Source organism: Lupinus angustifolius, chromosome LG03, assembly GCF_001865875.1.
Source record: "Lupinus angustifolius cultivar Tanjil chromosome LG03, LupAngTanjil_v1.0, whole genome shotgun sequence".
NCBI lineage: Eukaryota > Viridiplantae > Streptophyta > Magnoliopsida > Fabales > Fabaceae > Lupinus > Lupinus angustifolius.
Window position 1 is genome coordinate 26,134,227 of NC_032011.1, and position 72,089 is coordinate 26,206,315.

Below are 72,089 nucleotides of genomic sequence, written 5' to 3' on the forward strand. Positions count from 1 at the left end.
TAAAAGCCAATATGACCGTGCCAACATGCATCAAACTGTGCCAACATGCATCAAACTGTGCCAACCTAATTGTACCATTTTACATATTTTACACATGTGATTAAATTCTTAGTTAGTATAAAGTTTGTTAAATTGTTGCTTATATCACAAGTTACTTTTGAATTATGTATACTAGTGTGTACAGGCACTTCGTGCCTGCCGGTCAATATTACATGGTACTACGTATTCAATTTTTATATATTTTATTTTTAGAATTAGAATGTATTTGTTATAATTTTTATGTATTTATGATAATGTTCAATTTAATGTGAAAGATATAGTTAATTAATGTGTTGGTGATGTTTATTTATGATTATATGGTCTTTTTGTAAAAATTAAATAATGTGAAGGGCAAAATAGGAAATAGAAATTACACCATGGTGGAAGTTACACCATGTTTTGCCTTTATATATAATATAGATATAGATATAGATATAAATAAGCACATGACGTGTGATTCTTCAAATCAATTAATGAAAATACAATACATTAACATCTATACTTCTCTACAATCCACAAAATCTTTTAACAGGAGAGAATCTTAACTCAATTAAAACACAAGTTTGTGAAGGTGGTTTCAATTTTAACAAAAGTTTTTCCTTTAAACCAATGTTATAAGGATACTCGTTGATCGTCGGCATCGTAAACAATTATGGTTAGTAACCGATGGAAGAGTTAGATTTTGAAAAAATCTAATCTTACTAGATTAATAACTTAAAAGTAATAAAAAACCAAAAATACATTACTCAAATGTTCTACATTGTTTCAATAAAAAAAAAGAGTGATATTATTATACTATAATTAGATAATTTAATCGCATAACTGGTTAAACCCAATAAAAAATTTATTTCCATTTAATACTTAATTTGAATTTCATAATATTGATTTTAAGATAATTTAGGTGGATACTCTCCATAATTTGACGGCAGCTGGAATATTCAAGCCCAAAGCAAACTTTTATACCCTTTGGAAACTATTAAAAAAGTTTAGTGAAATTCTTGTAATTTTATTAATTTTTTTATTTCTTCCCTTTTAGATAAAAATCACTTATTAAATTATAAAAGAAACAATTGTTAATAGTAATCTAGAAGGGATATATGTTTTGGAAAAAGAATAAGTCTTATATAATTGTATATTTATTTTACTTATCATTTTCCACTTATACAATTTTTAAACTTTTATTTCTACTCATATCATTTTCCATATCACTTCTTCAATATTTGAGCAGCATTTTACTTTAGGGCTTGTTTGACAATTTTAATTTCAATTTTTGGTTTGGAAGTCCCTATTAGAGATGGCGATAGGATAGGGTGGACAGTGCTTTTTCATTCTCGTGCCCATACCCACATATATATGCAGTTACCTATACAACTTGCGAATCTTTGAGAATACCCAACAGATTTTCGAGTTTAATTATATATTTTGTAATAATTCATATATATATATATAAATAATTATTATACGAATAATATATATGTATATATATGATAAATTTATCTTTATAGTTCAATCACTAAAATTCATTGTTAAATAATAAAAAGATAGATAATATATAATCATAGAGTAGTACAAAGTTATAGTATATAAAATATTTAATTAAAAAATAAATTTATAAATATGTTGGAATCCACGAGACAAACATCATGATACCTATATCCACATTTTCGTGAGTATCAATTATATGCATTTTTGTCGATACTCATAGGTTAAATATTTTTGCCATCCTTAATCCCCATCTAGCTAGAATCACAATTCCAAAAACCAATCCTAACCAATTCTATAATTAAAATTACCCAATAAACCCAATTAATAACCCTATCTTTTAATTAAAATTCCACAATTTAAAATTTTCATGATTGGTACTATCCTAAAAAAATGCTAAATACTAATTTCAAAAAACCAACAACTATATATAAAACTTTAATTTGTATTTACTTTGATTTTTAATGAATAAGAATCTCATAATTCATTTTCTATATTACTTTCTTCTTTAACACGGTATCATTTTGAAGCACATGCCACTTCCGATCATAATAACCCTATCTTTTAATTAAAATTCCAAAATTTAAAATTTTCTTGATTGGTACTATCCTAAAAAAAATGCTAAATACTAATTTCAACAAAACAACAACTATATATAAAACTTTAATTTGTATTTACTTTGATTTTTAATGAATAAGAATCTCATAATTCATTTTCTATATTACTTTCTTCTTTAACACGGTATCATTTTGAAGCACATGCCACTTCCGATCATAATAACCCTATATTTTAATTAAAATTCCACAATTTAAAATTTTCATGATTGCTACTATCCTAAAAAAATGCTAAATACTAATTTCAACAAAACAACACCTATATATAAAACTTTAATTTGTATTTACTTTGATTTTTAATGAATAAGAATCTCATAATTCATTTTCTATATTATTTTCTTTCTTCTTTAACATGGTATCATCGTGAAGTACATGCTACTTCCGATCATAATAACCCTATCTTTTAATTTAAATTCCACAATTTAAAATTTTCATGATTGCTACTATCCTAAAAAATGCTAAATACTAATTTCAACAAAACAAATAATATTATAGTAAATGTGTAACGAGGAAGAGAAAATTAAAATTAATTTCTAGATTGGGTTTTCAACTTTGGTTTGGGTTGAGATTTTATGTGAAATGAATTCATGTTTAATTTGAGTTGAATTTAGGTATCCATTTGTCAAATTAGGTGTTAAACACATTAGGGTATATATATACACACCTTATGCTTATTACATCTTCATTTTCATATCTCTAAGATTTCTCTTTGCAAGAAAGATGGCAGAAAAAGCTTCACCATCCTCCAACTCAATCTCTCTCAAGACCGTCGACGGCAAGATCTTCAAGGTTTCGCCGGCGATCGCAAACCAGATGCTAACTATTCAACCGTTAATCAAAGATTCCGATTCCTCCACCATCATCTCTCTCCCTGACGTCGCCGCCTTCCACCTCACTAAGATCATCGAATACCTCGAAGGCAAGCCCGCCGCCGCTCCCTCCGCCGTGGATGCATTTGAAGCGCAATTCGTGAAGGATCTGAGTCCCGAGGAGCTGAAAGGATTGTTGATCGCTGTTGGTTACCTTAAGGTGAATGGTTTGGTCGATTTGATGGCGAATACTGTGGCGAAGCTGATAGAGAATAAGAGCGTTGAGTACGTGAGGAAATTCTTCGGGGTTGTGAATGATTTCACGCCTGCTGAAGAAGCTAAGTGTCGTCAGGAGCATGCATGGGCTTTTGATGGAGTTGATGAAGATTGAATAATTGGTACAATTATGGCTTGATATGATATTTCTATCAACTTTTTCTTTGTTTTGTTGTCGATCTAGACTATTGTTGTTGTTTTGGAAACTCCTAAAACTTTCCCATAATAATGGGCCGATAAGTCACAATTGCAGTCATGATATGATGTTGAATTATATTGGCTTTTATGATTGTGATGTTAATTCTGATTATGCTGTTGCATTGTTTTTCAAGGGCAAATTTATATAGATGGTGTAATTTGATTTCATATCTATTATAATAGTGCAACCTTATGAATCCTTATGATGAAATGGTACTATACACAAGAAGAATAAAAATCATGGCCATGACCTTGTAAGGACTTAATATAAGACTCCTAATGTTGTTGTTGTATCCTTTAAGAGCTGATATTCATGACAGTTTTCATTTATTGATACTAACCTAGTGATAGCCTTTTCTTTTTTTGCGGCTTCACCCACCTATCAATATTCAATAATGCACATTAATCCAACCTATAGGTAGCTCTTTCCCTGATGCAACTCTCAATGAAAGACACAAATTGTTAGGACTTAAACACATGAGGAGAATCCAACTTAAAAGACTAGTCTATTAGATGAGAAAGCCTCATGACTTAAGTATCACATCGAATTTGCTATTCCAATCAATGTGAGACTCCTAACATATTGTCGCCCCTTTAAGGGCCAACGTCCACGACAATTTTCACTCTATCAATATCGACCCGATGGTAGCCCTTTCTCTTTTGGCGGCTTCACTCACCTATCAATATTCGGCAATGTACCTTAATCCAGCCTATAGGTAGCCCTTTACCTCACACAACTCTCAATGAAAGACATAAATTGTTAGGACTTAAGCACATGAGGAGAACCCAACCAAAAAGACTAGTCTATTAGGTGGGAGAACCTCATGACTTAAGTACCATATTGAGTTTGCTATTCTACTCAATGTGGAACTCCTGACATTGCCGCCGCTTATAAGGATTGAAGTCCACGACGACGTTTACTCTATGGACATTGACCCGATGATAGCCTTGTATCTTTTGGGGGCTTCACTTATCTATCAATATTCAATAATGTACCTTAAACTAGCCTATATATAGTCCTTTCGGTGACACAACTTTTAATGAAAGACACTAATTGTTAGAACTTAAGCACATGAGGATAGCCTAACCCAAAAGTCTGATCTATTAAGTGAGAGCCTCATGACTTAAGTATCCATTTGAGTTTGATATTCTACTAAATGTGCGACTCCTAAAAAGACTAACACCATTATTTCTTTTCATTTGCATATTCTCCTTTCAATGAATTTCATGTCTTCATGATAGTTTCATTAGGTAAAAATGAGAGTGATTATAATATTTTCAAGTGGCAATGAGATTATAATTGTTGGGTAAGGGACTTGGAAATGAGTGCATAGGAATGAAATGGCGTTTGCCACATGCATGAGTAACCACAATTTAATAAATGTCATGTGTCATGACTACTATTTTTATGCTTCTAGTTTCACTAAAATTATTAAATATTAAAGTCGTGTATGGTAAACAAAACTTCTATAAAAATTATATTATTCTCGTAAATATTGAAAAAACCAATAAGGAAATTCCTTGTGTCTAAGCATGATGCCTAGTCTACAAAAGCCATTAATGTTATTGTTGAATTTGAAGAAAACAATAACCCATATGCAAGTGAACTTTTGAGGTAATGAAGCATCTTTAAGGCTACTTTAAAATGACAATCCATATGTTTTTCCATATACAGACTAAGTTGATGGACAACATAAGATATATCAAGCCTAGAGATAGTAAGGTAAATAAGTCTTTCTACTAGGCGTCTATAGGAAGAAGGAACATGGAAAGGGGATCCCTAATGCAATTGGAGTTTCAGGGTAGGTCAAAAGGAGTTTTTGTGGGTTTTGCAGCCTAAGAACCCGAGTCTTCGAGAAGGGATAATCTAAATTTTCGTTGGTTAAGGCAAATTCCATGTTTAGATCTTCCAATTTAAGACCCAAGAAATATCTTAGAGAATCTAAATCTTCAATTTGATAGGCTTGGTCAAGAATCATGTTGACATAGTTGATTCGAGTAATATCATTCCTTGTGAGGACCAAATAATCCACATACACTAAGATTGTAGTGAATGATGTTTGGAGGATTTTGTAAAAAGGGCATAAGTCCATAGAGTGAAACCTAGAGAGATTAGTTTGGAAGAAGGAGTTGTATGCCACCCACGACTAGAATGCATAAGTCCATAGAGTGATTTGTTTAGCTTGCAAATAAGGGGAGAATTAGATATTAACATGCCATTAAGAGGTTTCGTGTAAACAACCTCATGTAAATCTCCATGAAGGAAAGCATTGTTTATATCTAAAAAACAAGAGCTTTTCTTCCTGGTAGGACAACTTAGGCATTAAGATCGACGACCTATAATCAGGTATTTGTGTAATGATAATATTTTTAAATTTGAAGTATAAAATTATTGAATAATATGAGTTAATATTATTAATTTTTTAGAATTTTTAACTAAATGAATCAATTAATCTAACTAATGACTCATTGGCTTATATCACGTCTGAGTCGAGCTTAATATATATAAAAAGATAGCATTATATTATTGAAACATAAAAAAGTGGAAGAAATTTCTTTTTCTATCATGAAAAATAGGTATAATGTGCTTTTTTTTTCATTTTCCTATGGCAAATAAGGAAGTATTTTATTTCTTTTAAAAAAGATTGATTCTGCAATTCTCAAACTACAAACTTTACACATTCATGAAAAGGCATGAGTGCAGATGATATTAGGCCATTACTTTCTGATTTTAGACAATTTGGACTTATAATGGTTTTGGCAAAACTTATAGCAGCAATAGAAACTGAGATACTAAGGTTTCATTAAGTAATGTGATCCGTAATTTAAAAGCCTCATTAAATAATGTGATCCATAATTTAAATTTGTTCGTGATAATAAAAAATGTCCTCTCATATTAGAATGAACTTAAATGTTAAATTCACTCCAATTAATTTTTCAGCTAAAGTATAGTATTGTTTAAAAGAACATTGTTCAGAAACAACATAGAGTGGTTATAAAATAGGTATGAAAATGATGTTGGGAAAAAAGAGAGTCAGGTGGTCATTCTCTAATTTATTTCACTAACAAATTTCGATATAATTGCAGCTATCAACTTATAATGCTTTTACAGTACCACTATTGACTAACTTATTAACTATCTATGATACTGTTGAGGTTTATGACTTTGTTCTATCAATAAGTTTGAACCATTGGCTTGCAGGGTCACAAGTATTATCTATGCTAATGCATTTGCATGCATTGGTTACAATGATGTTATTGGAATCTATATCTAGACAAACACTAGAATTGTATCTAATCTTTGATGAGAGTTGCAACTTTGAATCAGAAATCAATTCCCATTTTGAATTGAAATTAGTGCATTTTTTGTGAAGTTTTGCTAGATTTCCTTCTTTATGTGCTCTTAAACAGAAACGTGTACCCTTTATTGATAGTGTATTCTGGGGTGTGTACTCCCACCCTTCAGAATTAGGACAGGGTCCTAAACTCAATAGGCCAAAATGTGATTTTCTCAAGACACAGAGACCTGTCAAAGGGTGAAAAATCACTTTATCGTGTTTAGCTTCTGGTGAGTTTAGTCCTGCATGATAAGATTAATACTATTAGTTTGACAATCGTATATTTATCTGTAATATAACAATTCTGTAATATATATCCATCATCAATAAAAAAATATATACATAATTACATTTATCATCATTTATTTGTGCTATTTTTATCTAAGATTCAATTATGCTGATTAAATATTAATGATAAATAATAACCTAATAACATAGAAAAATCTTACTAGCATTTGTGTTTTCTCATATAATAATTACATACAAATATAGAAATATTTCAATTTGATCTGATTAACAATATTTTTATATCGATAGATATGCTAACTTCTTCTTACATTGACTATTTTCTTCACCATGGAAAAACGTTATAACAGTTGAAGATTAAACCAAGATAATATCTATCACTTATTTAGGAATAAGATACTATCCACTACTTATAAATAGAATATCTCATATTATTTAAATTAAGCTATAGTATCTTAAAAATATTTCAATCTTAATTTCTTTATCTTTTCATCTTTTATGATTTGCTTCATTAATATTATGTAATACATTGATATCACAATTCAAGTGAGTGAACATTGTATGAAAAAATTCTCCTCCTCTTTTATTCTTCATGCATGAGTTATTTGAGTGTGAAAGATAATAGTTCATGATGCTTATATAATATATAAGTGTGATATCAATAACTAAATAATAATAAAAATATCTAAAAAGTGATATAGATTAGCATGTGTGTGTAAAATATGTTATAAGAAAAACATTAATAATATTTTGTTGTTGTTATTTTACCTTGAAAAGGAAGTTGAATAGCAGAGATCTTTTGTAAGAAATCTTGATTTCTAATATGACTCCAATCTGTATCAAGAATTCCATAATACTCATTCATTTCCACCACTCCTTCTCTAAGATAATAACTTCCAACCAATGTCCACAAAGTCCAATCAAAATCAAGCCCAGAAGCTAATGCCATGAAGCAATTAAAGTACCTATGCTCACCCACACTTGAACCTCTCAAATCAATACCAAACTCACTCACAAATAATGGCCACCCTTGGTCCAATAAGAACCCTGCTTTTCTCATCACATTTCTTGTTATTTGTCCACATGCTTGGTTTGGATTCATTGATGTCCATATGTTCCCATCACTAAAACTATACCAATGCAACTCAAAAACTAGCTTCCCTTTGAAGGAAAGTGTCACTGGGTGGCTGTGAATGAATGCTAAATCATTATCAAAACTTAGGCCAGATAGAATAACAAGTACATTAGGGTTTGCAGCATGCACAGCTTCTGCTCCTTTTGGCATGTACCTTCAATACATACCAATGATTTAAGTAGAAAGTTGCATGTGAGCTTGAAGCAAATAATATGCTATTACATGTTAGAGATTAAACATTTTTTTTATGAGTTGTTATTTCATAAGTGTGTATCACTATTTAGCAATGTACTAGTTCAAATAATTTAGATTATAATGCACTTGGGTTGTCCGCCATGTTCGATAGAATAGCCCTTAAGATGAGAACATTTTGGACGGATATTTTGGGTGGATAATAAATTTTTCATGCATTGCCCATCCAAAAACTACAAGTGGGTCTCAAGGGAATTGCCCCCACCACCTATGTGCAATCTAATTCAGCTGAGTAAAATGATTATTTTCAAGATTTGAATAAAAATGATACTTTATATGTGACTCTCCATATACATTGAACTAGATAGAATAAATGAATTTTGTAGGACTACATTTAATACCTGAACCAATCAGGGACATTTTGTCTAGGACCACGTAGCTCATTTCGGAGGCTCATACCCACAACATTAGATACTCCTTTGAACATGTCAGCCATTTTGGAAAGACCCTTAATCCATAGGTCTGGATCAAAATACTTGTCCCCAAAGAATCCATTGCCATCATTGTTAGCACAACACCATAGTGGTTGGCTCACATGATTGTCCAAAATCACCATCACTTCCTTTTCTCCAAGGCTTTTCACCACTTCCTGAAATAGTATTCTCACAAAATTAATTAATACCCTTATAGTATAAATGTAGGAAAATGATATATTCTCCTTTTAAGTTCTCTTCTTTCAATAACAAGTATATAATTTAATAGTGTAATGTCTATGCACTTTTTAAAGATTTATACTAAATCAGTATATTATATCATTTATTTTGATTATATTTAGAAAAGTCAATGACGAATGATGAAGTGATAATATATTAAACTCATATATTATCAGTCCATATTTTTTTCCCCCTGATAGTTTAGTGACACTTTAATCGATATTTATTAATATGTTATAAAATATTTTTTTTAATTATTCAGTTAATGTCATTACAATAAAATACAAGGTTGTTATAAAAAATAAAAAGGGTTAATATATATTTGAAGGTTCTAAAAAATTTGAAGCCCCAATATTGCATTTCATGTTTTTGATATTAATCAACTAGTTCTAGGGGACTCGATTTTAGGGAAGGGAATGCTTGTGCGGATAAATTGGTAAATTTTGGTGTGAATTATAGATTGGACTATTGGTGGGAGTCCCCTCCTTCCTTCTTGTTGCATGATTTTCATAGAAATTTGTTGCTCCTTCCTAACTATAGGTTTAGGGGTTTGTAATGGTTACTTTTCTTCTTAATATACTTTCGGGTGTGTTGACACCCTTGTTTTAAAAAAAAAAGGGGACTCGATAATAAATTTTTAGGTGAGGAATCATCAAAAATTAGAACAATGGTAAAAAGATTGATTATTTACCATACATTTATTAATATTATAGATGCACAAGGGTTACTAACTCGATTACAGGTTATAAAAAAGTTTAATACAAGAAGAAGGTGCAATGCACCAATATACAAAAGAAATAGAATTTACGCACGCAAACAAAATTAGAAAACCATAAAGAAGAAGTAACCTAAATGAAATTAGAAAAAACATCACTCTATATCAAGTTATTTATTTATTACATATTTAAATTTAATCAAACATTTTAACTAACAAACAATAACATTTAACTACACACACAAAACAACAATAATGCTCCTTACATGTATCACCACATCCAAAATGATTTAGGTAAACAATAATAAATGTACCTGAAAAGCTTTGATGAGTGAAAGATCAACAATGGAGGGGTTATTCTTTTGGATATCAATGATCGTTTGAACTAAACCAAGACTACTAAAGTGGTCTCTAATGGTGATAGAAGCAAGAGAATCATTAGTGGCCAAAAGTATAGGCCAAGTGAGTCTAACACAATTGAAACCCATGTCCTTAATACTCTTTGAAATATCATTTAATGGTCTCTTGTTTAGACCCTGAGCTAATAATGTTTCCGAATGAGAAACCCAATTCACACATGCTAACTTAACCCTTTTTCCATCTTCATTAACAATCCACCTTCCATTAGTGGAAAGTGGAAGAGACTCCACCTTGGTTTGGAGTGTAGAACCACATAGAAATATTGTTGTTATGAAGAGAGGGAAGGTAGAGAAAATGGTAGTGAAGACCAACGAGTAAGAGAAGGAGTACCTACCCATAATAACTTGTTTCTTTTGCACAAACTTTCACACTACTCACAAGCTTTTGTGCCCGTGAACTATGTCTATATATACATAAGTTGAAAATAAAAACGGTGAATTTAATTGAATTTGGAGATATGATGGACTTTAATACATACATCAATTGTATTAATATTTTGATTGTTATAACTTACTAAAGATTAAAGATAATTCTATCCTAAAACATAACATCAATTAAATCCTAAAATTAAAGGATTTAAATTTTATGAGAATGTAAATAATACTCAATCAAGTTTTTTTATGAGAAAAAACTAATTTCTATAATGAAGTTTTTTTTTCGTGTTATAATATAAAAATGTTTCATTCCCACTTTTTTCTTTTGGATGTCTAGATTGATAGGGAGAAATATTATAAGCTTCACATTTAATATAGAATGGAAGATTATGAACAATTTCAATGTAATTAAATGTGGGGAACAATGTTAAATTTTAGAAAGGAATATAAATTTTTTAGAGTAATACTATAAGTTCCATATATCTAATAGGGATAACCTTGGATAAAGATGTGTTTGAAATAGTTTATCTATATACAGTTTTTGTTACCTAAATACAAATTGTTTGTCTTTCATGGATTAGGATTATAGGGTGGGAATGAAATAGAAATAGCCTTATTAATAGCCTTATTTAGTTTGTCTCATTTGAATCAAATAGAAATATGCTTGTTTTTTAAAGTAAAAAAGTACGGTACATTTAATTATGTTGATTAAATATCTACTATCTATCTTCTACTATCTACCAAAAAGAAAAAATTATTGAAATTACTAAATTAGATACTACATTTGTGATAAATGCATAAAGTAAATGACATTTTTGTCAATAGGAATGGTTGCTGGAATTACTAAATGACACTCTTCATTTGATAAATATAATTTCTACTCTTTATTTGTGATATTTCTACTCTTCATTTGTTCAATACATCTATTATTTTCAACTCTAAAACTCACTCAAATGTCTGATTTTGTATTCTTTTAATTTATGTAATTGTTGTTAGATATAATTTTTCAAATTGTCTTCACCAAGTTTATCATCTCCAACTCTCAAACCAATTCACAAATATGATTTTATTTTTATACACTTTCAAAATATGAATCCATCTCAAAATATATTCTTATAATGAATTTTCATATAAAATTTACTAGATCAATCGTTAGAAAATGTGTTGACTTTATATAAAAGTATAGAGACTATCATTATTATTATTAGAAAACACTGATTGCAATATTGAAGTTTTTCAGTAGTCTATTACCTATATAATAAAAAAAACTCCCTCATGACATGTGTCAATCTCTCAAGCCCTCATGACATGTGTCAATCTCTCAAGCCCTCATGACATGTGTCAATCTCTCAAGCCCTCATGACATGTGTCAATCTCTCAAGCCCTCATGACATGTGTCAATCTCTCAAGCCCTCATGACATGTGTCAATCTCTCAAGCCCTCATGACATGTGTCAATCTCTCAAGCCCTCATGACATGTGTCAATCTCTCAAGCCCTCATGACATGTGTCAATCTCTCAAGCCCTCATGACATGTGATTTATTTAAAAATAAAAGGAATATGATTACCTATACAATATTAAAATATAATGTTACTATAACAATATTAAAATAATAATAATAATAATATAAATCATAACATATTGTTTGTAGCTATTTTAGAGTTAAATAATATTTATTTTTATACTAATCTTATTTTAGAATCAAATAATAATGAAATTATAAATTATTAAGTTTATCCGATTTAAACAGTTAAACCGTATGGTCTGACCGTATGATTTTATATATAATTAATAATTTTTAACAATATGAATGCATTGATAACATATATGGTTTTAACCATGCGAATGCACGAGCAACATACATATTCTTAATCATAAATGCACATGTAATATGTGTTCTTAATCATGCGGCAAAAAATATCGTCCCGTGCAAATGCACTGGTAACTTGCTAGTGTAGTAGTATAAAAATGTTTCATTCCAATTTTTCCTCTTTTGAAATCCAGATTGATATAAGAAATATTGTAGGTTTCACATTTAACATATATAATGGGGGATCATGAACACTTTGAATGCAATTAAATGCGGGGAGCATTTATTTACTTTTTATAAAATGTAATAATAGATTTTCAAGGACAATAAAGGCTAATAATAATGGAGAGGGAAGTACTTTTTTCTTTGGATACTAAGGGTAAAATTATAATCTTAACGTAACTAATAATGATAACCTTAGCTAATGACATGTTTAAAATAGTTTGTATATTTTAATTTTTTTCTTGAATGCAAATTGATTGTCCTTCATGGATTAAGATTAGCGGGTAGAAAACTATATTAATTTAGTATGCATTGTAGTATCTTCAAACTTTTTACAACATTAACTTTTGATATTCCACCATACGACACCCACTATATGCATCTTTTACTTTGAATTTCATAATTATATTAATAGCATTATTTAGTTTGTGTCCTATGAATCAAATGGAAACATGCTTGCATTTTAAAGTTAAAAAAATAAGCGTATTTAAGTTGAAAATGAAAAAAAATGTCTTTAATTGAAAATGAAATATGATCAACTTTAATATATTTATATATAAATATATCAATTATTTTAATATGTTGATTATTACAACATAGTAAATATTAAAGAGAAATTTAATCCCAAAACACAATCACCAACCATACTCTAAAATTAAAGGATTTAAATTTTATGAGAAATATAAAAATTAATCAAACATCAGTTAGAAAATATATTGAATTTATATAGAAGTATACATGCCCTATCATTATTATTGTGGAAAAAACTAATTGCTATAATGAAGTTTTTTACAGTGTAATATTATAAAAATATTTCATTCCCATTTTTTTCCTTTTGAGTATCTAGATTGATGAGAGAAATATTGTAGGCTTCACATTTAATATAGAATGAAGTAGCATGAACAATTTCAATGAAATTAAATATAGAGAACAAGTGTGTAACTTTTAGAAAACAAAATGTCTTCACCAAATTTATCATTTTCAACTTTTAAATTAACTCACAAATATGATTTTATTTTTATACACTTTCAAAATATGAGTCCATCTCAAAATATATTCTTATAATGAATTTTAGTATAAAATATACTTTTTCAAATTATATTTGTCAAATTTAACATCTCCAACTCTCAAACCAACTCACAAGTATGATCTTATTTTTATACACTTTCAAAATATGAATTCATCTCAAAATATATTCTTACAATGAATTTTAATATAAAAATTACCCGATCAACCGTTAGTTAGAAAATGTATTGACTTTATATAAAAGTATAGAGACTCAATCATTTTTATTATGGGAAAATATTGATTGCTATATTGAAGTTTTTTTTAGTAGTGTAGTAGTATAAAAATGTTTCATTCCCATTTTTTCTTCTTTGAAATCTAGATTGATATGAGAAATATTCTAGGTTTAGTATTTAACATAGAATGGATGATCATGAACACTTTGAATGCAATTAAATGCAATTAATATTGTAGGTTTCATATGAGAATTATTCGAGTAATCCCCTATATATATAATATACCTATATATGTGTGTGGATAGCATTATTGATACCTAAAAATGGACGAAACTTCTCTTTCTATATGAAAAATAGATATATTGTGCTTTTTCCTTTATCCGAAGGCAAATAATATAAGGAAGTATTCTCTCTTCTTTTAAAAAAGGTTGATTCTACAATTCTCAAACTACAAACTGTACACATTCATGAAAAGGCATGAGCGTAGTGTTAGGCCATTATTTAACCATTGTGGTGTTAGACAATTTGGGCATATAATCCGTACTTTAAATCTGTTTGTGAAAATATAAAATGCCCCCTCTCATATTATAACGATCTTAAATATTATATTAGCTGCAATTAATTTTTCTGCTAAACTACAGTATTATTTTAAAGAACTTTGTTTAGAAACAAGAGAGGGTACATGGTTATAAAATAGGTGTGAAAATGATGTTGGTAAAAAAGGAATTGAGATGGTTATTTTCCAATATATTTCTTTACAATTTTCATTCATAATAAAACCAGACCTTATAATCACTAATAATTTCAAAATAATTGCAGCTATCAACTTATAATGCTTTTACATTACCATTGTTGACTAACTCATTAACTATCTATGATAATGTTGAGGTTTATGACATTGTTCTGTCAACAAGTTTGAACCATTGGCTTTCAGGGTCACAATTATTATCTATGCTAATGCATTTGCATGCATTGGTCACAATGATGTTATTGGAATCTATATCTAGACAAACACTGGAATTGTCACTAATCTTAGATGAGAGTTGCAACTTTGAATCAGAAATCAATTCCCATTTTGTATTGAGATTAGAGCATGTTGTGCCAAGTTTTGCTTCATTTCCTTCTCCATCTGCTTGTAAACAGAAATATGTACCCTTTATTGATAGTATATTTTGGGGTGTGTACTCCCAGCCATCAGAATTAGGGCAGGGTCCTAAACTCAATGGCTCAGAAAGTGATTTTCTTAAGACACATAGACCTGTTAAAGGGTGAAAAATCACTTTATTGTGTTTAGATTCTTGTGAGTCTGGTCCTGCATTGTAAGATTAATACAATTAGTTTCACAATCACAATCACATGTGCTTGTAATATCATAATAGTATAATATATATGAACCAAGATAATATCTACCACTTATTTAGGAATAAGATAATATCTACTAGTTATATTTAGAATATCTCATATTATTATGGTTGTATTTTAAATTAGTCTATAATATCTTAAGAAATACTTTAACCTTAATATTATGTATTTTATAATACATGATATCACAATTCAAGTGAGTGAAAGTTCTATGAAAAACTTCTCCTCGTCTTTTGTTCTTCATGTATGAGTTATTTGAGTGTGAAAGATAATAGCTCATGATGCTAAATATATGAGTGTAATATCTATATATAAATAATAATAAAAATGTATAAAGTGATATGTATATTAGCATGTGTGTAAAATATGGTATAAGAAAAAACATTATTAAAGCATTCGTCATGTTTTGTTGTTGTTTTTTTACCTTGAAAAGGAAGTTGAATAGCAGAAATCTTTTGTAAGAAAGTTTGATTCCTTATCTGACTCCAATCTGAATCAAGAATCCCATAATACTCATTCATTTCTACAACCCCTTCTCTAAGGTAATAACTCCCAACCAATGTCCACAAAGCCCAATCAAAATCAAGCTCAGAAGCTAATGCCATGAAGCAATTAAAGTACCTATGCTCACCCACACTTGTTCCTCTCAAATCAATACCAAACTCACTCACAAATAATGGCCACCCTTGGTCCAATAAGAACCCTGCTTTTCTCATCACATTTCTTGTTATTTGACCACATGCTTGGTTTGGATTCATTGATGCCCATGTGTTCCCATCACTAAAACTATACCAATGCAACTCAAAAACTAGCTTCCTTTTGAAGGAAAGTGTCACTGGTTGGTTTTGAATGAATGCTAAATCTGTGTCAAAACTTAGGCCAGATAGAATAACAAGTACATTAGGATTTGCAGCATGCACAGCTTCTGCTCCTTTTGGCATGTACCTTCAATACATACCAATGATTTTAAGTAGAAAGTTGTATGTAATATTGAAGCAATTAATATGCTATTCATATATAGAGTTATTGTGAAACACATTTTAGAAATTAAACAAGGTTTTATATGAGAATAATTTTTATCTTTTTTGCAGTTTAGGTTGCCCTACATGCCTTGTTTGTATCTACCTAATGCCACCAAAATTAGGGTGGATATGAACATGCCTATTTGTGAAAAGAGCATGAAATATCATGTCACACCCACATTAAATATGGGCAATATAGGTTTGTGGACTGTCTTTTATACAATAAAAATAAAGAAACTAAAAAGTACATCAAATTAAACAAAATAGAAATAATAATCTTATGTCACTAATACAATTTTTAAAATACATATAATAATGTACTAGTTCAAACAAATTAATCTTATATATATTTTTGTCTCCCATAGAAAATTAAAACATATAGATTTAGCTATGCCCATTAGAAAAGTCCATGGAAATTTCAAGTTGACCATATGAGTGCCCAAATTAATAAGGGAATGGAGTATCTCCTGATACAAGAAGATAAGTTATCTCCTCCTGCCAGTGAAATGAAATCATGACATTCATGTTTCATCATTTTCTATAAAAATATTTTTAAAAATAAACACAATAGCACACATGTCACATTTTTACTGGCTATAGGAGATAAGTTATCTCCTGATATGAGGAGATACATTATTCTCGATTAATAATCATTGTTTCTAGTCTTATTGTAGGAGTAGAATGATTATTTTCAACATATGAATCTATGAATTTTGTAGAACTACATTTAATACCTGTACCAATCAGGGACATTTTGTTTAGGACCACGTAGCTCATTTCTCAAACTCATACCCACAACATTAGATACTTCTTTGAACATATCAGCCATTTTAGAAAGACCCTTAATCCATAGGTCTGGATCAAAATATTTGTCCCCAAAGAACCCATTGCCATCATTGTTACCACAACACCACTGTGGTTGAGTCACATGATTGTCCAAAATCACCATCACTTCCTTCTCTCCAAGGCTTTTCACCACTTCCTGAAATAGTATTTTTATATCAATGATAATTAAATATGAATAATATATAATATAATAATAATGTATAAAACATATACGCTATCAGTGCACATATATTTATCTCTTATTTAATACCCTTATAGTATAAATGTAAGAACATATTATTTCACATCTATTTATATAATAACACAATTGAAACTTAAATTTATACTCCTATTTATATATAATAACACTTCTATTTCACTTTCCTCATATAATTATTTCTAAAACTTGTGGTAGACCAGTTATTTTTGTTGGACTTAGATTCCTATTTGCAGTTTTGTCCTATGTTGACCTGTACCTACGGTTAGTAGTTGGGATGGTTTGGTCCTAACTATTCATTAAACATAGTATTCAATTTGATACTTTGTTGGTTGGGAAACACTTTTGATACGTTTTTTCTGCATGAACAGGTTCCAAGGCATGAGAACTTGTGACAAAGGAATTTTAATGATCTATATATAAATTATAAATGATGTTGTGACAATATACAAAATTCTTATAATATTAATATGTATATTATTTTCTCTTTTAATATATGAAAATATCATTTCTAAGATGAAATTCGACTTTTCTCTTCTTTAAATAACATATATGTAGTTTAATATTGTAATATCTGTGCAATATTAATATAGAGATTTATACATAATTATTATATTATTCATTATTTATTTGGATTATTTTTTCGAAGAGTCAATAATAAATAAATATGAATAGTGAATGATGTAATAAGTATAAAAATCATATATTATCAATATATATATTGTTTCTCATAGTTTAATGACACTTCCCATAATTTATTGATAATAATTTGTCAAATAGTGAAAATTAATTTTGGAATATATATGAATAATTCTTTTAATTATTCAATTATCCATTGTAATTACAATAAAATAAAAAGGGTTATGTATATAAAAAAAAGTTAGTATATATTTTAAGGTTCTCGCAAATTTGAAGCCCCAATATTACATTTCATGTTTTTGATATTAACCAACTACTGGTTCCAGGGGACTCAACAAAGTTTTAGGTGAGGAATCATCAAAAAGTAAAAAGCTTAATTATTTACCATACATTTATTAATATTAAGACATTACTTATATAACAACTTTATTTATTTATCACATCACTAAAGTCAACCAAACATTTTAACTAACAAACAATAACATTTCACTACACACACAAAACAACATTAATGCTTCTTACATGTATAAACACATCCAAGATGATTTAGGTAAACAATAATAAATGTACCTGAAAAGCTTTGATGAGTGAAAGATCAACAATGGAGGGGTTATTCTTTTGGATATCAATGATCGTTTGAACTAAACCAAGACTACTAAAGTGGTCTCTAATGGTGATAGAAGCAAGAGAATCATTAGTGGCCAAAAGTATAGGCCAAGTGAGTCTAACACAATTGAAACCCATGTCCTTGACACTCTTTGAAATATCATCTAATGGTTTCTTGTTTAGACCCTGAGCCAATATTGTTTCCAAATGAGAAACCCAACTCACACATGCTAGCTTAACCCTCTTCCCATCTTCATTAACAATCCACCTTCCATTAGTGGAGAGTGGAAGAGACTCCACCTTGTTTTGAAGTGTAGAACCACATAGAAATATTGTTGTTATGAAGAGAGGGAAGGTAGAGAAAATGGTGGTGATGACCAACGTGTAAGAGAAGGAGTACCTACCCATAAACTTGTTTCTTTTGCACAAACTCACACTATCACAAGATGTTGTGCCCGTGAACTATATGATGGCAATGGGCATCCGGACCCACAAGTAATCAAAATGGGATTCCGTGTTTTTGAACATATTGGTAATAGAAAATTTAAGACCCACTTTTGAATGAGTCTGAGTTCGAGCAATGAGGTACCATGAGTACTTCGACATGCTATTCCTACATAAATTTTTATATATATAGCAACATAATTGTAATATCACCTCAATTATAATTATAATATTATATTGTTAAACCGTAATTTTAATATCTTATTAATTCTAAATGTGATCATTATATAGTTAAACAATGATTTTATATTGTTAAACAGTATCGTGATGTTATATTGTTGATTAATATATGTAATATAATATTATGCTGATTAAATATTTCTTACTAAATCAATTTTATATCATAATTTTCAAATAGTGACTTTGATTATTTATGTTTGTTAGTAAAATGATTTTGCTTAATAGTCAACTTAAAATGTGCTTAAAACTTTAAATCATTTTGTATAAAAAAAATTCTTGTTGATTACCTAAATAATATATAAGAGATGGTAGGAAATAAATATGTAATTACATAATTACTCGCAATTATTTTTAATGTTTTTAACTTCTGGGTACCTAGAGATCCGCTAGATACCCAAGGACCTGCAAGTAGCAGACCCAGCAATATCAACATGAGTCTGGGTCTAAATTTGAAGCAACGGTGGTTCAGGTAATGCATTATCCAGACACAGCCAGACTCATTGTCATCCCTAATATATATATATCAACAAAATAAAATAATTTTTCATAAAAATAATTAAATATTATTTTATTACTTATTAAATAAAGAGGTGTCATCAAGTTGTTGGTGAAAAATATTTACTTCTAAAAATTAATGAATATTTGGTAAATCTAAGATAAAGATGGAAGAAATGATCATTTTCTGATTATTTTCTTTTAATAAAATATACTATTCACTATTAATAATAATAATAATAATAATAATAATAATAATAATAATAATAATAATAATAATAATAATAGTTGTTTCAGTTGTTAAACCATTTAAAAAATATAAAAAATACCTATAATAGTAAATAAAAATAATAGATAGTATTCATAGAAATAATAATAATACCAGTGATGTGAGGATTGGATTGGATAGTTCGAACTGAATATTGAGCAGACTAGAAAAAGACTTTGGTATCTACTTTTAACCAAATAAGGAGATCAACTGCTTTGAACCGAGGAAATTCTGATCCGATTGTATTAAAGAAGAATAATACGAAAAGTGAATCGGATGATTCACTTACAATTTGAAAAAATTGGCTACTCTAATATTTTGGTTTACTCCAGCTCAAAATAAGATGGACAAATGTTATTTCAATATAATTACACATAATTATTAATTATATAAAATTTGTAGTTAAATATAATTATATAATTATAGATAATTATTAATTATATATAAAATTACTCTGCCCGATCGTACGATTTAATAGTATAAAAAAATTAAATTTAATAGGGACCTTTTCCAATTTGATGTCTGACTCAGGTTTCACAACTTCAAATAATACTAATAAACAATAAATTGATAAATCTTCTTGTTTGCTAATAGAAAATACATTTTTTTCTTGTAAGAACTAGCACTCATGCATTCGCATGGGTCACTACGTTTTTATGAGAATTCAAAAAATAATTTATAGAGTTTTATATTAAATGAGAGAGAATAATTTAAATTGATGTAAATAAATGAAATTAGTAAAGTAAAATATAATGAAGTATAACCTTAACTCTTCCTCTTGCACATATTCATCATTTTAACACTCTCATGGGCATGGTGAAAGATAAAAAATATTAGACACTTTAGAGTGTCATATGATTAACTACAACTTGGATAATTTGATTATTTAGGAATGATCTAATTTTTAAATCGGTTAAAGCCTCTCTTCAGCACATTTATGAATCTGCAACGGTTAAATTTTGTCTTTGGGTGATTCAATAGACTATTCCGATTGGGTTTATAGTCTTGTAAATGTTCTTATTACATTGTCATTTTGAGTTTTTTCCTTGTGTTACATTTGTAACTCTTCTTATAATTTAATAAAATTATTTTGCTAATAAAAAAAACTATAACCCTGTTTGAAATAATTTGTCTATGTATATTTTTTATTACCAAAATGCAAATGATTGTCCTTCATGGATTAAAATTAAAGGGTGGGGCACTTTTTCTTGCTTTGAACTCTTGATATTATCACATGTGTCACTAACTATTTTTCTTTGAATTTCATAATTTTATTAATAGCCTTATTTAGTTTGTCTCCTTTGAATCAAATGGAAACGTGATTGTTTTTTAAAGTAAAAAAAAAATTTATGCATTTAAGTTGAAAATGAAAAATATGCCTTATATATATATATATATATATATATCAATTCTTTTAATATTTTGATCGTTAGATCCTTGTAAAGATTAAAGAGAAATTTAATATCAACACATAATTGTCACACCCAGAGTTTCTGGCCAGGCAACCTCTTTCAAAGTCACTGCTACACTTTTAGGTTAGAACATAGAAAACAATATTTTAAACTCATTTTGAGGTTTATTGGTCTTTTAAGTTAAAGATTTAGGTTTAAGAGTCGGTTACAGATCAGGAAGGTTTTAGCACCCTATCTGATTATACTATGGGAGAGCAAGACCCAGCCCAACCCATAAAATATGGCCCATCCCATTAGCTTTGGGCCGAGTCAAACCAGGTCACATGTACCATAAGGGACAGATCCGCACAAAATGGGACTGGGACATTACCAGGTCAATACGGGTTCGGGTCTGCCTTAGGGTCACCCGTCCCTAATATATATTTTTATAATATAACATTTCTTATTTTTAACATGCAAGTGCATCAATGTGTATGTAAGTATGTACTATGTAACACTTTCTAAACTTTCTATTCTCTGTTACTTTTATTTTTTCACATTTCACACTTTTTCCTTCTAGACTTGCACAACTACTCACCTTCATATTTTTCTCTTTTCCATTGTAACTTTATCATCTTCAAAGAAATTAGTTGTTTGGGATCACTTCACTAAACTAAACTTCCTAAAAAAGAAATCAGTTGTTTGTGATCACTTCACTAAACTTTCTTTTACAGAGACTAAGAGTCAACACAAAGTCAAATGTATTGTGTATCTGCATATACACTTCTGAGTATTGTCACTTGTGTGAGTACTTCACTTTGTTTTCTTTTAGTTTGTTTCATTTTGGTAAGCTTTCTGTTGAGGAAATTGATTTTGTGGTTAACAGTGTGAGCTTCTTTTGAAGTTGGGTGTCACATTGAAAATGATTTGGGACGAGAGAAAATAAAGAGTTTAATTGAATTTGGGTATCAATTTGGTCATTGCTAGTTTGCTATTTGTTTACTTGACATGTCTCCTTTGTTTGTGACAATGTGAACTTATTTTTTTTTTATTGTTGATCATACTCTAGAGTAAAGACATAATATCTTTGCCATCCATTATAGACTATTGGATGCATATAGATTTTTTTCTAGTTTACTTAAATTATTAATTGTTAGTTTATGTCATTATTCATGGATTAATTTATATCATTAATGATTTTATTATGAGCAATATGTTATCTAGCTAATATATTGTATGCATTCTGGTTATGTTTATGTAATGTTCTATAAATGCTACTAGTTGTTGAAACAGAAGTTGAGGTTGGAGTTGTGCTATTGGCCAATCATGCTTCTACTAATATATTGTATGTTGCAAATACATATATACTACTTGTCTATTTATTATTATGCACTCTATTGTTATTAAGTTGGTGTACTATATTCGCATATTGAAAAAATTATTTTTTTTGAGAAGTATGTTCAATCTTCTTTTACTTATGTTTCGGGCCAATTCAATCCCGTCTAGTTTTGGCACGGTATAAACTCGAATATCATCAGGTTTTTTTTGATCTAGAGTCGGGTCTGAGTCTAAAAATTGACCCGTATAATATTTAGGGTCGAGTGAGGGACAAACATAACCCGTCCCAACCCGACCCACGCTCACCCCTAGCTCATACTAAGATGGTACCCTCACTAATTACATGATTGTTTTATACCCTAATGTTTTTTATTATTTTATTATTAATAAAAAGGAAATATTATTTGCTTTTTGTTGTATCAGACAAGATAAGATCTTGCATCTACGTATTTCTAAGAGAAATAGGAAATCAAGACAACGTAGTTCTTAGTAGAAAATGTTTAGTGGTTATGTTTATTTTATTATTTTATTAGAAAATGTGATGTTTAATCTTAAGTAACTTTCTATTAAAATGAATGAAATATAGTCATTGTCTACAATATCACATCTCATATCTCATAATTTCTTTTAAAAAAGTCTTTTTAGAATAAAGTAATTAATTTTAAGAAAGTGTAGTGCGACCCTCGTGTCCGAAACTGTATCATACCTTAAAATTATGGTGAATGTTATATATTTTATTTCTACATTTTCTTAATTCTATGGATTCATTTCTAACATGTTAACATGTAGTGAATGGACGCCTGAGATGTAGAAGGTTAAATACTATGGTCCAATATTCTTTGTCTACTTCCATATATGCATGTAGTATTACAAAGCATAGAAGAGATACTTCAGGTCATGACTCTACGAGTGGTAGGGATTTTGGTATATTTTTGTGTTTGATGTTCTATATTTTTCTAGCTTTTTTATGTTATGATTTTTTAGTAGTGGAGATTGATTTCTCTTATCTTTTTGCCTGATATAGATTTGTTTGAGTGTTAAAGATTTTCTGGTTTCTTTTTGTTGTTACAGTTAGTCTACAGTACTATTTATATTAGAGAATTACACATATGTTTTCTAAAACAAATCTCTATCATTAAGAATTTGGTGAAGAGTAAGGGGATATATTCACCACCTAATCAAATTCAGATTTCTTTTTATTTTCACGAGTACATAATTGCCATTTTAAATAAAATGTCGAAATTAATTATTTCCTCAAATAAAAAATTCGAATGACGTGTTTTTGGGTCATTGGAGCCATTTTATTCTAAAAATAGCTCAATAATATTTATTGAGCCAAATAATTATTGTAATACCCCTAAATGAGTAAAAAATAATTATTTGACACTAAAATTTAAAATTGGTCAAAGTCCTCATTTTGTGCATAAAAATGTTTTTGCGATTCTAAAATTATTGTATGACCTAAGGGAGTGGAAGGTTGAAGAAGGTGGAAAAAAATTACTTGTGGAATAAAGACAGTTGTGTGAGTAAAAAATGTAGATACATAAATTGATATTAGAGGTGGCAAAATTATGCACAACATATCCAAATTCATCCAACTTAAATTCATTCAAATTCATCCGTTAGAACTAATGAATTTAAATGAATATAATCCAATGGATAGTGTTAATAATGAATGAATTTAAATCCATATATTATATCCAATAGATATGTGAAGAAGATCTTTGCTCCTGACCTTGACAAGGTTTTAATGAAAACACCAACATCACCAAAAAGAAAAAAAGGAAGATTAATTTTGAAGACCAAAAAGATTAAAGTTTTAAAGGCAATTAGTCTAAGTCTAAATAGGTACTTATATCCTATATTCTTTAATATACTAAAGTAGTAATGCTCAAAATGTTTTAAAAGGAATTGAAACACTTCAAGTTTTAACTGAAAACATTTTTCAAAATACTGTGTAATAAGTTACTGAAATTTGAATAACATATTACATGAGTGAGAATCAGTTATCCAACAATATTTAAATTGGAGTAACTGATTACTCAAATTTGAGTAACCGATTACTCTAAGTGAATTTTAAATTTACTATTGGACAGAGAGTTTGAGTAACCGATTACTCAATGTAATTTTTCAAAATGTCACGTTTGGGTAACCGATTACCCATTTGCTGTAATCGGTTATTGAGAGTTGTTACATCAGTTTTTCAGATTTGAAACTCAAGAGTTTTCATTCCAAACGAAATGCCTTCATTCCAAACAATTTCTACTCTTTCATAAAGGTATAATGACTGATTGGAATGCTTATTTAAAGACATTAGAACTCACAATGAACACAACTCTTTCATAACTCTTTCATACTTTCTCAGAACTTTCCTACACTTTTCTGAAATAGTTTATGCACTTCTAGCAACTTGCACTCAAACTTTCAATTATTTTTCTGAGTTGCTTGAAGTAAAGTGTTTCAAAGTTTTGTAAACTTAAAAGAGCATTATTTACTAAATATACAAAAGAGTTGATTGGATTGCAAGTGTTATTATATTTCATACTTGTACAGGCAATCCAAGCCATCATTCAAATTCTTCATTCATTGTAATTACTTTCTTTCACGGGGTGTGAATAGAAAGGGGATAGAGTTACTTGAAAATGTGTTTTCTAAGGTGATAAGTATTAGTGAGTGTGTAAGGTACATAGAGATCTCAGGTGAGATATTGTAATTACAACTCATAATATTTAGTGAAAAATCTCTTGTGCTGCAAGAGTACTGGACGTAGCCTTAGATACAATTATAAAAAAAATAAAGTTTTTCCTCTGTAAATAAAATAAACAAATAATAAATAATATGGTTTTAAATTAGTTCATGCAATTGGTGATAGTTTCATTTATTTAGGATAAGGTGTTAATATCTTCTCTTCTTCATTACAGGCTATGAAGTCAAGTTTCAAATTTAAAAACCAATGCAATATAAAATAGATATAAATAGAATTTTCTACATTTTAGTTAAAAAATATAGTGTCATCCACAACCATCATGTATCCTGTATTCAACCGAAAATGGGGTTACCATAATAGATAAGTAATACTTTTTGTGCACATAAATATAGGATGAATACTTGTTAGAGTTTAGAAGTGAAATAAAAAATTAGGTCATTTCAACTAACACGAACCAATAAATATATATATATATGAGAAAATATATGTGGATAACATTACTCCATATAAAGAACATGGGATAAAGGGTTACAATTTTAATTTATGGACAAGAATACACACACCATTTTCTACAAATAATATTATATTTAACGGCGTATTAATAAAAAATTTATATAAATCTTTAACTCAAGTTCAACTATTTAATGATATAATATAATATATGGTTTCACATTCATGAGCTTGTGTGCCCGTGAACTATATGTATTTATATAGAAAAATATTACTTATGCACGTCAACAATTTCGTGCACATTTCTCATAGCATCACGTGATAAAACTAGGAGGAATATTTTTAAATATTCAACGAGGAAAGTTAGGAGGAATTATTATAAATTTATAGTGAAGACATGTAACAAAATAATAAGGTGGGTTCCACTATAACCAAATTATAAAAGCTAAAAATTATATACATGTCCTATGCATTAGATGATAATATATATATATATATATATATATATATATATATATATATTAGGACTATTTCAGTAATTGTTAATTAATTTTATAATAAAACTTTAATATGATATTAAAATTAAAATTTGATTTCTCCTTGATTCTTCGACATATAATTTATATTGTATGGTGTCTTAATGAAACCTTTATAATATTTATTATAAAGTATACTTTTGATTATGTTATGAAATATTTATATTTATAAGATATTGGTATAATTATATAAAGATTTTTTGTTCCAAAATGTTGTTTGTGAGTATGCATGATATTGAATCTTTCAAGAAACAATTGTTAATTGAAGTATTTTCATGTCCTTGAAATTAGTCCTCCATTCTAATAATATATTTATTGGTATGCTCTTGGTAAATGTTTTTTTTACAATTTCAAAATTAGTAATTACGTAATAAATAATATAAAATGTATTTATTAATTTTTCAATTTGTATTAAAAATGTGGATTGACTCAATTGTAGACGTCATTCCATCATTTTGAAAAGAAAAAAAAAATTCTTGATGGAATGAGTACAAAAATGCTCAATAAAGAAACAATTGTATGAAGTGCACCAACATTAGAGTTAATAAAACAAACACTTAAATGTATCAAATAACCAAAAAACAAAAGTGCTTCAATTGTACAAAACACGAGAATGGCATAGGAGTGCAATATCATTATTGATTCTTAAATAAAAGTAAAATATAAATGAATGTTGAATGTTGCATTGACTGTACAAATTTTTACACATTTAGTGTATAAATATTACATAAATTTTTTATTTTAGTTCCAAACTTTAACTCGTAATCAAGCATCAAAACTTAATTTAGACTCAAGATCTAACATGGATTCCAATTCAAGAAGGCATTCTAATCACAAATATAAATCCAAATCTATCAACATACATTTTCCAAATCAATTTAGGAATTAAAGTGCAAATTCAAATAAAAATCCAATGCTAGAATTAAAATTCAAGAGTTGAACGTATAATTCAATATTAAGCAAAAGTCCAGATCTGAAAATGATACTTTAAATCCATATATGAGCATAAAAATGAACCGATTTAAAAGCAAATCAACCAACTAATTATCAGCTAAAAACTTAATGGCAAAATTACACTCTTGATTTGTAAGTTGATTGTTTTTATATTGGTCATATTTTTTCTGTCAAAATAATCCATAAAATTCATCATTGGTGCTAATATTAACATTTCTAATACAGTTATAAGTTAATATCAAATTGAGGCCCAATTTAAAACTAACTAATATAGTTAAGGAACCAATTTGGTATTAACTAAATATCTGAGGGGCCAATTTAATACTAACAAAAACTTGAGGGACCACATTTAATTTGATCTTAGAAAAATGTAACATTAGGACTAACAATGTTAATAGATATGAACTCACTGAAAAAGTTAGGCAAAAATTATAGGACCAATGTGGAAAAAAATAATTAAAAAACAAAAAAGAGTAAAATTTTGGGTTTTAAGTTAATTAGGCATTTTTATTTTTGGTTTTAGCCCATGTTAAAAGAAACTCTTGGTACGAGTCTCTAAAATCTTGAAGAGTCTAATAACTTTGCATTATTAATGTAAAGATTTATACACAATTAGTATGTTACTCAACATTCAACAGTATTACTTTTTAAAAGAATCAATAATAATTAAATATCAATGATAAATAATACGATGACAATATATATTCTCAATTTTGAAACATTATGTTTGGTATTATTTCATGGTTCACTTAAATGATGACATGTTAACATTGGCATTGGTCACATGTCCTACAAATTGATGACATTGCTACTAATCAAATTTCCCCTATGGGTGTAGGGATGGCAAAAAAACCCGTACCCGTGGGTAAAACCCGTACGGGCACGGGTACGGGTCACAAACGGGTACCCGCGGGTATTATAAACGGATTTTTAAAAATACCCGTAGTACATACGGGCGGGTACGGGTATTATGGTACCCGTACCCGCGGGTACCCGTTATTCAGATAATTAATATATTATATTTAATTAAAATAAAAAATATATTATTCTAACATTTATTACACTATGTATATTTTTTCCTTTTGATGAAACACCCTACAAATATTATACATGTATAGAAAGGATAGAAACACACATGTTTTACAAAGAAAATATATATTATTTTTTTTAAAAATGAGAACAAAAATGGAAACCACCAATAAATTTAGCATTTTAGCAAAATATTTAATCAAAAGGTACAAAAATAGTTAAGTTTCATGTTATTTGAAACACAATAGAAGTAAAAAATTTAAAAATTATTTATAATAGAGGAAACCCGCGGGTACCCGTTCTACCCGCGGGTACCCGCAAATACCCGCTCACGGGTACCCGTACGGGTACGGGTGGTATGGGTATTACTTTTCTATTTTAAAACGGGTAGCGGGTAGCTACTACCCGTGCCCGTTGCCATCCCTATATGGGTGTAGTGGATATGACAATACTGATATTCACCTCGAATTTGAACTTGTCACTATTAGTATAATGGTTTATGTTCTTTTAGTGTATTATCCATCATTTATTTATATTATTTACATTTAAAAGTATTAAATATAAATAATGGAGGATATAATAATAACAAAGTAACAAACTATTATGATATTAACCTTTACATTTTATCAACATTAACTATGTTTGATTTATTATACTGTGGATACATACTTATATTATTTATCTCTTAAATTAATATTTTTATTTTTAATTATTCCTTGTACCACTGTCATTGCTTAAACTAATAGGATACTCGTGTAGATTTTATTGAAGATTATCTCATAAAAGATTTTTTTCTATGTATTTGATTGATGATATAGAGACATTGGTGAATGAGATGATGTTGAACCTGTTATATTAAAAAACAAATATTTTGTTATGGATAAAAGTTTGGAACAAAATATAAAATAAATTGTAGAATATTTGTTAGAGATTTTAGAAAACTTTTATATAAATCACATTTGTTGTTGTATTTAGTAGATTACTATCTTTGTCATGTATCAATATCTTCAATCCCTTTTTGCTTTGAACTTTTGAAATAGTTATATACAATTGACCATGACTGAATATTGGTCTAGGTAAATACAATGTATATTTTCTAATGATTATGATACGACCCAAGAGGGATTGGGGAGGCCCAGTAGAAACTCGGCTACGCTTGCTTGGCTTAATGACCTTGTTTTAAAATAATATGTTTATTAGGACAACATGTCCCATACTTTGATCTACCCAAGTATATCATGTAGATCAACACTATCCTAGATATTTTCATTTTCTCCTTGTTTAAATTGTAAGGAAATGCTGAGAATAAGGCAAGCAATGAATGATTTCAGTTATTCTCTCTAATTTTACATTCTCTTATAAGCTTTTATTTTTAATTAGTTCTTTAGCAAAATACATCCTAATAAATTGACCTTGAGATTTATTGATTGTTATAGCATACGAAACAGTTACATGGAACTGTCTTCTGATAAGCTTGAAAGGTCGTGGAGACTAGGATGGAGACATTGGCAACTGAGAAATATATATGATATTTTCAATATGTTTTCCTGACATGATCTTTACTTCAAGTATATGATTTGTCATCTTAGTGATCATCAATCTTGTACCATTACATAATCCTCCAAACAGGTCTAAATTCATCAATAGCAATATTGGAGTTCCAACTTTCAACTTGATCTTCTGATTTGGAAGGCCAAATGTTACAAGCGAGTTTAGAAATTCAAGAGTTAGTATGTTGAATGTTTCACTTTCATTAGCATTAGATATATCAGCTGAATCTGAAATCAGGTACCTTTTCATCACCTATAGTTTTACATTAGAATATTTATTGATATAAGTATAATAATCTATTATGTTGAAGATAATGAACATTCAAAGACAACTGAATAAAATTTACCTGAAATTTTACTCAGAACATACTCATTGATTTGATCAACATTCTCAATTGTTGATGCAAGTATTGCTCTAAATTTCAGAAATTGTTCGTTCTTGTAGTGGTATTGTACGTTTGGGTAGGTGCTAGACACTATGGCATCAACTGGGTTATCAAAATCTAGAATCAGAAGTCCTTCCGAAATATCAATTTCAGCATAACCATCATTAGACTCGGATAATTTTCCATCTCCCATCTTCAGGACTCATCCAGAGAATTGCTTGATATCTGTTACATTGTCATGAATTTGTAGACATGTGTTCTTTGAGAGTTAAAATTATACATTGACGTCAAAAATAAGATGCATTAATTGTTGCAGATACAATATCTGAACGATACTCTCCTAGAGCCACTAGTAAAATTTGTCTAAAATCACCTCCAAATACTACAATTTTTCCTTCAAACAAAATTGATTCATCCCTTTGTTGATAGAGACAAGTCTACTTTGATAATCTCAACACCTTAAAAGGAATTAGTCTTAGACTATAGGCTTAGGAACCCTTGGTGAAAAAAGAATACCATGACCATTATAGTAATATATACTCTATTTACTTTAAAAGAAGTATTACTTGAATTGAATCAAGACTATATTATAACCTAATCAAAACTCAGAAGATGGTGGCATACATTTGTAGATAAACTTTTATCAGAAGAATATACTCGATAGACGATGATTTACTTTTATAAATGAAAGTAGAGTTTTTGCATAAGTATTTTAGGTTAAGAAGTGTTTAAAATGATAGTAATCCTTTATTAGAACAAGAGTTACTATTATCTCTTTCTAAATGCTTTTCATGGTCAGGAACTTTTCAAGTTAACTTAGAAAGTTAGGTGGGTCTTAGATGGGAGCATATCTGCTGTCCCACAGTTTGTATCACTCCATGTGTCATAAATTTGTGATTCGTTAGAAAAATACTTAATAATTAAATTTTAACTTAAATATATTTTTTCTGACTAATCACAAGTCTATGACATATGGAGTGACAGAAACTATGAGATAACAAATATGTAACTAGTTGGTTGAATTGCTTTTAGATGTTAAAGTTATTATTGTGAGAACACGATAGTCTTGCTCGTGTTAAAAGTGAATCTGATTTGCCGTTTTAACTGAATAAAGGGTTGAACCATATTAAATTAGAGAAATTTCAGTTAGACCGTATTAAACCCAATTGAACTGGAATAACCCGACCGGGAAGTGACTCAAACCGGTAACTTAAAATTTTAAAAAAATCACTACTCTAATGTTTTTTTATTCCTATCCAAAAAGTGGAGAGATGTTACTTCAATATAATAATACATAATTATTAATTATAAAAAATTTACATTTATATATAATTATTAACTCGAACGGACTTAATGATTTAATCGTTTAAACCAGTTAAACCTAATATAAAACATCTTTCAGTTTGATGTTCGGCTCGGATTTCAACTGTTAAAGAACACTAATCAAAGATCATTAAATATAATAAATAATTAAAGTTATTACATTTCAATCCATAAATCTATCCTAGAATATGATTCAAATTAATATTCTGGCAGATAATGTTTTAGGTTAAGTCATATTCTCCCGTTGATAAGGGCATAAAAGGGGTGGAGACAATGTTAGGTGAGGTGAACGTTTTCATTTCAATAATGCATAATGTTGTTTATCAATTTATCATTCATTCAAGAGCTTTTTGATTTTTTAAGGGATAAAACTTTCACCTATCTGTATATGTTTTCAACACTGTTTTTAAGGAATGTTTCAACATGCGAAAAAGGGAAGATTTGTTAGGGTTATTCAAGTGTGAAATTTCATATCGGATATAAGGGGAAGAATAAAAAAGTTTATAAGTAGAAAATGCTCATGGAACTAATGCATTAATATTTAGCTTTGAGATGTGGTGTCTCATTTGTGCCTCTACGCTGTTCCCATACTCCGGTAACAATGGAACTCCCAATGTTTGAAGGCTCCCTGGTCGCAGTCTAGTCCAACAAACATATCTTTTGTGCCAAAAAGTGTCATTTATTGTGATTGACTGAAAAAATGTATTTAAACTAATAGTTTAATAGTTAAGTATTTTTTTGACCAATCATAAATAACGACACATGGAATAACACATTATAAGAACATGTTTGTACCCTTCTGAACATTCTGTAGGTCAAAATTTTAGGAAGTGGTCTCATTAAACTTACGAATAATCCTCAATGTCCTAAATCAATCAGCACTGAGATATTTGCTTGAATCAAAACATGTACACCAAAACAAAATAACTCTTTTAAAATAAAATCCAAACCATATTTAATACAAGCAAATTTATTTCAAAACATGAGGCTTTAAGAACACAAACTATATTCATGCAAAATGGGGTCTTTCTATAAACAAATTTTCCCTTCAGGGAATATTTACTTTTGCCTCAAAATTCCCAATTCTGATTTTATACACAAGTTTGTTATGAACAACCCTGCATAATTGAATCATGTTAGTTTATGACTTAGTGCATCAATGGAACACTCAGTTTCTGAGGTGTATCAAACTTTTATGAGTAACCTTGTTATGGAAAGTAATGGAATTTACATTGGAAGAAGGTCTGCAACAAAGCTATAACTAGAAAAGCCTTATTCTGGCCTGGATTGCGCTCCGGCATATCGGACATAATTCAAGGTCTTCTCCACATTCACAACAAGTCTGCCATGAGAGTGAAAAAAATTATACAGTAGTAGTCTTTTATGCAGACTTAGATTCAACAGTCAACACTACCTTAATGAATGAACTCTCGATTTTCGAAAGATTATATTGTCGCGAAATAGGTCCTGAAAAGTTTGTCATTAATCAAGTCCTTAGAAAATGAAGAAAGTTAAATCAAAGGACTTAATTGGTGGTTTAAGTCCCGAAAGCGACCAACGGGTGATGTTTTAAATCTTGTAAGGACATAAGTGGTGTCAAAAAAATTCGAGATCCTATCGAACGACATAGTAATCTTTCGTGGATTGAATTGAGGGTTTACTCTAATTTAATCGATTACCTGATGCCCACAACCAAAGGCCATATCCTTTGCATTAGTAAGACATATAGGGCAAACCTGCAGTTAAGCATGTCATAAACCGATACTGAAAATGACACCAAAATGAAACAGAGGAAAGGTAAACTATTTTTACAGGTTAATATGTAAGACACTTTTTATATTGGAGAGTATGGACTATGTACCCTGTTATCATATAAAGAACTCGAAGACGGTTTTGTGTGACCTCCACCAGTATCAGTAGGCGCACTCTGCTGAAAACTATTCGATCGGAAGGATCTTCCAGTGTTGCTAGATGAAGTCGTACCGATACCATAAGGAGGTGGGGGTAGAGCTACCCTATCTGGTGAATGTCCCCTCCTTGTACTACTTGCATCAACATGAGATTTTGAAGTCAGTATTTCGCTAATAAAACCATATATATTATATGAACAATATGATTTTATTACCCCAATATGCCATGATCTATGGTTGCCTTGTATTGAGAAGGTATCTCCATCAAGGCTCCAAGGGCAAACTCGGCTTCTCTTCTAGTTGCATCATCATTCTTCGACATTATTTCCGTAAAATTCACAAACTACATCCAGCCACAATGAAAAAAAAAGATCATATATCACTATATCAGCATAATAGGAAGATATAAATATGGCAAGTCAAGAAGGCTAAGTGAATTTCACCAAACCTGAAAATTGTCGAACGCTCGCAAAGGGATGTTGTCGTCGAATTCTTTCATCATGTCCCACGGTCCATCCCCAACTCCAACCAAAACTATGGAAAGTGGATACTCACTGGAATTTTAAAAACAACATAAGAATGCATAATGTTGCTTCCCTCATGAGAGAGAACTAAAAAACTTACCTTGCTTTTACAATTGCATCTATTGTCTTCTTTTCCTGTGGACTTAAGTGGCCATGCTGCGTGTCAATGCTTCGGGTCACCTATGACAACATGCTGAATATCAGTTTTTGAAGCTTAGTAAATCGTAACGGTAAGAAGCAATCTACAATAGACTGATATCTTTATATTTCAACATTACAGAGGCAAACCAACGGAAACTATGCTGTCATGACACAACTACACCGATGCAGTTTCTTCATCCATGACATTAGACTTAAGACGACCGATGCAGAATCGAAGTACTAAAGAAAGTGTACTTCCCAAAATTATGCAATATGAAGTAAAGAGTTACCTGTCCATCGGCAATTATAAGCAAGACATGATATTGGCCACCACTTTGTTCAACAATCGTCATGGCCATCTCAATAATCGGGGCAAATGAAGTGGGTCCTGTCACATGAACGCGATGGATTATAATGAGCCTAACTCAAAATTCTATTTAAGATAATTGGTTGAGGACTTGATGTAACATACCTGCAAGTTTGAGGTGAGGAACAATTTCTCTGTATCGCATCAAAACTTCCTCAAACCCGTTGCAGAACCTCTCATCGGAATGGAATGAAAATACATCTTGATCATGTGTTGATGCTGATGAAAAAAGAAACAAACACGATTAGGATTGGAATGCCGAAACTAAAACAACTTCATCAGAAAAATATGTAGATTCGTATATAGAATTACCATCTCCAAATCCGAAACAAGGAATCAAATTATCCTCATCGAAAACAGATAATGTTTTCCCGATAATTGAGATCGCCTGTTCATAAGGATTATAACCACTTCCGATGTGATGCAAACTCTTTCGTTTGAATGACCTCTTCCCTGATTTCCGAAGTGAAGTGTATTTAGTATTACAACTCATACAAAAATTCAAGCTTCAAAATTTGAGCAAGAGATAAAACCTGTCCACTCATTGCTCTTCGTAAAATCGATGCCGACAATGAGATTAGAAGATTCCAAGCCAGCATTTGCAAGAGCAGCAGTAACCTGTATGTACAATTACTTCATTATTTGACAAAAAACAAGGCATATTAATATGTTGTCTCTAGAGATGTTAAAATGTTCATTGTTAATTGAAATATATAATAGACTATTATCATAGAACCAAACATGATTATTAAGCCCCCATAATTGTTCCAACGAATAATTAAGTGATGAACTATTTCAATTCTCACTGTAACAAAGAGAACAATTCACTAAGCGTTGATCTAGTGATGTAAGGCCCTGCTAGATCCTCAGAAAGACCAAAAGATCAAGAGTTCGATTCATATGAGCAACACTTGTTGGGAGAGGCAGTCATGCACCCCGAAAGGGATCAGCTCCTTACCTAAAAGGTGAGAGATACTCTTGGTAGTACCAAAAGAGAACAATTCACCAACAAGGCATTGGTCTAGTAGTTGAAGGTCTACTAGATCCCAAAGAGACCAAAAGGTCAAGGGTTTGATTTCTGGGAGTGACACTTGTTGAGAGGGTCAGTTACCGAGCTGAAAGAGATTAGCTCATCACCCACAGGGGGAGAGGATATCCTTGGTCGTACCAGACAAAGGAGAAAAATTCAGAACACCTCTTTGTACCCAATTGGATGGAATAAATCAGTCCCCTTTCTTTCACTATCTTAGTTTCTTTGGTCCCTTTTATAGTGAGATTATTAGAACTTTATAGCAGGAACAATACTAGTCTTAAAGTCAATGACAAAAACAGTTCCTAAAACCATATTGTCCCTCCCCAACCCCAACACACACACACATAAAAAGTCAATGATAATGACTAACCAAATCAAAAACTACTGATATATAACCAAACTCACAAAATTAACAATTACCTCATCCAAAGAATAGTAATTATCAGCAATCTTAGAATACTTTCTATCCAACATTCTTCTTGGGTTTTGGCCATAATCATGAACTGGTGCTGACACTGATGCATGGTTGTTTTCATGTGTTTGATAATTGTTATGATCCCATGAAGATTGGTGAGATGGGTATAGTGATTGTGATGATTGGTACACACCAACATAATCATAATTGTTATGATCCCATGAAGATGAAGGAACATGTCTTCTACTACTACTTTCAGATTCTCTTGAATTCTTTCCTCCTATTATTGAATCTTTCAGAATAAAACCTATAAACAATAAAATTGCAACAAAAGCTGTCCAAGCCTCAAGCTGCAATTCCGATTTCTATAACATTAGCTACAAGTTATCTGAAAAACTACAAGCTTGTTTTGCCGAACAATGCCGAATATGAACAAAAACACAAACATACATATATACATATTTTTATGATATAATATAACTTAGTGAAAGGAATTAATCAAAATTTTGACTTTGCATACAATTCAACAAGAACAACAACAACCCATATAGAATTTATGAGAAACTAAGTAAAGTAGTAAACTATTCAAAAATTTAACATTTAACTTACCTCTGGGTTCATTGTTTCAACAAGAATTTGCTGTGAAGGAATAGAAGGAATTGCAATGGTTAAAGTCAAGTCAAGTAGTGAAGAAATTTCATCCCTTTCCTCTATACAAGTTTTCTAAGATTATATATTATACATAATATATATTAATAGCAAGTTATACACAAGTGCAAATTAAAAAAAATTATCTATTTTGAGTAATATATATTCCTAATAAATATTCATGACAATTTTTATATACATGAGAAAATTTAAGTTGTGAACTCATGCTTGAAACTCAAGTTTTGCATCCATTATGCTGAATTTTCTTGATTAAAAGTTAAGATTAATGGTTCTAAGTTAATTGCTTCTGGGTCCATAGCTTGAATAATAAAGTAAGAGAGAAGTAAGATCAATGGTTGAAGGAACTGTCAAGTCAACTTGTTAAATAAATCACATTTTCTTCCTTTTCAGACTAGTTTTTTTAATATTATACATAGTAAATGCATTCACATGCGAATACAAAATTGATTTAGTGGTCTAAGATTCTATTAGATTATCAAAATAATTAAAATATTAATAGTTTGATTTCTGAGAGTAACACTTGTTAGGAGAGAAAAGACTAGTTGGAATATCATAGTATAAAAAAACATGCAAATGCAAATTAAATAAAAAAATGCACACCAACTACTGATATGTTTTAGATATAAAAATGATTAAAACAGGTGTTATTTAAATTCATAAAATTTTGTTATATAATTCAATCCAACATTTAATGTCATATTTTAAAGAGATAAAATAGCTTATAAAATACAGATAATATAGTTTTTTATATTGTAAAATACTTTATCTTAAAAGTAATACATATGAATTATATTAAACTCAAACTATGAAAAAACTGAGTTGTATACATCAATCAATGTTGTGACTGATACATCTTTTGTTTTTTCCCTCCACAATTCAATGCACACAAGTTACCATAATGATTGTATTTTATTATTACTTTAAATTATATCTTGACACCAAATCTTCATTTATTATTTTACTTAAAAAATGAACATCTATGATTATTTTGTTCATGAAAATTCACTCTCAACGATGAGCATATCTGATGTTCCACAATTTATGTATGTCCAAGTGTTATTAGTTATGATTGGTTAAAAATATATATTTTAACTTTTAATATAATTATATTTTCTGACAATCACAACTAATAACATATGAAATAGTTCAAATTGAAAGATCCAAGATATTTCTATCCTAATGTAATTCCCACCCACTCATGTGCTTTATAACAACAAATTTTGATATCTACCTACAACTACCTAGAACAGATAAAAAAAGGAAAAATATTTATATAATGATAGTTAAGAGGTATTTTTAATATAATATCTATTATTTATATTTAATTATTATTAACTATTTAAAAGTAATATAGATGAATAGTGAATTGTGTATTAATTGTGTATAAATTTTTATATCAACGGTTCATATATATTATTATACTAGGAAAAATTGAATCAAAATTAAATATTTTATTATATATAATTGATTAATGTTTTACAGTCGATTTTCAAATCAGTTTTATGTTTGAATATGCCCTAAAATGATTTTAAGATGGTTTCTTTTACTTGGGCTGAGTATTATTGTTTTTATACCGTAAATTATAAATAAAGAAATGAATTTATTTATACTTATTAATTAAGTTGGCGGAACCCAAGGGTGGAGGCATTGAATCCCAGCCATTAACAAAATAAATAATAAAGCATTGATATTGCTTAGTTTGTAAGCTTCAAAGTATACAAATATACAATGATGGGTATAAAAATAAAGAGCCTATTTATATTAAAGAGTTATTAATTTAATTGAAGTTTGTTTAGATTGCTTTCTACATGTTTTTTTAGAACAAAAAGCATATATGTGAAGAGCTTTTCCATTACTCAAATAAATTGATCAATATTCTCCAAAAGGAACTTAAACTTATGAGTAAGAATAATCTTAATAACCTATTTTTTTTATAAGCAAATTGCATTAAATCAACACAAGGGGTGTGGTAACCCAATACAAAAGAAATATTAAAACTTGATTTTTTAAAAAATTATAGAAATACAAGTTTTTGGATCATCACACCAATTTGTAAAGACTAGTGAATTTAGGGTTGTTTTTGCCAATAACCAAGTGCAAGTTTTAGCCTATTAATAATGAAATCAAATTAATACTCTGAATAACCTATTAATGGTGAAAAGATAAAGATTTACTTTATAGATGAACTTCTATACTCAAATAATCAAATTAATACTCTAAAAATCAATCCTACTTTTAACTAAGAATATACACAATAATATAATTGATATTGTAAATATAATTGATTTAACTTTATAGATAAACTAAAGTTTTATTGGTGGGCAAGTACTTAAGGTTAATAAGTGTTTTAAATTGTCAAGAATTAGTCATTAAGATGATATGATTACTTTCAAAAAGTTTCTTGTGACAAGAATTCGTCATTAAGATGTTGATTTAATAGTGTAAAGTTTCAATAAATCTCCATATAAGCTAAAAAGTTAAGGATTTAATTCACGAGAGCGATACTTATTGGGAGAGTCAATCACATATCATGGAAAGATTAATTCTTTACCATTAATTGTTGGATCTTAAGCCTTAACCACATGGAAAGATCGCTTCAAAAACATCATAATAAAGTTAGCTTTTGACACAAGTAATACTTTTTAATTTGTTTTTTATTTCCAAAAGAACTCAATTGATAGATTTGTCTTCTTATTACCGAAAGAACTCAATTGATAATATAACATGATGGTTTACCCATATTTATTTATATATGAATATGGATTAGAGTTTTAATAGAAAATGTTTTAGGGTGAGAGTGTTTTGAATTGATGATTTAAGATCTACTTTTATCTCCATTAAAAAACTTATCATGATTATAAGATCTTAAGTTATTTCAAAATATAGGTCTCAAGGTAACAATTATTGAATAGTAAACTTTTGAGTTGATATGTTATCATAACATATAAAACTGAATACTGTACACAGATAAATCACAAAATTAAAGAAGTAGAAACTAAACTATATTGGAATAAATATCCCAAAATAAATAATATCAAACCCTAAGTTGTTAATTTACTCATTTAATAGGCAACGAAATAGAAAGACAATCTTAGTAAGTTAATTTGAAACACAAAGTTCCTAACTTCCTATACCAACAAGGCGTTGATCTAGTAGTATAAGGTCTTACTAGATCCTCAGGATGATCAAAAGGTCAATGATTAGCTCCTACATGAGAGATATCTTTGGTAGTACAAAAAAATCGGTTATTATTTCAACAATATAGCCTACACTCACAACACAACAAATGTACCATCATAACCCCATTTGTATTACAAATAAACTCTTGTTGAACAATGTAATATAAAAAACTATGTCAATAAGTTGTAATTGTACTAAATAATCCGTTATTTCAAATCAGCATAGACGATGATAACTCAAATAAGCAATTAATTTAGTCTAAAACACACTTTTGTTGGACTCAAATTCAAAGGAGGAGACACAATGGTTGCTTATTGTAGTTTCTAAAGAGAGAATATTGTAACTAGTGTGGCTAGTTGTTTAGGTTTTTGGTGTAATAGAGTGACATGAATAAAAAAGTCGTAAATAATTAACACGACAATAGGTTCATTATATCCTCATGGCAAGAATAATTATTTATGATTTTATTCATTATATTATTCGATCTTCTAACACTAATTAGCATCATTTTGGCATAAACAAATAAGATGGACACTAAAAAGTAAATACTTATAATTAAGGCTTTTATGCTCACTTAATCTCGGTCAACCCAACACTAATAGTGTCCTAGTTGAAGTGGATACTAAATGGATGGCTACATTACATATTTGGTATGAGTCATGATCCTCTTCATTGTTAGAGAGAGAAATATACAAAAAAATAAAGGAAATTTTTTATATGATATAACAGTTTTATCATTTAAATATAATGTAGTGACATTTTTACTTTTAATATTTCACAAAATTAATAATTTATCTTTCTATTATTAGAAGATTATTTTCTATTAGATAACATACTTTTTATCTCAATACTTATGTTATCCTAATTTCATCACAATCTCTCATATAAATTTGCTCTTGTATTGGTAAATGCTAATGTTTCAAATACATTTGTATTCATATTCTCTAACTCCTTCTGTCTTATTGCTTGCTTGCACAGCCGGCAGGCAGGCAGAGAAGTATGTCCGAAGAGGTAGACTGAACTGGCCGGCATGAACATCTTTCAATAGAACATCAAGTCTGTCTTGAAACTACCTCGTGTTACGACCGGCCGCCGACAATATTGTATCACTTGGCATGTATGGATAAGTGACTTCAATTACCACTAAAGTCTCCATGGCTATGTTGTGTATTAGCATAATGAACTGAAATGTTTGTAATAGTTCTCTAAGTTTTGGCTATTGTTTTTTGGTTTAGTGCCAAGTACAAGGGATTTATTTTTGCCCTATTGATTTTCTTAGTTTTTGTAGATAAAATTCATTCTATGGAGAATGTTGCTCCATCCCCAATTTTGTATCATGATAATATATTGCATGAGTGAGAATTGAACGATTGATCTCCTTATCACTGTACTCCTTAAGCTCTCGACCTTTAACATTTGATCATCTTATGACTCTCGTAATGTTGGTTACTCTATGATATTATCTAATCATTATATCACCATGGCCACCACCAATTTCACCATGTCTATTTGATGTTGTTGCTGTCACCACTCTGGCCCCACCCTCCTCCACCACATCACAACCACCATGATCATGGCCCCGCCGCATCACCACCACTACAATAATCCCCCACCATCATTGTTATTAAGCCAAAAATATTAAATGGTTTTTCAATAACAAAATTGGATAATTGTTGTCTTGAGAAATTAACTCAATTGGCATATAATTGATCAAACATTTATTTTCATAAAAGTATAAACCAAAAACCAAAACTTATGTTTTCATTTCAAAATCAATTTTCTTGATTAATATTGATAATTCACTTGTGAGATTTGCTTATTTTAGAATCCTACAACTCAACCCAAATATTTTAGACCTAGACACAAAAGATAAATGCAACAATGTGTAAACATACTAGTATAATAAAAGTTAGTATCATTCTAGAATCTTGAGCTCTTAATGTAAATATCAATTGATTGTCAGAAGTTGTGTTAGGATCATCTTCAGTACCAGAAGGTCCAGTACTAGAATCTAAGGCCCAAATTTATTCCATCATTTATAAAATATTTTTTGGCTAAAAATATTTTCAAATCTGCACCATCAATTTTTTTTAAAATTCACGTATTTCAATTTTATTAAGTACTAGACCCTCCGGTAGTGAAGAAGAGAATCCATTTTCCATCAAAACCATTTGCACATGTATGTTGAATATTATGTTTTCCACATGTCCCACAAACAAAACCTTGTCATCCTTCTTCCTCTATTGAATAAACATGCTCATGTTATTTCTCCCTTAATATCTATCTCTAATCTAAATTATGTCACATATCCTATCACCCCAAACATGGCATTTTCATTTGGGTCATATAAGTCATGTAATATTGTTATTAACACTTTTATTGGAAAAGGGATAATAGGCATTCATTGAACAAAAGGATAAAAATCCACAATTAAGCAAAATTAAAGTATAGGACATTAGTAACATATAAAGAATAGCTCAATTAGGCACCACAATAATGAGATAAATAGTAGCTGAAATTTTGAGGATGAAATCTAAACAATAATTTTTTTAGGAGAGAACACTTAAGCAATCTAAAACAATCAACAATAATTTCAAATTTGGCTTATGCATGAGTAACTTTAGTCCTTTACTAATAAAGTTATTAACGTTACAATTTCAAATAACATTTCAACAAACAAGGCATTGATTTTGTTGTATAAAGTCACATTCCTTCTCATATATCATTGATTCATAGTAGAATACTTAATAGGAGAAACAACCATACATCTGAAAGAAATTCTTTATTCGGATGAGAGAATATTCTTGCTTATACTCAAAAAATAACATTTCATGATATTAGTGTTTACTTACACAAATGTAAAGGAACTCACTTTTACATTAAAAAAAGTCATAAATTCGAATATAGTGAATGAAAAAAAAAAGACAAAAAAAAGTTTTATATACTTAAATAAGTTTGTTTAACATAAATTTTTTGAAGTGGAACTGACTTAAATTAGTTGAAGTTCAATTTAACTATGCGGATAATCAAATTTTAGAAGAAAAAAAACACATTCAATAATAGCATTTATCTATAGGTAAAAGTGCAACCAATAGTACACGAGCCTCCAATTAATAAAATATATAAAGAGTAGATATACACAACATTTATTAATAAGTAATGATATTAATTTCATATTAGTGGTTTGGAGGCAATCCTGTCCGAGTCGGGAACATCCACAAGTATGTGGGACTAACTCTCATACTGAGCATTTTTTCCATCCATAAGACTCGAACCCGGATTCTTGCTTAAAAGGAATTAAGCATGTACCACTTGAAGTAACGCACGTTGGTTTGGCATTGCAAGGTTGTAGTAATAGGTAATGACATTAATTTCATACTAGTTTTTTAAGCATCATTTTTATGCCTAGTTTATAAATTATTTATTAAATTTTCTATTTTATTTTCAAAACAAAATTCCTTAGTCAACGATTATAAAATAAATGTGAAAAAATAATGTGACTAAACTATGGTGAGATAAATATTTTCATGGGGATCACGTAATGACTTGTTTATGGAGATAATTATAAAGCTGGAAAGGTCTTCATTGACGAAATTGGTTTTACTTTGCATAGCCACCTTTTTTGACCCTTTTCTTATTTTAATTCCTTTTCATATACTATTTTCTTATAACAATTAGCAATTTCCTATTATATTATAATATATATATATATATATATAATCTTTCTTCTAAGAGAAAAAATCCAAGTCATGACTCTTTCTCCTTTAACCACGATTGAAAAGGCCATATCTTTTACATGTTCTGCTTTTTTGGTAGTATTATATTATATGTACATTTAATATATTATTTTATTATTAACATTTTCTATTGACGAAGGAAAAATCAAAATGTCTAATTTTGTCATTTCTCTCTTCTTTTTTCCTGAAAGAGAATGTATCAATAAGGAGTGTTAATGTCTAATAAAGAATCAATCAATAAGGAGTTGTAAATTCGGTTAAACCGGATTAACCCGGGAAGTAAACTGGACAGTTCACGTAAAAATGAAAAAAAATGGAAAACTACTCTAATCTTTTGTTTCACTTCAGTCCAAAAAAAGATAAATAGACGTTACTTCAATGTAATTATAGATGATTATTAATTATATAAAATTTTACACTTATGTATAATTATATATCTATAGATAAAAAGTATCAATTATGTATAAAATCATCCGGTCAGACTAAACAATTTAACCAATTAAATCTAATACAAGACCTCTTCCAATTTGACGTCCGGCTCGGGTTTCACAATATTGATTATTACAACCAAATTTGGGTGCATGGTATCAACAAGGCTTCATTAATATGATTGAGGATTTGAGTTGTATATCAACAAACATGGTACATTTTGTATAAAAAAATTTTTATCTATACTAAACGTTAAGCATAAAATGAGTAACTAAGCGTGTCTCTACTCTTGATTATGAGATCTCCATATAACTTAGCTAACTAAGGTGATATATTCTTGATTAATTTAAGCTTAAGTTTATCTTAGAAGAATTTTATAGAAAATTATCATTAATCTAATCCTAATTTTTTTATCTATAAGTTATATAGTGTGTATGTGTGGTATGTTCGATTTAGGTCTTTGATCAGGTATCCTCAAATTAGTATAATTATAGGGATGAACTTCAAGCTGAAATGATGATTAGGTAAAACCTTTAAAAATGACGATTTTATATCAAAATCTTTAACATATAAATAAATTTTATTTGGGGCTACACTATACATTTTGAATATTATAATTGGACATGACACTTCTTTTAAGATACAATAAGTTATCTAAATTATTTTCTATAAATAAAAAATGAAGGATTTAACTACCAATAATCACTAACCATGATTTAAAATCTTGCCCCTTTATTTTTCTTGATAATGAATTAATGATTATAATTTCATGCAATATGATAAGCAGTGGAAAGGTACAATTTGATTGAGATTGTTGCATTCATTTGACTAAAAAATAGTAGATGTAGGGTCTAGACACAATGAGCCAAAAGGGTGCAATGGAAAACTTGTGAATAATATTTTGTTTTTCAACTATTTGCTTTATAAGATATAAAATCTATTTTCAGACTTCATTATCAAAACTTGATTTATTTGTCTTAGTAGGCTAGATATGGTTTCATTTTATGGGATTTTAATGGTTTTACATCTGATTATTTGATTATGTATGAGTGATTTAGCAAAGTTGGCTATGTGAAATGTGCTATCGGCTCAGACATGATTGCCTCCAATGCGATGATACATGTGGGAAACCAAAAAAATTTGAAATGTGCTTGGACTATCCATATACCACTAGGTTAAACTATTGCTTACTAATTGTGAAATGAATCAAATCAACTCAACATTCCTTTGAAACTTTACTCATTATTTATTTGAGAGAAGATGCACTTACTCGAAGAATTGATGACTAGGATGAAGATTAAGTTTAGTAAGTGGATATGCTCCCTATTTAGTTTGACAAATTTGGTTTATAAACTAAACGAGTCAAATTTGAGCTAATAATTAAGTTCGTCAAATAAACGAGTCGGACTTGAATCAGATATAATTCGACTCATTAGGTTTATGAGTTGACTTAATTATATATGTGTTTATATGTATGTACATACATGTAAAAAATCTTTAAATTTATATATAATAAATAAATAATCATTATTCGAACTAACAAACTGAACCAACCGAGCTAATGAAATGGATTAAACAGTATACAAACTCTTGACGAACAAACCAATTCGAATTGATGAGTCGAATCAAACAGCTTACGAAGTTTAATCGAGTCGAGTTCGAGTTAGAAATATCACTAATTTCGATCTCAAGTTAAGTTTCAAGTCGAACTGAACAAATTCAACTCAGTTTGGCTGGCTCTATACTATATTTAAAGTGTTAAGGGTATGTCAACTAAGAACTATGTTATTTGGTACCAAAGGAATCAACTAAACAAAGTAAAAGGTAAATTTAATAATAGGTTTTTTTTATCAACAAATTTAAAAATATGTTCCCACGTCTTTTATCCATTCTTAACATGCTATCTCGCATTCCATTGAATTTTTCATGAAAAGATTTTAGTAGAAAGCAATACTTTCTTACATTAATTAAACTTTAAGAAGAATAAAATTAAACTCACAATTCACAGAAAGTGTTTTTTCTTTTTAAATTACCATATAATAACATGAGTACATAGCATTCTAGATCATTAATTAAAACTACAAATTTTCTATGTAAGTTTAAGACAACGTTTTTAGAAGGTAGAATTTTTTTACATAATCTCTATACTTTTAGATATGTTATATTTAAATAATAATTTTAAAGTCTTTAATAAGTTGTGTATAAATATGTAATGAAAAATACTAATTCCTTTTGTCTATAGTTTTCTTGGGAGGTCCAAGGAACAAAATTATAACAAGTATTCTAACCAAAGATAATAATCCTCTATACTATATTCTTTTATTTATGAGATTGAAATTTTGCGTTGGTAAATGATCACAAATATATCATTTTTGGTAATTAATTCTCGCAACGGGATGCGAACACATCTTCTATTCTAAAAAGTGTCATTCTATATGTCATTTATATAATTGGTTAAAAAGTTTAAATAATTAAATATTTTTTGATCAATCACAAAAGTTAACACATAGATAATACAATTCGTAAACAAAAGATGTGCTCCCGACATAACTGCAGGACAACTACTTGATCAGCTTCTAGTACATGCTACTTAATGCTGACATATTCTTCTTTGAAATTTCCAACACTCCTCAATTTTATCAACATTTAATGTTATGTTAATGTATCAAAGAATGAGTCAGAGTCATAGTCATACATAAACATGGTCAAGTGTTTTAGGTGGGAACATGGAACACATGAAATAGACTCAAAACTGCAAATACCTACCATTTACACCAACACTTTTAAATAAGATACATTGTATATCTCATGATTTCTCCCACTTTCTAAAAAAATGTGATTGGTGTGATAAACATTTGATATCAATCACAATTTTTGATACAAAATTATACCAGCCAATAACAACATGACACTTAATAATTATCGACCACGATATCCTAGGTGTCATGTTATTGGCCGAAACGATATAGTCACAAATTATACAACAATTTCTCCTTCTAAGTTCTAACCCCATTCCTATTTATTTCAATTTTATGGGTAAAAATAACTTGAGGGGTGTGGATAAAGTTTCAGTCTTTTTCATTAGATAGCATACCCATTTTCTTGGAGATATGTTAATGGAAAAAGAGGTGAAGAACAAGTCCATTGATCATAACCACAAACTACAAAAAAATATTAGTAAACCAAGATCATCATTTTTGCCACCCCTTCAACCTCTCTCAATCAATAAGCCTAGTGTTGAAAAATGGCCTAGTGCAGGTTGTGATGATCTTGGAGTTTGGCCTATTCCACAAACTCCAAAAGGGTCCATAATAGCCTATGATTCAGGTCAAAACAACAAATATTTTCAGTTGAAAAAGGACAAATTGGCCTTCTTTGATAAAGAATGTTCAAGGATTTCTGAGTATATATACTTAGGGAGTGAGACAGTGGCTAAGAACCATGAACTTTTGATGCATAAAGGGATAACTCATGTGCTGAATTGTGTTGGTTTTGTTTGTCCTGAATATTTCGAAAGTGACTTTGTTTACAAGACACTTTGGTTGCAAGATAGCCCTACAGAAGACATTACAAGTGTTCTGTATGATGTTTTTGATTACTTTGAGGATGTTAGAGAACAAGGTGGGAGAGTCCTTGTTCATTGTTGTCAAGGGGTTTCAAGATCAAGTTCTCTTGTGATTGCTTATCTCATTTGGAGGAATGGACAAAGCTTCGAAGACGCTTTTCGGTTCGTGAAGAGTGCAAGAGGAGTAACAAATCCTAACATGGGTTTTGCTTATCAACTTCTGCAGTGCCAGAAAAGGGTTCATGATATGCCTTTAAGTCCAAATTCGAAGGTTAGGATGTACCGGATGGCGCCACATTCCCCCTATGATCCTCTTCATTTGGTTCCTAAAATGGTGAACCAAATAAGTGCACAAGCACTTGATTCTAGAGGGGCATTCATTGTTCATGTTCCTTCTGCTATTTATGTATGGATTGGAAAACATTGTAACTCGGCGATGTCACGCAATGCAAAGGCTGCAGCATTTCAGGTAATCCGTTACGAGAGGGCGAAGGGTCCAATTCTGAGCATCCTTGAAGGCAAAGAACCACCTGAGTTCTGGATTGCTCTTTCCGACACGGAAGAGGTCAAGAAGGAAGAACATTCTGAAAGGGAAAGCATAGAGATTGGTTCAAGAACAGTTGATGCATACGATTTGGATTTCGAGATTTTTCACAAGGCAATTGCTGGTGGAGTTGTTCCATCTTTTTCGGTACTTAATGCTGAATCAGAAACTTGCATTCCTGCTAGAGAACATGGTTGGGGAAGACTTAGGAGGAAATTTACTAGTGGTGGCATGAAAAGATTGTTCACATCATCCAAAAGGAACTATGATGCATCATTCAATGATCATTGTGGTATGATTATGGAAGAAGAAACTGTAGCTGAACCTTTGTTACTATCATCAAATTCTCCATGTAGTTCGGCATATTCCTTCGATTGTTCTGAAACTGTCAACTTAAGCTTCTCTATACCTTATGTTGCTTCATCATTGCCACCATCAACACCTTCTTCGACCTTAAGTTCGGATTACACCAGTTCATCCATATTTTCACCTTCCTCTACCAATTGGTCTGATTTATCGTTCATGTCTCATCGACAATCATCGCCTTTCGGCATGGAATCAATTGAACCCTTTTGTGTTAAAGATGCATCTTTCTTGGAGAGTTTCTCTTTACTTCGCAAAGAAGTTATCTCTTCACCAGCAAAGGCGTTTTTGGCTGATCACACCTTGGAAGCCGCAAACTACTATATGCCATCGAAAAAGCCTCTGATGTCCATTGCAGAGCGCAGAGGGAGTAATCCACCACCTCGCATGTTGCTATCATTGGTGAATGAATCCCCTGGTGACCACAAGAACATGGTAAGATCACAATATTTTCTTAGTTTGGCTTAGATGATAATAAGATGAAGGGTGATTATTACCATATACAAAGAATCCAATCATGATAACAACAAAAAATGACTGATATCCTTAATTCATGTATTGTATAGAAGAGTGAGATTAATGACAAAGGATCACAATACTTTGTTATGTAATGTAATGACTGAGATTGAAATAAAGGAGAAAATTCATGGGATGACAACAAGATTTCATTTTGTCCCCTCTGCAATGCACTGATGTTAACAAACTACATGGTCTGCAATTACATGCAGGTCATGCATTAGTACTAAAATTTTTGGTCTGTGATCAGATATTTCCACAAGCATAACTATAAGAATAAAGCCAACCCTCCACAAAATGGCAAGTTAATCTTTGACCTTGCAAGTAATTTCTCTAATATCACAATCCACTTTTATTGCAACTCACTCTGAAGTTTACAGTAGCAGTAGTAGTTGATGTACCTAAGAATGATCAAATTTAAGTGAAAATGAAGCCTGTTGTGTTCTTTTGAGGCTTCAGTTGTTTTTTTCTATTGAATTGAGCCAATAGTTCAGTTTGGAAGTGCTAATAACATGAAGGTTTATGGTTACCCATCTAAAACTAATTACAGCTATTGCTATTTAGGATAAAAATTGATGCTACAAGCTATATTGGGAGTAAATCACATAGAAGATGTAACATTTGTTGTACAATTATAGCCTCATCCTTTATTAGTTTCTGCTTCCATTAATAAACAAAATGAAGTTTCAAAACCAACATTATATTCTTTTAACCAACACATCATGGTTTAAGTCACAGTAACATATCATAAGGTTTACCAACCAACAAGATAGAATTTCCATTAAACTTGTGCCAAATGTAGCATTTAATCTATAATCATAATTTCCACTTTTGACATTTAGGATGGTGGAAAACATGTCTCAGATTGTCTAGCAGTTGATTCAACTTTCTGTTTGGTTTTCAGGAGGACTGTGTCTAATAACATTCAAAAGATGGACTAAAAGAAAAGCATTTCAAATATCTTTCCCTCTACTTTGCTGAAATCAGGACATGCAGCATTCATTCCAGATGATAATGTTGGTAATTGGTCCATATATACCAAAATATATATATAATCTACCAAAGGGTACACACATCAGAAGGCCCTTGTGTAGGTTTGTTTACTTAAAGTCCGTTTTGTGTCCTTAAACGTGCCATTGTTGGACCGAGCGCACTGCATCTGAAGGCTCTATTGGACCATGACCGTGAATCTGAACTCACATGACTCCAGCCATCATCCTTGGACAACTTTGCTTTCTTTGCTGCTAATGCCTCATTAAGTTCATCCCACGCATTTACTTTCCCGTTATCTGTAACAAAATCAACACAAGTTTAGTTCACCGTGATGTTTTCATGTTTTTATACACCATATGCTCCAAGAATTGTAGAAGTGTAAATTATCCATCGGACATTACCTTTAGTAGGGGCATGACCTTCCCTTTCTTGCTTGGAATTCCCCACAGTAGTTCGATCAACCGCATGTTTTTCATCAATGTTACCGTTAGTTGCTTTTACTAGATTGTCCCAAGCATTACTAGGAGCATTCACAGTTGCTGAATCTGGCTTTCCGTGCTTAACCATTCGAACATCAGCAAGCGATAAATAATCTATCTGCAGAAGGAAAACATTTGGCCATTTTCATGTAAATAAGAAGCAACAACATATTTGTTTTGTTAGAAGAAATGATTTTCAGACATTAGTTTTGAGTAAGGTTTTTATGCTATGCCACAATAAAAAGGCGGATAAAATAAGATACATATATGAACCTGCACAAGATGTTCATCCCCAAAGAGTGTGGTATTTCCAAATATTAGCTTTCTTTACAACAATTCATGTCTTTCTTTGGTTTAGTATATGTTTCATAAAAGAAAGATATCAACTAAATGGATCAACAAAAATCAGGTACCTCTAGTAGATAGTTAACCACGGAGGACATATCTCTAATAAGATTTAATAGTTTGTACTTGTTACATTAAGCCAGGACTCGTCTAAACTTTATAAACTCGGTCTCAATTTTATCAAATGCAAGAGATTTTTGAGGTACATACGTTCACTAGATCGATAGGAATATGTGGTTAATTGTGTTTGTGAAAGAAAAAACTGATTGATAGGATTCAAATCAAAGTATCAAACCTTGTAAAAAAACTGGTCTAGTGCAAAAGCTTGCATTCTACATGATAATCTACTATTTTCTAAAGAATCTCCCCTATTATATATGCTCCAATGCAAAAATGAAGAAAAGGGAACAAATTTACGAACTTTACCTCTAAAGAACCATCTTCCCCATACGGGGATGGATCAAACTGTTCAGAAGATTCATCCTCATCTATTTTCTTCTTAAAATCAAATGGATGTTCTGAAACTGGTTCCAGCTGAATCCTGTTTGATTTGGCATCATAGTGCAATATTTTCCCAACCTGCGGGGACATGAACACAGTACACGTTAAACTTCCGGCAGAATTTTTGTATAATATAGTCCAAAAGCAGACTTGATATGTAATTATGTACTCTGAAAGAAGAAAGCTCTGGCGTCCAAGATGCTGATAGTTCAATCAATCGATATGAAATTACGTCACCTTCCTGCAGTATATGACGAAGTAATTTAATAGCATGTTGAAGGTACAATGCACCAAAATTAACTCAAAATAGAAATAGGAATTTTAATGGTAGACTAAAAACAGTCGAAAAGACTCCTAACACAACGCCGTAACTAACTTCTTTGGTCTTAGCTGGATAAGACGTGCCGCAAGAACAAACTTCAGAGAAAGAAAGGAGCAAACCTTAGGCGAGCTAGTATAAGGTGTCAGCTTATCAAAATCTATAGGGTTGAGTGTGTGATGCTTTTCAGCACGGTGAACATTGGGAGACTCTTGAGTGGAATCTTCATAGTAAACCTGTTTATGGGACCAGATCTTCTCTGTACCCCATTTCTGGCCCTTCTTCTTGCTAGTAGTTCCATTCCATTGAAAGGTTTCCTGAAACATCAACATAACATTTACAAATCAATGACCTTGCCTTTCTGCATGGTTTTCATGTTGTTGCGAAACTGACATGGAATTTCCATGTTGCGCCGAACTTCTTGAGTAAATAAAAAAATACGGTAAGTTAAACTATGAACTATGAACCATTCTGAGCCTTTCAATGAGAATCAAGACATGGATTACATGACCTGCTTAAAAGGAACCAAATTCACTGCTAAAATTTTGATTTTTAGAAACAGTTTTGGTTCTTCCAAAGTATCTCCCGAGAATAATCCTGAAGGGTTTTGTTACCTACCTCCCACCCTCCCCATTACCCATGACACACCTCGGAAAGGAACTATGAGTGAAGAAAAGGCTACAACAACAACAACAACCAAACCTTAATCCCACTAGGTGAAGTGAAGAAAAGACTATTTTGGAAAATTTTGTATTCTTAATTAATCCCAGGTCAATTCTAACTTGAACATTATTTATCCTTGACCTTGACCAAACCTTATAGTTTAAAAAATCCAAATAAAAATAAACAAAAATTCAACTGCAAACATATGATGCTAGGCAACATTAACAACATTTATCACATAATTGATGATAACACTTTCTTGTGGTAAGTCAAACAGCCAAAATAGTAATTCTTATTGATCGAGAAAAATCGAACAAACCACTGGAAAGTGATTCTGCTGTACTTCCTGATCTGCATAAAATAGATCGAGAACATATGTCAGATCATGAAAGCAACTCCAAAGCAATAAAAACTGCTATGTAGCGAATCCTTATAGAATAGACAGAACATTAAAACCTTTTCTAAGAGGTTCAAAGCGAATATGCCCGGGCCTAATTTCCACAGGAACAATGTCATCCTCTGCTTCACTTTCTTCATCAGTTTGTTGATGTGCGTCGGAAACTACACCATTATTATCTTTGATAGGTAACCGTTGGCCATCTTTTTCAATTGCTGTACTCGGGTGGGGCTGAAAATTGGGAGAAAAGAACACCCATTTCAGAATGAATGATCAAATCCATTCACAAATAGTAATCATAGACATGTTAACTCCAACTAAAGTGATCTACAATTATAACCCTTGCATATTGCGAACTAGGCATCTTATTAAATACCAATCAAAGTATAGCACTATAACTCAACAAGTCAACAGTACCTTATGCAGTAAGTATATTCCCAGTCATAGGTGGCATCGGGACCAACCCAATTTCTTAACTCCATATAAAAGGTAAATATTGTCTGAACTTCTGAAGTAACATTAAAAAACCACATTACCTTCTGGTTCTCCTGCTGCAGTTTTTGTTCCCTCAACCATCTTCTCTTAGCTTTCTTACGTCTAGTACTTCTGCTAGGCATCTGACCAAACAAGAGACAATAAAAGTGTAAAAATATGATCCCCCTCTAACTTCTAAGACCATGCTACAGTACATTTCCTTGAACTAAATATGAAAGACGTGTAGTGTTTATTATCTCAATGGTATTTTATTTCACACCTATTGATCTGTGTATTAAATCTTTGGTTGCATCAAATCTGATCAAATTGCTGTAAATAGAATTCATCACATGTAAAGACCAATCAAAACAAAATCTCAGTTTACTTTTTCGAGGAAGGGATAAGGACAAGAGATAACAAAAGGCAGGAGAACGAAGTAGTAGATATTAACTTGGCTAGAAGAAATTATATGTTTGACTCACTAACTCGTCCGGGCTGGGTTGTTCGTGAGCACAAACAATCAAGCTTAAGTTGAAAACATTCTCCATATGTTTACTAATGAGACTTGGCAGTTTTGTAATAGAAATCAAAATGTGCAAGGGTTATCTTGACAACATGGAAATTTCGGTCTTATTTGGTTAAGTGCAAGCAAGAGCTATATTTGTACTCGAAACAGTGAAAATAAAGCATTACCTTTTTAGTTTCTGTTCCATCATCATCTTGAAGCTGAAGGGACCTATACAACATATACAAGAAAATTAAGGGGAGATAAGTTATTCCCTACTTTCAACATAATTATTTCTTACTTCCAACATCTTATTGTAGGGGTCGGGGATTTAAAATCGAATGAAAAGATAAGTTCAATTGGAGGAATCCAGGAATCAAACAATTTATAACCAAATACATTTTCTTTAAAGGGTCAAATAAAGAAGTTGAAAGGAACAAATAAAGGGTCACCAATTATGAACATGAAAATTGTCCATGAATTCTGACAACTAAGTGTCTTGCCGAAAACTGGGCAAACATACACTACAATGCGCACAATTAGAAAAGAAAGTAAACACCACTTCACTATCATATAAATCACAAATGCAATTGAAACGCACCTTGTTTTGTCACCCTTAGACCCACTGGAGTTGTTACTCTGTTTATGATCAAGGTTGCTAGACTTCTTTGGCTGACTGGATAATTTAGATGACTTGTCATTGTCCTTCTTGACAACATTTCGGCGATGAATACGGCCTTCAAAACTTGCATTTTCCTCTTCCTCCTCAGGAATGACTGCCAACTTTTCAGTAGAAGACAACTTAATCTTCTTCTTACTGGATAAAAAAATAGTGGAATCAAGTTAATAACTCCAATCAATGTTTCCGAAGTTCCAAATACAAACTTTTAACAGAAAAGGGAGATCCCTAGAGAATTATACACTTGTCAATACAACAAAATAAAAATAAGAGTAGAAAGAATTATGCCTACTTCCTAATGTATCTACCCCCCTGGACGAATGACTTCACAGAATATGTATCATAGAATCCTCAAAAAAGCTACTTCAACATAATTAGATTCTGAAACACTCAGAATAAAAAATATTCTTTTCATGACAACAAAAATATGTAAGCTTTATTGCACCAATAAAAACATGTCTGCTTGCTTGCACCATTAACACTAAAAATTTGATGAAGCAAACCTAGGGCTCTTGGACTTCTTTGATGCTTTTCTTTTCTTTGAGTTTACATTAGATTCCGAATAAACTGCATCATCGTCTTCAAGTTGCACAGAGTCATTCTCTTGGCTCTTGATCTTCTTTGATGCTTTTCTTTTCTTTGAGATTGCATTAGATTTCACATTAACTGCATCATCTACAAGTTGGTCATTCTCATCCTCTGGGCTCTTGAGCTTCTTTGATGCTTTTCGTTTCTCTGAGTTTGCATTAGATTCCACATTAACTGCATCTTCGTCAAGTTGGTCGCTCTCATCCTCTTGCAACACGGTTTGACATTGTCCATCGTTCCCTTGAAACCCCTCAATTGCAAGTAGTTTAGGAAGGTCGATAGATCCCCCATTAGGTACACATGGCAACAATGCAGGATTATCATCAGTTGAAATGCTTCCTTTTCTTTGCACGCTGTGATACACACACATATAAAACGATTAAGAGAATTCTGATATAATGAGAGCAACGTAATATATAGGAGTATGATTCAACCATAAAACTTACTACACAATGTCTTTATCCTTAAAAATATATGTTGACTCAAAAGGTGGTAAAACAAAGCCTTCCATCTGCATTCAAAATTAATATCAGAATAAACAACGTTGGACAAAAGAAATATCATAATAACAATCAACAACTTTTTTTATTTTTGGGTCTGAGAATTTCACTATCCGAATATCACATTGGACTCTTGACTATTTCGAGTTGAACCGGAGAGACCCATATAAGGTGTTAAAGCTCTCCCGGCCTAATTTTTTCCCATTTACAACACTTAAACACAAGACCTTACACACCGGAAATCATATTGGACTCTAACTAATTTGTGTAAATTGCAAAGACCCAAATAGGAGGCAAAGCTCTTCTGGCGCATGTTTTTTTCCATTTACAGCATCAAACACAAGAGGGGAACTAGAAGCTTGCAACTAATTCGAGTCAAACCAGGAAGACCCATTTAAGGGGCAAAGCTAAGCTCTCACGATGTCTTTTCCCAATTACAATACTCGAATCCAAGACCTTTGAGTATCAACGGCCATCAATGACTTTTCCGTTCTTTGATGGGTCCCATTGCTTATTTTATATTTGTACACACTTCCCAACAACTTAAAAACATTCACTCCAATGATGAACCTCTATCATTTGTCTCAACACATAAGATCAAGTTGCAAAGTAGAAATAAATTCTCAATAAGAACACATAAAAAAATCTCCCATAATGGTAAAGGCATGACAAACATTCTTAATTTTTTTTTAAAACTCCTCTTACTTAATCTCGCACACTACGAAAATCGAGAAAAACTTATATGAATACATATTTATATAGATATAACCAATAAAATCTTCACAAAACATTAACGATGTAATTCTAATTAAAATTTAGTTCTAAGTGGTACCATCAAAATACATAAATGCACAATATGACGGGTTGGATATGTCTCCACATAAGTTTTTCACCCGGAAATCACATTGTACTCTAACTAATTCGAGTCTAACCCATAAACAATACCTATATATTTTTACTACCAAGGGTATCTCTCACATTGGTTAAGAAACTAATCTCTTTCGGGATGCATAGTTGTTTTTCCCAACAAGTATCGTTCATAGTAATTGAACCTTTTGACTTTTTGGTCATCCTGGGTATCTAACGGGACCTCGATGAAAAGGGTATATTTAATTGAATAAATAAAAACAAAAAAGAAAACATTTTGATGAAAATGGAAGATACAAAAGTGATTACATACAGAGAGAATGATGCCATTGGGACAAGTGCGATGAAGATTGAAAGTGGAATGAAGATGAGATGAAAAATGAGATATGGTGCAGTGTTCTTTGTGTTTCAGAAGAACCCAACAGCGATTCAAACCTTCTTTCTTCTTTGATTTGTTCAGCATCTCATCCTCTTCGAATATCACACGAAGTCTCACCACCGTATCTATCGCCGTCACCGCCGTCATTTCCAACGGCGAAACAGGAATCGCCGATGATGGATGAGAGACTCACTTTCACTGCGGCTACTTAGCTGAGTCAAAATTCTAACTTTGATGAATATTGTGCATTCCTGTGAGATTAATTATGAGAATAAATGTATTTACCATCAAATAATATAAATAAATATATAACGATTATATATAAATTTTAAAACGGACAGATATTACATTTATTAATTATTATAAATTAGGAGAAAAAAATAGCTTCACTTCCTATATTTGTAAACATGGTTTACAAATCACCATTTCTAAGTTCAAAATCGGTTACATTCATTTAGAATGATCAAAAGATTAATAATTCAACTTTTAAGAGAATTATTATAATAATATATCATCGGTATTATCAAAAAATATGTTCTTCCAAATTAATTTTGTTTTTTTTTCTAATTGAGACTGAAACAAAGTGAAGGAGTACAAGTCTAAGTTTATTTTTTGCATACAAGACTAAGTTTATACATGAGCATTAGCTAACATAAAAATATAATCGAATGTTGATTTTTGGGTATCAATGGAGTCAGCATAGTCTCAATCAGAGTAGCCCATTACTTCCAGATTATCACTTCGTTTGTACATGAGCATGAAGTTCTTTGTTCCTTGAAGGTATCTCATTACCTTCTTTGTAGCTCTCCAATGGTCAATGTCTGGATTAATATGATATCTTCCCAAAACTCCAATACCATATGTTAGTCAGGTCTCCTGAGCATACATAAGGCTTCTAACAGTTGAAGCATATGAGATATTTTTCATATGTTCCCGCCCAAAATCATTTTTGGGGCACTAACTCAAATCAAGTTTGTATCCTTCATAATGGGAGCTACACTTGGAGAACAATCCTTCATGTTAAATCTCTCTAAAACTTTGTTGCTATAGGTCTCTTGAGACAAGCCCAAAATGCCTCTAGATCTTTCTCTATGGATCTTAATGCCAATGACATAAGATGCATCTCCCATATCTTTCATATCAAAAAAAATCGAGAGAAACTATTTCACCTCATATAGCATACCCTTAACATTAGTTGCAAGCAATATATCATCCACATATAGCACAAGAAAATAAATCTTACTCCGACTAACCTTTTGGTATATACATTCATCATTGACATTCTCTTTAAAACCAAATGAGGTGATGACCTCATGGAACTTAAAATACCATTGGCGTGAGGCTTGTTTTAATCCATAGATGGATTTATTAAGCTTGATAATTAATGCTCACCATCACTAGAGGAGAATCATTCAGGTTGTTTCATGTAAACATTTTCCTCTAGATCACCTTTCAGGAAAACTGTTTTCACATCCATTTGATGTAACTCAAAGTCAAAATGAGCTACTAATGTCAAAATTATTCGAAGAGAATCCTTTTTAGACACAAGAGAAAAAGTCTCCTTATAGTCGATTCCTTCTATTTGAGTGAATCCTTTTGCAACAAGTCTTGCATTATGTCTCTCAATGTTGCCTTGTGAGTCTTTATTAGTTTTAAAAACCCATTTACACCATCAGGCAACTCAACGAGATTCCAGACTTTGTTAGATATCATTGAATCCATCTCATCTTTCATAGCATTGATCCATAAGTTTGATTCCTTACAACTCATGGCTTGTGAAAACGTCTCATAATCATTTTCAGCTCCTACGTTATAGTCTGATTCTTGTAGATACACTACAAAATCACTAGGGATTGCTGACCTTTTAACTCTAGTGTATCTTCTTAATGTTACATCATTATTTTCTTGAGCAACTTGTTCTTCAATCGACCGTTCAGCAGGTTGTTCTACAACAATTTGATCTACAGGGTCATTTTCTGATGCTTGTGGAATTTCAATTATTGGTTGTCTAAACCCGTTTGCACTTGAGGGGTGTGTATGATAACCAATCTATCACTTGGTCCAGGAGGTTGATGCTCAATGTGATCTCTTTCAGAAACAATGTCTTGAAATTGATCACTCCCACTGATCAAGTCATTCTCAAGAAATTTTGCATTTCTTGATTCCACAATCTTAGTGGTATGTGATGGACAATAGAACTTATACCCTTTAGACTTTTCAGCATATCCAATGAAATACCCACTAATGGTCCTCAAGTCTAGCTTTTCCTCTTATGGGTTATAAATTCTCACTTCAGACGGGTCTAGCAATCGCCTTATCAGACGTGACAAACTGTGCATCAATGGCTTTCAGGAGATCTTTAACTTTAGTACGCCTATCAATAGACCCACGAATACTATTATAATTTTTTGTCTTTATGAACATCACGGAGAGCGGTTAGATCTCTCTCATTTCATAAAATTAACAAGTTCGGTATTGTTTTACATATAAGTTAATACCTTTAACCTCCTAATACATGTATATGCCTCTCAATAAGTCAATATTCATATGATCCATGTTGTTGTATTATGCATCTGGTTACTAATAATTTTCATCCTCCACTTTGATTTTGACAGCAATTTGGTGATGGCTTAACACAAACTTATATAGACATTTTATCAAACAAGAAGCGTGTGTGCATATGGTAAAGTGGTGATGCAATATTTTCAATTGTACAAGCCATTCTCATATAACAGATATTGCAAAAACTGAATCATTAACCAACACGTAAATTCATGTCAAATGTGATGTTTATAAATTAACGAGCAGTGTCTAAATTGCATTGCATATTCAATACATAAATTCCCAATCAATTAAGCAAGGCAAATACATACCATGACTCTAATACCAAATGTTATAGTTTATTGTAATGATCTAAATATGTTATTATACAATTAATATCAACAACACATTTAGATTAATATGGAGCGGAAACAAAAATAGATCAAGAATACCAACCTCGCCATTGCTATTTATGAATAGAGGAGTAGAATTAGTGACCCTAACAGAGAACAACTCATTCTAATTTATAGACCTTTACCCAATCATAATCACAAAGGTTATCAGAGAGTGGAATAGCTCATTGATAGTGAGAAAGTTTTTCGAACAGATCATTGATAGTGAGAAAAGTTTTTCGAACAGGTCATTGATAGTGAGAAAGTTTTTCGAACAAGTCATTGATAGTGAGAAAAGTTTTTCGAACAGGTCATTGATAGTGAGAAAAGTTTTTCTCTCCACATAACCGTTTGTAACTGTTGCTAAGACAATGAGTTTAACATATACAGAAAATGGATCACGTTTGGAAATAAATTTCCCGATAAATATACAAAGGATTTCCATTGAAATTCATATTAAAAAAACAGAATAAATCTATTGAGAAAATCAGGGGAAATTCTATCATGGTATTGTATAAATTTTATACATTATTATTGTATCATTTATTGTTGATATTTATTCATCACTCATTCTTCAAAAAATAATCAAAATGAGTTATGAATGATATAATAATTGTATTCACATTTCATAAATATTACATTCATTTTAAAAAAAAATTCATTTAGTAAATATATTAATTAATTAATGAGTTTTATGAGTATGGAGTTGATTATTAAGAACAACCAAATAACTAACAAGACATTGCTAATTTATAAGATTACCAATTTATCATACAATTAAGAATTAGATTCTTGAGAGCAACATTTATTAGGATGAATCTCACATTCTAAAGAAGATTAATTTCTTATCATATAATGAAAAAATATGCTTGATAATACCAACTAAAAATAACAAGCCCAAACAATCTCTTCCCATTAATCAAAAAACACTCACATGCGAAGAAGTCAAATTACCTCAAGAGACAAGAAGGCACGTGTGAAAGGGACATTGTTTCCTTCCACAAACAATATTTCTTTTTTTCACTATAAATTTTCCTTGGATCTAAGTGTTCATCACAAATGATGAATTATAATATATTAGGCCGTATTAATATAATATAGATTTTAATATTTATGCCGGGACTATTATTTTTAATTAATAAATTTAATGATAATTAATATATAAATAATAAATAATGTATGAATATATAATTATTTTGTCCAGAAATATATCTCTCTCACTCTGTACAACATCACAATAATTATTAATTAATAAACTAAAATAATTGAGATTGATTAGGATTAGTATTTAGTAACAATAAAGTGCAGGTCTACTGTCTTGCTAGATTTTAATATGATCAAAATATCAAATATTTGATTCCGAAAAACAATAATTATTGGGAAGGATAAACAAAAACTCAAAAAAAATTAGTTATTTATTCAAAAAAGTAAGTGTGGTAACAAAAAAAAATTAGTATTTAGTATTTAATTGGATTGAAGTGATTGTAAGAAAAGTCTTATGATCTTCAACCATGAAGTGTTTCTGTTTATCTCTATGTCTTCTCCTCTGTCACTGTTTTCAAAGGTATATTACCATTTTCTATCATTTACACAATTCTATGTTTCACTTCCATGTCTCCTTATTTTGCACTCTCCATCTTTCTACTTAATTTAGACAATTCAATCCAATATATATAAAATTCTTCGGTGTTTTTCTAAAGGGTAATTTTCTGAGTTGCTTTTGTATATTTTTTAAGTATAGTATTTTTTTTGTCTATTTGATGATGAATACATGATCATAAAATCTGCTTTGAATACAGTTTATAGTTGGATTAAGCTAATATATAATGAGCTTGAATGTAAAGTGAGAAAGTAATGTGTATAGACCAAAATCTGAATCCTAATTGAACAATATGTTTCCTTAATTGGCTAATGTGTTTCAATTTTGTCCAAAATATAGTCACCTAATATGTGGTTCTCTTTCATTCGGGTACGTTACCTGTCAAATATACTTACGCTAAGAGTATATTGAGTAGGGTTTCTATAGCTCCCTGCATAATCATTTCTAGTGCTGCTACTTGTAGGTTTGAATCAACTTTTGTTTCACCATAGGAGAAATACCAAGGATAAAATTCTTTCTTGTTTGTTGCAATTCATCTAAGTGAGTATACATTACCAATTATTTTTCTTTTCGTAAAAATCCGGTTCGTTCCTCAAAGGAACCAGTTCGCAAAAGAATCACGAGCTACCTAGGGGTGCTTAAATCTTTGGTACCTTATTATTCTTTTGTTATTTGTGAGATGTTAGAAAAATAAGTAGAGATAACTCCAAAATCTGTGTAATTTCAGTGTGTCATCTCAAAATGCATCTAAGAGTAACAATCTACAACAAGCTACTATTCCACCAAGAGGTTGGAATTCATATGATTCATTTAGTTGGATAATATCTGAAGAAGAATTCTTGCAGAGTGCTGAAATAGTTTCTCAGAAACTCCAAGATCACGGATACGAGGTACAGATACTCGAAGAAAACGCAGGTTATAGCTGTTATTAGTACTTTCATTAGATATAGAATGATATCTTTCACTCAATATACTTGCAGTATGTTGTGGTGGATTACCTATGGTATAGAATGAAAGTTCCGGGTGCATCTCATTATTCGCTCGGATACGATGTGATTGATGAATGGGGAAGGATGGTTCCAGACCCAGGGAGGTGGCCTTCTTCCGAAGATGGTAAAGGGTTCGCCGAAGTAGCTGATAAAGTACATAGCTTGGGTTTAAAGTTTGGTATTCATGTTATGAGAGGGATAAGCACACAAGCTTTCAATGCAAACACCCCAATCCTAGATATAACAAAGGTATTGTAGTATTGTGTTGTATTTCTGCTATAGCATGATTATTTCTCATACTTATCATTTTTCGGAAGAAAATGGTTATAAATTTATATCGGGTGCATTGTGCAATACATTTTCTAAATTCTAAACATAAAAAACTTTATAAGCAAGATTTGGGATATTCTAAACATAAAAGTTACTTGTTGACCTATGAACGTTTCCTCTTAATTATTTTAGGGTGGTACTTATCAAGAATTTGGTCGAGTTTGGCATGCGAAAGATATAGCAATCCCAGAAAGGGCTTGTGCATGGATGCCTGACGGTTTTATGAGCGTAAATACAAACTTGGGAGCCGGGAAAGCCTTTCTGAGATCCCTTTATGTGCAGTATGCTGCATGGGGTGTTGATTTTGGTAATTGAACTACTCTGTTCATTACACTCTATCACAACATATTCATGTCATGAATAACTTCTCCTTAGTCTGAATAAGTAAAGCATTTTTCCTTTTCTTTTCGGTACATCGGATTATTGTTTGACTTCGTTACATTGAGTTGGTATTATATACCTGAAGAAAATATTAAAGGAATAATGATAACTACATTGAATCGATTTCTAATTTGTTCGATCATATCCAAGCAGTTGTCCGAATTTTGACAGATTTTCTACATCCTTGCAGTGAAACATGACTGTGTATTTGGCGATGACTTCGATCTAAATGAAATAACCTATGTATCAGAGGTAATTTGCAGTTCCCGCTCTCCCTCTTGCTCTATCCACCCCACCCTTTCTCATATGAACACTAATAATATTTGGCATATTTACCTTATGACATGGCATTCCAGCTTCTCCGGGAGTTTGATCGCCCAATTGTATATTCTTTGTCTCCTGGAACCAGCGTGACACCGGCTATGGCCGAAGAAGTCAGTGGACTGGTCAACCTGTATCGTATAACAGGAGATGACTGGGATAACTGGGGAGATGTCAAAGCTCATTTTGATGTATCAAGGTGATTAAATTGTTCCGCTTTAGTTGAAGATATTTGTTAAGGCCTTTCATCACTATATTATATAAATTTAGTTCATTTCATTCTGAATCAGGGATTTTGCAGCTGCTAATATGATAGGAGCAAAAGGTTTAAAGGGGAATTCCTGGCCTGATTTGGACATGCTACCATTCGGATGGCTAACCGATCCTGGTAATAAGGCTCGGTTGCTTCCTTTCTCTTTTCGCTATGAATATCGTCCTCACATTTTTAAGTATTTATAGACCCAATTACTTCATTTATTCATTATCTGTTTCTCTTCTATTATTTTATATAAATACCTGTTTGTGTGATACCAAAATCTTCTGGCAGTGTGAAGCATTTGATACATTTATTCTTTTAAAATTAGGACATTACCGGTACGCAGATTCTTTTTTATTGGAAAAATCCAAAGACGTTTACAATCTTACATCATAGATAATTGCTGCAATCTGTTTCAATTTAGATGCATCATAACACGGATCTCGAAACTGATTTTTCTCCTTTTTTTGTAGGTTCAAATCAAGGTCCACACAGGAATACTAAACTCAATATAGTAGAGAAAACAACACAGGTACTATAAATAAAAGCACAACTGAGTTGTTTTTTCCATGTACTCATGAATTAATATTAATGTGTACATGCATTATGAATAGACACTGAATGAATTGTATTCTTATCTCGCAGATGACTTTGTGGTCAATGGTAAAGTCTCCACTTATGTATGGGGGAGATGTGCGGAAAATTGATAATACGACGTACGATCTTATCACGAATCCAACCCTTCTGGAGATTAATTCTTTTAGCTCAAATAATACGGAGGCATGTGAGCGATTTAACTTTTTTCATTCCGGGTGTAATAAATTTGTTAAATCAGTATTTCATCACATTTGCTGCATGGGCAGTTTCCTTATATCACAAGCTTGAAGAGTGAAGATCCTCTTTGGTCGCCGATGAGAAGATCCAATGAAGAAATGAAAACAACGTATACACATTCATTAAGTTTCACTAGCTGCGCGGAGTCAAAGGCGAGTGGTTGGAGTAGTGATAATATTGACCAATATGGTGAAAGAGTTTGTTGGAAAAGGAGTTTAGGAAACAAGAATCTTGACCCTTTTTGTGTACACAAGAGAGAAATCCGCTTCACATTGTAATCATGCTTTCACTTTCTCGATGTCTTTTCCATTTGCCTTTTAGATTTGAGTAATTTGTGATGTTGTAAACAAAAATTGTTATTTTGATGTTGATACAGACATCAGGAGAGTATGTTTCGAAAGAATCATCGAGCAGAACATCATTTAGTTGCGACAGATAAAGATAAATTTTGCTTGGACGCTTCTCCAAGACGAAAGCTTACTTCTGAAGAATCTAGGAGAGGTTCATTTTCTCCCTGCAGATGGGATTCAAATCAGGTATATCATGGTCCTTATTTTATCTTTGCAAGAGTGACATGTAGCTTTTTTTGGACTACTCCTTAGTGAGCATAAGGGCGAGTATCGTATGCCTCTGGCTAATTCTTCTGTATCGATAAACTTTGATTTTCATTTATTGATATTTATGGATTTGTGCAATCTTTCACAGATGTGGCAGCTGAACTCTAATGGGACCCTGGTGAATAGTTATTCTGGCCAATGTGCAACAATTGAGGCTACTAAAGGTGAAATTTATAAATATTCACCATTTTCTAGAATGATTAGGATCCATGCAACTTATTGAGGTTATTTTGTTTTTTTTTACTTTGTATTTAGTTATCATAAATAATGAAGTTGGTCATTCATGCAGATACTATTAATGTTGGTGGTTTTCGATCATGGATCGCAACAGGAAGGAAAGGTCTGTTGCTACCAAACAACTTTCATAGACAAATCTTTGAGAGTTCTCTTATTTTCTTAAGCCCGCCTCACTAAAAAGACTCGGTTGTTGTAGTAGTTATCTATAGAGTTGTCCAGCAAATAAAATGTTATGATTCACACATTAAGTAAATAAGGAAGGTCAATGTGATACTTAAGGCACAAGACTCGACAGTCTAATGAATTAGACTTTCGGATTGGACTCTTCTCGTCATCAAGTGAGAGAGACCTATGGCCTAAGTACCAACTTTGAGCTTCTTTATTTACTCAATATGGCGCTCATAGTATTATCACCTTTATGAGAGTCAACGTTAATGCCAATTTCACTCTATTGACACCTACTAGTGGTAGTTACTCTCCTTTGCGTTACCCTCATCTACCAGTATTCGATACTATACTTTAATTCATAGGCAGGCCTTTATCCGCCTCTCAATGAAAGCACCAATTGATATAACCTCCCTCCTGAAGTTAAGGGAGAAAGCCTCCGGATGATTCCACATTTCACCGTAATTGTCACTTAATCCTAATTACGATGGCCTAGTTATACAGCGCACTCACTAACCAACTAACACTAACTCCCCTAACTAATTACAATCCATATCACTAAACTACATTTTGTGTATATTTGTTGCTTTTGATCTGTGTCTCTCTCAATTGAGTATGAACTAGCATGCTACAACAAAGAATTCTGTGAAGTTATTATTATTGTGACTCCTTTGTGTCATGTCTTATGCAGGAGAAGTTTATGTTGCTTTCTTCAATCTCAGCGAACAGGAAAATGTGATATCGGCGCAGATATCAGACCTCGCTAAGGTTCTTCCTGGCAGAGACTTCAATTCCTGTGAGGCCAGTGAAGTTCTGAGCGGAGATGACATATCAACAACGCATGGGACATTATCGACGCGTGGGACACTATCGGCGACAGTGACAAAGCATGGAAGTGCACTATTTGTTCTAAATTGCAACTAGTTTGGTATCTCAATGCTATGTTTTATTTATCGGTAAATGTTAATATATTAGTATTTGTTCTAAGTTTATCTCGAACTCTCAACCTCCTTAAACTCTCTATCTGACCACCTTGTGACTCTCATCTCAATGCTATGTTGAGAACCATTCCCCTGAAACCTCAAATTCTTCCTCCAAACTGTGATGAAACCTGTGAAATTGAGACCCTTCTATATACCCTTTTGTTCTCTTTACATTCCACTATATTTCATTTCATTGCACCCTTCTCCAAACACCCAAACATAGTATTAATGACAGCATTTCTATGTCTTATGACAACAAGTTTTATTTGCCAATGTTGTGGCATAAGTGTAATTACATGAGAAATCAATTAAAGCCATTTTATATAAAATCTTGGGTTGATTAATTAAGCAAAATGAAGCATCCAGCAACATTATTTATTTTTGTGCAATCTATCATTTTTCAGTTAGATAATGGTAGTTGTGTGAAATAGCTTAATGTGAGTCTCCAATTTATTAAGAGAATAATGTATCTCCTTATATCAGTAAATAATTTATCTTCTCTAAGCAGTAAAAATATGATATGTGTGCTATTTTGTTTAGTTTTCGAAATATTTTTATAGAAAATGATGAAATAAGACACATATCATAATCTCACTTATATCTTTATATCAGGAGATACTTTATTCTCATTTATTAATATTAAATATAAGAATCAAAAGTCATTATCCATAATTGTGTTGGTCAATGTTGATGTTGTAAATGTTTGAAAATGATGATTATGATGATAAAATATAAGTCATTTTTTTAACAATTCATTGAAGAAAGTACTCAATCAAATGTGTTATTTTTGTCATGGCATGCTACAAAACCTTATATATTACAACAACAAACTCTTTTTTCTAGGTCAACCATACCATATTGCTCATATCTAAGAACTCGCATATTCGTATTCACCATATCTCTCATCTAGTTAATAACATTCGTCGTTTGTTAAGGGAACACTGCCATGTGTAGATTTAACATGTGCTAGGGCGATAAGGGATACACATTTGTTGTTTCACTTCTTTGTGACACTCCATGTATCAGAAGATATGATTGACCAGAAAAATATTTAATAATTGCAATTTTAACTTGAATAATTTTTTTCAACCAATCAGAGATGACGATACATAGAGTGGTACAAAAAGTAGGATAGTAAATGTGCTCTCAGCGATAAGTTAGGAGATTTTATGTCAAGGATTAGACAACCCGATCAAGATAGCTTGTAGATTTGAAACTTTATCCCTCCATAGGCGACTCAAGCCTTAGAGAGATGGATCTTTCTTCCTTACTCTAGCTTTTTTTCGTGTTTCCGATGTACCAAAAAAATGTTAACAATAGTTTTGTTTTAAAGTGGCAGAGAAAACCCAAATGATTAATGAAACAGAAAAACGACTCTGCTGGGGATCGAACCCAGAATCTCTGGTTCCGTAGACCAGCGCCTTATCCATTGGGCCACAGAGTCTTAATGATGTTATTTGCATGGTAGATATAATATTTATCTATAATCTCTTAAGATAAAAAGATTCCAAAATCCAATCTCACTAGTTATGTAAGGTAGACTCCAAAAACACTTACAAGGAGAGTAAAAGATGAGCCAAATGAAGAAGATAAGAACCATTTCCATATGGTTTAGATTCCATTTCATTTATTTCATATTGACCTTGCTCATGTAGTGTTCTTTACTCTCTTGATTTATTATATTGTTAATTCATATCATATATATTTGACAAGATTTTATGTTATTTGTTTATTGCCTAACACAATTTTCATTTTTTTATTAGGATTTTGGATTGGCTACTTACAATATCAAACACATATAAGTATATTTCTTTATTAGTATAGTTTTTTATCGAGAAATGCTAGTATGTTAATATTTGTTGTAGATGAAACTCGAACTCTCAACCATCAGATCAACGTATAACTCCCTTTTTTTATTTTATTTTTAAATTTACTATGGGTAAGATTGAACTCACAACTTCATTCACACAATTCCTTAGACTCTTTCACTTTAACCATCAAATTGACTCCCATTGTTATTACTATGGTTGATTCTCATAAAGTTTTCTTTTGTTTTACATATTTAGTCTTTATCACTCCATTCATCATCAGCTATTTTAGTATAACAAAATATTTTGCTTTCCGTTACTACATGGGAAAGCTAATATTTATATGAAAGAGATGCAAATATAAAAATTGTCATTTTTATAGCGATTTGAGAAAAAAATAAACTTTAGGGTATAAATAGAAATAATTTTTTTCTTTAATGAGATAGATAACATGGAATAGAATGATTATTTTGAAAGTAATGTACACTCGACATAATTTGCATTTTGGGTAAACCGAGATAAAGATTTTGTGTACATAATCTTTTCTTGGCTAAGTGAAAAAACATATAAGTAACTTTGACACCACATGCATCTTGATATAAAACTTTAACGCATTATGTATATGGGATCTTCAACTTATATGCTTTTATCTACTAAATTCTACAAACTGTTGGACATCTTCATACTTAGAATATCCAACATCTCTCCCTCAAATGTGAGTTACTCTTCTTCAATCATCGGTACATTAGAGTTCAACTCTCTATTTACTTGTAGTGCTATTGGTTTGTCTTGTCATCAATGAAACAATTATTTAGCCTCTCATCAAGAAGATTTTCTTCGGAAGGACCCAACAAGGATCCAACGACCATTTGTGAAACAGATAAAAATCTTAAAAGAAAAAATGATATAATTTTGAACATTTTTAGATTATCATAGCTATCATAAAGACTTATCCATACATACTAAAATTCTAGATCCGATCCAAAACATGTATTTTTCAAATAGATGAGGGTTTCAGTGTTGAAACCATTTTAATCGTCTATATTATTTACCACTTTCTTATATATTAACGAGTGTTGAAACCATTTTTTGTTAGAGTTTCTTCTATATTATTTGATTTTCATATTATGGGTATTCGATTTTGTCTAATGCAAAGCATCAGTACTCTTATTTCGTTATTAATTTTGTCTAATTTGTTTATTTCTAAAGATTAATAATGATGTTACAAAATATACGGTGGAAGTTGTGTTCTTCTTATCAATGATTAATATGTCCTTCTATCTGCCAATCAACTTAAAAGTTTAGATTTTATATTTTCCAATATGTTAAAGAACTTCTTCAAGTTATGATCTTTAGCGGAATGCATCTTTCACTTCTTGAGTTTGATTTTAGGTTTGATAATAGATTATATTAATTTGCGATACAATGAATTCCATAATGTATGATTTATTGAGCATAATACATGGCTACTTATAAAACAAGAATTTTTGTGGTTGTAAAAGTTTCAATATTGATACTTTAAACTATTGTAAGAGTAATGTACAATGGTACCTGAATTATTAATAAAGTTTTATTTTTTTGTGATAAAGAAATAGCAATACATGTTATGGGTTATAATATAAGATTAAATTGTAGTCAATATATGCTATGTGCTAATATGTGTTATACATTACATTATAACATATACAATATTAATATATTTTATATGTCATCTATCATTCCTTGCAGATCAAGTGATATATGGTTGAAGACATCTTTGTTGATATGTACCATAATGGTACAATTTAAAAATATTATAATAAAGTATTGATAATTGTACATACTCGGTCACACAAAAAATATAATAACATTTGTATTAGTTAGAATTATATTATTTATTTTTTATTTATAATTTTATAACTACTTCATTTCCTACCTAATGACATATACAATTGTTAATCTTGATAATTCAATTGATGTCATAGTTCAAAGTACTTATCCAAATCTATAAGATCACTAAAAGAATGAAATGAAGAGTTTTTACAAATAAGGATAATATTTATATCAACTATTGAAATTGTTGATCAAATAAATGTATATGTTTTGAGTCTAACTTCAGATAAAAATATTTATAATTCTATTCGATCAATCATTAAATTGATGCAAATATTTTTTAATTCATACTAATATATGTCTATATGTAAAATTATAAGTGATGAAAAAGAATACAACATTTTAGATTCTATTGATATGTGTAATACTAATTATGGTCAAATATTCAACATATTAACTCATGAATTTCTAAATTCATTTACAATTTTTGGTCTTCCAGATCATAAAATCAAGCTCTCCAACATCATGATATTGTTTATGTTTAAACTTTGTTAGTTTTACAATGAAGGATATTGAACTTTGAAAGATATATTAACAATTGTACTTAGAAAGTTAATTTAAAAAATGTAGTACTATGCAAATGCACAGGTGTATTAATAGTATAATAAATAAGAGACTCCATTTCTCACCACTTTCATTTTGAAATACTAAAAAGATATTATTTTTCATTCATTCTAAAAAATGTTGTTTTCATACAACATGTGAATCAAATAAATTAAAAAAAGATAAGCATGCTAAAACTTGGTAGAAATTTAAAAATATATATACTATAACCTAAACTCAAGTAAAACTTTCTTTAATTAACAATAATATCATCAAGAATACATTATTTAAAAGTCAACATTTTATATTCAATATATCCATTTATTATAAAAATAAATTTGATGAAAATATTTTATGAATAACAATAAAAAAATATTATTGCATGGGCTAAAAACCAAGACTTAATAATGAAAAAATAGCATATGCACCAAGAATGAAATAGCTTTTTAATTTGTAAACACATTATTCGTCATTCTATTAGATATCCTCAATTCTGAAATAATATTAAGACATGTGACATATAAACCATATATATTGACCAAGTTAAAAACTTTGTAATATATATAAAGATTTGTTAACAAAGCATTTTTCAATTGGATCATATTAGATTGTGTATCATAAGTATAGAACAAAAATATCCTTTCAAGCAATGTTAGAAAGCCAGTTTTCTAGAGAATTAATTTACCAAATATGATATTTTAAAACAAAACAAAAAACATAAAATTTCTCTCTTTATCCCAAACCAAGTTTATCCTTTTTCGAGGATAATATAGCCTCCATTGTAATCCATAACCCGAACTTTCTTTCCTATCCGCCACGAAGGTAACAACATCACATATACCCCAACAACAAGAGTATTTTTTTGACCAATCATAAATAATAACATATAGAGTGGTACACTTTTATGGGACAGCAGATGTTCACCCCAACAATGTGTAACCTTTGATGCTCTAATAGACACCATCATTCTCGTTCATAACCCATTACCAACAACCTTAGTGTTTTATGTAGTTATTTTAAATCCTATAATATAATATAATAGCATTAATAAGAATAACACAATATATGCAACTAATTATCATTGATGCATCATCTACATGTAATGGGACAACAACAGATTAGTTCAAACATTTCATCAAACATGTAACAATTTAACCAAACTTGTTGAACCAACAACTTACGCTCGAGTGACGTATATTATGAGAGGAAAGGTGATAAGTGGGTTTAGGATAGAGAGATATTATTTTTTATTTAAAAAAATAATATGTACAAACCGCTTTGCACTAAGAAAATTCCGATCTGACTATGTTAAACCCGATCTAATCAAACTAGTCCGGGAAGTAAATTGGATGATTCAATTTAAAAAAAAATATCACTCAAATATTGTTTTACTTTTGTCTAGAAGTGGCAAAATTGTCCATGATCCACAAACCATCCAAAACCATCCAAATCCATCCAAATTAAATTCATCCAAATACATCCATTAGAGGTAATGAATTTAAATGGATATAAATTATAATCCAATGGACAA

At 30.6% G+C, this 72,089-nt stretch overlaps 7 protein-coding genes and 1 non-coding gene across 10 annotated transcripts; 3 read left to right on the forward strand and 5 right to left on the reverse strand.

The window, feature by feature from the left end:
* Positions 2,856-3,335, forward strand: LOC109342471 (SKP1-like protein 14). Its single transcript, XM_019580450.1, has one exon. It carries the CDS (start codon positions 2,856-2,858, stop codon positions 3,333-3,335), a length of 480 nt encoding a protein of 159 aa, XP_019435995.1.
* Positions 6,484-10,540, reverse strand: LOC109344158. Its single transcript, XM_019582798.1, has 4 exons — positions 10,072-10,540; positions 8,731-8,978; positions 7,771-8,291; positions 6,484-6,998 (listed from the first exon to the last, which is right to left on the reverse strand). The coding sequence occupies exons 1-4, from the start codon at positions 10,513-10,515 to the stop codon at positions 6,577-6,579; spliced, it is 1,635 nt and encodes a 544-aa protein (XP_019438343.1). The 5' UTR covers positions 10,516-10,540; the 3' UTR covers positions 6,484-6,576.
* LOC109344157 lies at positions 14,667-18,938 on the reverse strand. The gene is made up of 4 exons (XM_019582797.1): positions 18,461-18,938; positions 16,944-17,191; positions 15,612-16,132; positions 14,667-15,137 (listed from the first exon to the last, which is right to left on the reverse strand). The coding sequence occupies exons 1-4, from the start codon at positions 18,902-18,904 to the stop codon at positions 14,716-14,718; spliced, it is 1,635 nt and encodes a 544-aa protein (XP_019438342.1). The 5' UTR covers positions 18,905-18,938; the 3' UTR covers positions 14,667-14,715.
* Positions 32,511-36,723, reverse strand: LOC109344159 (E3 ubiquitin-protein ligase RGLG2-like). 2 transcript variants are annotated; one of them, XM_019582800.1, is made up of 13 exons: positions 36,607-36,723; positions 36,003-36,347; positions 35,083-35,167; positions 34,862-35,002; positions 34,655-34,768; positions 34,473-34,570; positions 34,142-34,221; positions 33,966-34,071; positions 33,733-33,860; positions 33,469-33,649; positions 33,287-33,343; positions 32,839-32,949; positions 32,511-32,725 (listed from the first exon to the last, which is right to left on the reverse strand). In XM_019582800.1, the coding sequence occupies exons 1-12, from the start codon at positions 36,616-36,618 to the stop codon at positions 32,869-32,871; spliced, it is 1,428 nt and encodes a 475-aa protein (XP_019438345.1). In that variant the 5' UTR covers positions 36,619-36,723; the 3' UTR covers positions 32,511-32,725; positions 32,839-32,868. The 2 variants fall into 2 exon arrangements, with proteins under 2 accessions (XP_019438345.1, XP_019438344.1); XM_019582799.1 differs by lacking the exon at positions 32,511-32,725 and having other exon boundaries at positions 32,741-32,949.
* Positions 47,129-49,696, forward strand: LOC109342472 (protein-tyrosine-phosphatase MKP1-like). The gene has a single exon (XM_019580452.1). The coding sequence runs from the start codon at positions 47,129-47,131 to the stop codon at positions 48,950-48,952; it is 1,824 nt and encodes a 607-aa protein (XP_019435997.1). The 3' UTR covers positions 48,953-49,696.
* On the reverse strand, positions 49,761-56,920 carry LOC109344160 (coilin-like). Of its 2 annotated transcripts, XM_019582801.1 has the most exons (13): positions 56,624-56,920; positions 55,390-55,454; positions 54,859-55,296; positions 54,278-54,493; positions 53,865-53,907; positions 53,234-53,314; positions 52,757-52,928; positions 52,620-52,651; positions 51,760-51,954; positions 51,488-51,559; positions 51,244-51,396; positions 50,395-50,590; positions 49,761-50,289 (listed from the first exon to the last, which is right to left on the reverse strand). In XM_019582801.1, exons 1-13 carry the CDS (start codon positions 56,834-56,836, stop codon positions 50,105-50,107), a joined length of 2,061 nt encoding a protein of 686 aa, XP_019438346.1. In that variant the 5' UTR covers positions 56,837-56,920; the 3' UTR covers positions 49,761-50,104. The 2 variants fall into 2 exon arrangements, with proteins under 2 accessions (XP_019438346.1, XP_019438347.1); XM_019582802.1 differs by lacking the exon at positions 51,488-51,559.
* LOC109344161 lies at positions 61,072-66,608 on the forward strand. The gene is made up of 14 exons (XM_019582803.1): positions 61,072-61,186; positions 61,950-62,112; positions 62,203-62,460; positions 62,674-62,848; positions 63,113-63,174; positions 63,279-63,442; positions 63,534-63,631; positions 63,973-64,031; positions 64,145-64,279; positions 64,363-64,607; positions 64,710-64,869; positions 65,039-65,114; positions 65,240-65,290; positions 66,044-66,608. The coding sequence occupies exons 1-14, from the start codon at positions 61,134-61,136 to the stop codon at positions 66,274-66,276; spliced, it is 1,932 nt and encodes a 643-aa protein (XP_019438348.1). The 5' UTR covers positions 61,072-61,133; the 3' UTR covers positions 66,277-66,608.
* On the reverse strand, positions 67,707-67,779 carry TRNAR-ACG. Its single transcript has one exon. It is a non-coding gene; the product is annotated as a tRNA-Arg (tRNA).

Excerpts from the sequence above, each read along its gene's own strand:
- LOC109342471 (XM_019580450.1), top strand. The coding sequence starts at position 2,856 with ATGGCAGAAAAAGCTTCACCATCCTCCAACTCAATCTCTCTCAAGACC.
- LOC109344158 (XM_019582798.1), bottom strand. The coding sequence starts at position 10,515 with ATGGGTAGGTACTCCTTCTCTTACTCGTTGGTCTTCACTACCATTTTC. Across the intron at positions 8,292-8,730 it reads AATGTCCCTGATTGGTTCAG|GTACATGCCAAAAGGAGCAG; the intron begins GTATTAAATGTA and ends TATGTATTGAAG. Across the intron at positions 6,999-7,770 it reads TATTCAACTTCCTTTTCAAG|GACTAAACTCACCAGAAGCT; the intron begins GTAAAATAACAA and ends CTTATCATGCAG.
- LOC109344157 (XM_019582797.1), bottom strand. The coding sequence starts at position 18,904 with ATGGGTAGGTACTCCTTCTCTTACACGTTGGTCATCACCACCATTTTC. Across the intron at positions 16,133-16,943 it reads AATGTCCCTGATTGGTACAG|GTACATGCCAAAAGGAGCAG; the intron begins GTATTAAATGTA and ends TATGTATTGAAG. Across the intron at positions 15,138-15,611 it reads TATTCAACTTCCTTTTCAAG|GACCAGACTCACAAGAATCT; the intron begins GTAAAAAAACAA and ends CTTACAATGCAG.
- LOC109344159 (XM_019582800.1), bottom strand. Across the intron at positions 34,769-34,861 it reads TTGTTTCGGATTTGGAGATG|CATCAACACATGATCAAGAT; the intron begins GTAATTCTATAT and ends TTTTTTCATCAG. Across the intron at positions 34,222-34,472 it reads TTATAATTGCCGATGGACAG|GTGACCCGAAGCATTGACAC; the intron begins GTAACTCTTTAC and ends ATGTTGTCATAG.
- LOC109342472 (XM_019580452.1), top strand. The coding sequence starts at position 47,129 with ATGGAAAAAGAGGTGAAGAACAAGTCCATTGATCATAACCACAAACTA.
- LOC109344160 (XM_019582801.1), bottom strand. The coding sequence starts at position 56,836 with ATGACGGCGGTGACGGCGATAGATACGGTGGTGAGACTTCGTGTGATA. Across the intron at positions 55,297-55,389 it reads AAGGATAAAGACATTGTGTA|CGTGCAAAGAAAAGGAAGCA; the intron begins GTAAGTTTTATG and ends TGTGTATCACAG. Across the intron at positions 51,560-51,759 it reads CTTATACTAGCTCGCCTAAG|GAAGGTGACGTAATTTCATA; the intron begins GTTTGCTCCTTT and ends CATATACTGCAG.
- LOC109344161 (XM_019582803.1), top strand. The coding sequence starts at position 61,134 with ATGAAGTGTTTCTGTTTATCTCTATGTCTTCTCCTCTGTCACTGTTTT. Across the intron at positions 61,187-61,949 it reads CTCTGTCACTGTTTTCAAAG|TGTGTCATCTCAAAATGCAT; the intron begins GTATATTACCAT and ends GTGTAATTTCAG. Across the intron at positions 62,113-62,202 it reads TCCAAGATCACGGATACGAG|TATGTTGTGGTGGATTACCT; the intron begins GTACAGATACTC and ends ATATACTTGCAG.